The sequence below is a fragment of the Myxine glutinosa genome, chromosome 3 (assembly GCF_964187855.1).
Source record: "Myxine glutinosa chromosome 3, kmMyxGlut1.1, whole genome shotgun sequence".
Classification (NCBI taxonomy): domain Eukaryota; kingdom Metazoa; phylum Chordata; class Myxini; order Myxiniformes; family Myxinidae; genus Myxine; species Myxine glutinosa.
Genome location: NC_136263.1, coordinates 103,916,438 through 103,988,526, shown reverse-complemented (window position 1 = coordinate 103,988,526; position 72,089 = coordinate 103,916,438). Strand labels below are relative to the sequence as shown.

The 72,089-nt window shown below is 48.4% G+C and overlaps 1 protein-coding gene across 1 annotated transcript; it reads right to left on the bottom strand.

Moving 5' to 3' along the window:
* Window positions 1–12,278: 12,278 nt before the first annotated feature.
* On the bottom strand, window positions 12,279–63,466 carry LOC144891347 (uncharacterized). The gene is made up of 6 exons (XM_078774360.1): window positions 63,435–63,466; window positions 23,007–23,098; window positions 21,451–21,500; window positions 18,979–19,016; window positions 13,652–13,746; window positions 12,279–12,348 (listed from the first exon to the last, which is right to left on the bottom strand). Exons 2-6 carry the CDS (start codon window positions 23,087–23,089, stop codon window positions 12,291–12,293), a joined length of 324 nt encoding a protein of 107 aa, XP_078630486.1. The 5' UTR covers window positions 23,090–23,098; window positions 63,435–63,466; the 3' UTR covers window positions 12,279–12,290.
* Between the last annotated feature and the right edge of the window lie 8,623 nt (window positions 63,467–72,089).

The window sequence follows — 72,089 nt, the reverse complement described above, 5'->3', positions numbered from 1 at the left end:
AAAATCCACGTTGCACACACACACACCAGGTTAATGTCTGGATGCGGTGTAATGGTTGAAGCGAGGTGAAAAACCTGGAGCGATGTGAAATCAGGCGCGAGGTCAAATGGCCAACAGTCCATTCTCGAGATGTCACGGCACTCTAATGATTCTCTTCGGAATCAACCGCAAAACCTGTCACGCAGGTTTATCTGTCACAGCGATAACAACCCTGTCGCAGGAATCCCTTTCCCAGGAAACCTCAAAGTTCGCTTGTGACCTCCGTTCGCCAGCGTTTGCTCCAGACCTCCAAACAGCTCGGCTCCTTCTCCGACCTCACTCGCTCCGCATCTTTTATCTCTTCTTCTTCCTCGTCCGGTTCCCGATCCGGTTTCCGGTTTCTTTTAAAACATTAATTTTTTTTACCTTTTGAAAATACATCTCCATTTCACTTGAACGATAACAATAATAGTACATGCAACCAAAAATGTTTACAGTGGATGAGAACCACAACAACGGAAGTGACGAATCCGTAACAGTATGCTTATATTAAAGTGCACTTCTGAGCAAGCACCTAAGACCCCAGCCATGGTCACCTGCAGTGGTAAGAAATACGAGAATTTTATGATTCCATCCCAATAACTCCATAGACCAGTCAGGGGCGGATCCAGAGGGGTGGGGTTGCAGGGGGTGCAGGGGGTGCGCCCCCCACCCTTCGATCAGGGAGGAGGATGTAGGGGTTGCGCCCCCCCCCCACCCCCCTCTTCATCGAAATGGTATGGATGTGCTGGTGGCATGCTCTATGATTGACGACAAGAAGGACGCGTTCACTCAACCACAGTCAAATGTTGAAAATGAATTCTCTCTTTGGTTCGATCACGCTAAGGCCACGATAGATTCTGTTGGAGGTGATGTCACAATGCCGAGAGTTGTAAAACGACAAATCCACCGTCCAAACACTGCCGCCAATTCTCCCTTGCTCTTCTACCTCAGAAACATGTGCATTCCATTTCTCGACCACCTCAGCCAGGAAATGGACACCCGATTTTGTGCTGAAAATCGGAAAGATAGTGATCTGTTTCTGCTGATGCCATCCGCGATAATCGCCGATACCTGCGACATTCCAGGCCTACATCAGAAGCTATTGCGTTGGAAAAACGACATGGAACTTCTGCAGGACTGATAAATGAGCTTAGAGACTGGCAGATGTTGTGGAGAAGGAAGCCCAACAATAAGCTTCCAAGCACATTCATGGATTGTTTCTGCGCAGTAGATGAAGACGAATTTCCATCCATCAAAGTCCTACTCCATATTTGATGCACCCTCCCTGTAGGCTCCTGTGAGGCCGAACGCTCATTTTCTTGCCTGCATCGTCTGAAGACCTACTGTTACGTGCTCCTCCCCAAACCCCGGTCACGGTGTACCTCCGAGCCCCGAAAGGAGTCACGGCATAATGATGTGCTATTATGTGTGCCAATGACCAATGGTGAAACCACACCAATCAGTTGTTGCAAAAAACCAAGTGTTGTATTAATATCGCACAATAATAACAACTTGCACAAGTACAATATAACAACAAAATACGATATATAATTCCTATAATAGTACCACCAGTTTCTTAACTCAATAACTCACGGTGCTCCACATGAGTGAAATGTAACACCCCCAAAGTCACTGTCCCGGCACCAGGCCAAAGTCGATCCACGCTCAGGTGATCACAAGAAGAAGGTCGTATTGAGACCAGAACCCAGGACGGCTGACAGTCGACCGCCGCCGAAGAGCCGCTGGGTGGGTGTCGGGCCAACGTCGGTCAGGCAAAAGTGCACCCAAAAGGCGACTGGGAATTCACACCTTCGGTTCACCAGACAATGACGCTGATATGAACAAGCAGCGGCTCCCCAAGCGGAAAACCGCCAATTCCCAATCAAAATCCATGACACACACGCGAACCAGGCTAACGGCTGGCGCGCGGTGAAATGGCTGGAGTGAGGTGAAATGGCGGGCGGGCCCGTAATGGAGGCGTACCTGCTCTCCAACAATGATTCACTTTTGGAATCAACCGCAAAACCCATCACGCAGGTTTATCTGCCACAGCGATATCGACTCTGTCACAGGAATCCCTTTCCAGGGGAAACCAATATTAGCTCGTGACCAACATTCGCCAGCGTCCGCTCGATACCTCAAAGCAGCTCGGCCTTTTTCTCCCGACCTCACTTGCACCGCTTCAGCCTCCTCCTCTTCTTCATCCGGTTTCTCCCGATCCATTTCATTTTTCTTTTAAAACACTAATTTTTCCTTTTGAAGACAGTCATCTCCATTTCACTCAAACTATAACAATAATAGTACAACAACAACAACAACATGCATTTTAAGGCCATTTTCCCTGCTAGAGTGGAGGTTAGCCTTGCGGTCCCCATGACAATCTTCTCCATTTTGCCCTATTTTCTGCATCTCTCCTTGTTAACCCCCTTGCCCGCATTTCTTCTTCCACCATCTTTAGCCAAGTCTTTCTCGGTCTTCCCCATCCTCTACTTCCTTCTACATTCATTTCCATCACTCTTCTCAACCAGTCACTTTCATCCTTCCTCAACACATGACCAAACCATCTCAACCTGTTCCTCTTCACAGCATCAATCACAGGCTCTATTCCCATCATCTTTCGCAATTCATCATTTGTCTTCCTCTCTCTCTCAACGATACTCTGCACATCCATCAAACCATTTAGTCCAGTCAATCTACGCCATTTTGGGGTCGAACCCACCACAAATTGCAATAGTAATGAAACATGCATTTTTCAATGTCAAATTTAGTGGAGAATGACATACTAAAAGTCAAGGAGAATCGGAGCATTGGAACATTTCCAATTTTTGCAATCTTTAAGAGAAGGTTTTAAGCGAAAATCTGCATAAATTTTTCAGACCAAAAACTGTTTCCGTGCTAAATCCTTATGAGATCCTGCAATTTTATGTCCCTGAGGCCTGCAATGTAATGGCTTTATGTGAACAAGTTCATATCGTACTATATATACAAAAAAAATCGTTAAATAATATTGAAAAAAATATATATATATTGAAAAAAAAGAAAAGTGTTTTATTTAATAATTGAATGAACTGCGATTCAAGCACCAACCTAAGAGCTTATTCTTCTTCTGGATCACTTTCTGGTTCTGACAAGGTCACATTAGAACAGTGAAGTCCTTTGCATTCACTGCATGCGTAAGAGCATTCCAGGCTGTACTTGCGACAGCTGCATCGTAGGGTGCTGCAGTCTGTTTTGCAGCCACAGTGGATGGCATCTAGAAGGTAATCTGGAGCAGGCTTCATCTCGGTCATCACGGGAACCATTCTCTCGTCACGGATAGCCCCAACCATTGGCATCCATGGCAACTCCTTGCCACTGCTGAACCTGAACATACACCCGTAGGCAATGTTGCTTTGCAGATGCTGATGTAGGGGGCAGGGTACGAGGCTCAACTCTGACAGTGCTTGTTGAAACCTTCTGGTGGAAGCGTTGAAGCCTCAGCATGTCCAGTGTTTCCCCGGGCTGGGCATTATACAAGCAAACCAGGGCATTCTCTCCAGCTGTCATGACATCCTCTTTTGACGCTCCAGGAGTGTTGAAGTTTGCCAAAAGCTCGGAGAAATACGCACAGGAGTTCAGCTTCTTCAAGGCTGTTGATTTGCCAATCGAGTAAATTCTTGACGTGGTATCACAACCCAGGAGTCCATGTGCAACAAGAAGCTTGTCACAAACATTGCGTCCAAGTGTCTTTTGCACTTGCTCGATATTCCAACATCTTGCTTGCCTCCTTGACGTCAGCTTAGGCTCAGGTCGGAAGAACAGGTTGTGAGATGTGGGCCCTGCACGACTGCAAAGGAGAACAAGAAGATCGGTGTCGTCGCCAACTATCACGGTGTCCTTGGTGTTTGCACATGCAATGGCTGTCTCCACTATGAGAACATCTGCATCTGCCCTGGCATGATGAACAGCGTTGTGCCGCCGTTGAAGGTCATCACTCAGTAGATTGATGAAACGTTGTTTATTTGTTTGGTTGGCAAGGAAGTCATCTTTCTTCATAGTACATACCATGTCCGTTGTGAAGTTGACAAGGGGACTGCTGTGAGATCGAACGCGCCTGCTGTGCGCTACATCTTTGGTGGAGGGTGCGCTCACATATCCATCGAACACTATGACAGCGTTACCATACCTGTCTCCAACATATCGCACGTAGTGACTGGCGATTCCTCCATATGTCTCGCCAGAATTCCAAGGAATTCTGTGTAGCAATGCCCCACCATCCAGAACATATTGCACATTCTGTGGCAGCACTGTGTTGCGAACGTCAAGGGGGAGTTGTTTCCAAATGGCTTCGGCTAGCGCTGGCTTGTCGGCCTCAAGCAGGATATCAGTGGTCTTAAACAGTGCTGGTGGGAAACTGCTTAGTTCGTACTTGAAGACATCTTTGAGGTCATCACAGCGTGATCCTGCCGTACTCAGACGTTGGAACAACAGTTGTGGATCTATCAGAACGGATTGTCTGCCAGTTTTCAATGATGAACGTGTGTCAAGAGTCACAACCTGATCTTTCTTCTTGAACGTGTGATCAAGAACCTTTTTGTCAAGCATTCCATCTAAGATCTTCCTGCCGACTGACGCTGCTTGGTCAGCATTGACCGAATCTCCAGCTGTGATGCCAGTGTCAATGCTTTGCAGAGTTGGATCGTTTCCAAAGGGATCCTTTGATGACAGGTAGCGAATAAGTTTGTGCGTGTCATCTGTGTCCCGTCCTTGTCGAGCTGCGCTTTGTTCTTTGTGCTGGTCACTGGTCCCATACTGCACTGATGTGTACTCTTGCAAAGCCATGTTGACCTCTGCACATATGGGGGTGGACAGCAGCCACGTGATCCTTTGCGGCTCGCTCATTCCACGACCCCTTGTTAGTCCCCCTGTGGTTTTCACACTTCTCATGAGCACTTGCTCGATCACAAGATCTGTGGACAAGCCGGCCCAGTACCGATCTGAACGCCGCACTACGTGAAATCCATTCTGGAACTGATGGTGGACCTCCGGATGCTGAATAGACAGTTGTGCCAGTCGCTGCAGGTAGATGTACACAGATTTTGTGTACAGATTGTGGCCTGCAGCTGCTAGGTAGGGCAACATGTCGTGCAAAGCGTGCACGTGCAGACGCCAGTCACCAGTGCGTTCCGACCTCAGGAATGTCCTCAGAATGTCTATCATGTCCATGTATTGCAGCCATAGCTGTGCTGTACGCAGATCCTTCTTCGATTGTCGAGCAACATTCATGATGTCACGAACAGAGTCCAGAACCGGGGCTGAAAGGATATCTTCAGTGCAACCCTCACCCTTCAACAATGAATCATACAGGTTTCGTAGCTCACACAGGTCAACTGGGCCAGCTCCCACACTTTGCGACCCTGACTCGGTATCACGCGGATCCATGGCTGCCTGTCCTGCCTCGGTATCATGCGGATCCATGGCTGCCTGTGCCTCATCTATGCTTTGCATTATCGCGTCTTCACTTGGTTCGTCATCTCCTGTAGTGCCCTGAGGGCCATCATCCTGAGCCTGCGAACAAGCAGGCACTAGCGTACCAAGTACCCTTTCTGCGAGGAGAGTGTTCAGTGCTGCATCAACCAAGAGATGACCACGGATAGCTCGGTCATATGCCTTGCCAGAGAGCATGTGCGTTACAGTGTTCTCAGCATACACCAGTTCCAGAACAGAGCGCAGTCCAGATCCTGACATGATATTTCCAATACTCCCCAAGAAGCTCATCAACGTGTGGAAGCCTCCCAAGCGCAGTACAACCTTACGCAAGTCACTGCCCTCCGGTTGGCTTTCGATGATGGTAAGCGCCTTCCACCAAAGTGGTTGGTCAAATGTGATGATGACCTTTGCGTTGTACTGTTTGGCGTGCTCACATAGAAATGTCAATGTTGAATAGATGCAAGTTGGATCACTGCTGTTCATGTCGATCATGGGATTGCACTATAGGCTATTCCGAATCTTTTGATACCACACTTTTTGAGATTGGTTATATAAAAGCGACCGTATCCAAGGTCCAAAGTCGTTGCTATGAAGATCATTGTTCGTGTAATTAAATTTTATTCACCTAATTAGGCTTTGTTCACCTAATTAGACTAGAGTAAAATCTAATTTGATATAAGAATATGATAGACCATTATATTAGCTTTCAAAATTCATTGATATGTATATTTTCAAAAAAATTCAATTTTATTGGGATAAAGCTACCTTAAATGTCAATTATCTCAATATATATACCTTTACATGTCAAATGTATTGTAAAACCAGGGCATAAGGCCTGTCTTACACTCTTAAACACTTACATTTCTGACATCTTTTGAGAATGTGAACGAAATAACAAATTAAGTGCATTATTTTGTGCCATTTTTATTAGCTTATTTTCGTGCATAACTGTCAAAAAGTGGTTGCTCGAAATGAATGTGTTCCAATGCCTCGTTATTCCTTGACTTTTACTATGTTATTACATGGGTCAAAAGAAGCAAAAATGCCAAGTTTCATTACTATTGCAATTTGTGGTGGGTATATTCGTAAAATGACCGGCCTAATTCGCAATTCCACCTTTTCCAGCCTTCGTTGCTGCTCTACATTCATTAGCCATGTCTCGCTCCCATAAATCATAACACTTCTCACACATGCAGCATACACCATTACACCTTTCCCTTCAGCTTCAACGACACTCCCCTCCTCATCAGCACGCCACTCAGTTCCCGAAACTTCTTCCATGCACATCTCACTCGAGCAACCGTTGCCGAGTCTGATCCACCTTCTCCATTCAGCATGTCTCCGAGGTAGCAAAATGTTTTCACACCTTCCAGCTTCAGGCCGTCTCCAAGATATAACTCAACATTTCCTCCGTCTGCAGCTCCCTCTGTGTACACCTTACATTTGAATGTAGCTGCCACACTGGTTAATGACCCACTCAGACCACTACATTTTTGATGAACCCACTCAGCGCACATTGTGCATTGAATGGAGTTCACTCCGACACCCTTCCTGCACACAGCACAGGGCCACTTCCCAGTTATTTCCACCTCACCACATGCTTTACCACTTGCCATCACCTTCGTCTTTCCGATATTCACCTTCAGACCTTTTGTCTCCATACATTCCTTCCACTTGTTCATCTTTTCCTTCAGTCCATCCATACTTTCCGCAATCAACACCAGATCATCTGCATACAACAACTCCCACAGTAAACCCTCCTTTACGTTCTGAGCCAGCACCTACACCACAGCTACAAATAGTAGTGGACTTAGTACCGACCCCTGATGCACTCCCACCTTCACCTCAAACTCACCACTGTTCCCGTCCTTCGTCCTTACAGCTGTGCGTGCTCTTTTGTACATTGCCATCACTACTCTGATCAACCATTCCTCCACTCGTAACTTCCTCAATGCCCATGTCAATACTTTGCGTGGAACCCTATTGAATGCTTTCTCCAGATCAACAAACCCAAGAAACAACTTCTTCCTCTTCTCCGTGTACTTCTCCTGCAACTGCCTCACAATGATACATGATACAATGATTCAAATATCACAATAATAGTACATGAAACTAAAAATGCTTCCAGGGGGTGAAAACCACAAAGACGGAAGTGACGAATCCGTAACACTCCCCACCCTCAAGAGTGAAAGTTTGAACATAGGGAAAACTTTCTTTTCATGCAACAACCCTCTTTAACAAACAAAAGTAAAACTCACACCCAAATGATCAACTCACGTGAGCAACAATAATTAATATTCCCCAGAAGAAAGCAACAACACTTTCAAACAACCTACAGGAATTTCCAAAGTTAGCTCGCTCTGGATAAAGCATCAGCAACGACATTGTCCCTACCCTTTACATGCTCAATTTCCAAGTTGAACTCCTGCAAAGACAAACTCCATCTCATCAACCTCTGATGTTTATTTTTCATTTTTTGAATGAAGGTTAAGGGGTTGTGATCAGTGAAGACTTTTATCGGAAAGGTAGTAGTTCACAGATACACCTTGTAATGCTGAAGCGCTAGCAGGAGAGCACGGGTCTCTTTTTCCACAGTGGCATAATTTGCCAGATGTTTGTTAAACTTTTTGGAATAGTAGCACACCGGGTGATCCACGCCATCCTCATCTTCCTGCAATAGAACTGCCCCAGCCCCCACATCACTTGCATCAATGGCAAACTTGAAAGGTTCTTGAAAATCCGGGGCTGCTAGGACAGGAGAGCTCATTAATATCGCTTTGACGTGGGCAAAGGCAGCCTGGCATTTGTCATCCCAAACAAACTTGGTGTCTTTCCTCAGCAAATTCGTTAAAGGGGCTACCACATCAGAAAAATTCCTGCAGAACCGCCGGAACCAACCAGCCATACCCAAGAATCTCATAAGCTCCTTCTTCCCTTTTGGAACTTGGAAGCGATCAATGGCTTCTTTCTTGGCTGTCACCGGTTGCACCTGACCCTGACCTACTACATGGCCTTGGAACACCACCTGTGCCTTTACAAACTCACTCTTAGATAAGTTGATTGTCAACCCTGCCTCGGTCAGCTTCTTGAAAAATGCACGGATTTGTTTGATATGATCTTCCATGGTCATGGTGTGGATGATGACATCATCCAGATAAGCCTCCTCCCCCTCAAGGTCTGCAATAAGCTTATTAATCAGCCGTTGAAATGTAGCAGGCCGGTTTTTCAATCCAAAGGGAAGAACCTTGTACTGATACAACCCATTTGGTGTGACTAAAGCCGAGATTTCCTTGGCTCTATCAGTAAGAGGAATCTGCCAATACCCTTTCAGCAAGTCAAATTTAGTTACAAATTTAGCTGGGCCTATTCTATCAATACAGTCATCAATCCTCGGGATGGGATATGAGTCGGTCTTGGTCACTGCATTAACCCGTTTTAAATCCGTACAACAGCGAAAACTGCCATCGAGTTTTGGAACCAACACACATGGTGAGCTCCATTCACTGCTGCTTGGCTCGATGATGTCATTATCCAACAAATACTGAACCTCCTTCCGAAGATAATCCATCTTCACAGGGTTCATCCGATCAGGGTGTTGTTTCACAGGAGTGGCTTCCCCCACCTCGATATCATGATATACCAAGTCAGTACGACCAGGTACACCTGTGAACAAATGTGCAAACTCAAAAATTACGCTGGATAGTTGTCCTTGTTGTTCCCTCGTCAAATGACCTAATTTCTCATCTAAATTGCTCAACACTTCCGTGTTCGTCAATCTGGGACAAGCCTGGTCATCAACGTTATCAAACTTCACACCGGCCTCAACCTCTGGATTCTCTGGCACCCCAATATACAGGCAAGACAGGTGAGACAGGAACCCTTTCTTCCACAGGCTTCCACTCATAATATTTCTTCAGTCGGTTGACATGACACAGCTGCCACTTTTTCCGTCGGTCGGGAGTTGTCACCATGTAATCCATTTCATTAACCCTCCTTTCGATTGTATAGAGACCAAAATACCTAGCCTGTAGTGGCTGACCTGGAACAGGAAGCAACACTAACACTCGGTCCTCAGGACTGAAATTTCTTATCTGAGATTTATTGTCATGCCTCACTTTCATTTTATCCTGTGTCGCTTTCAAGTTTCCCCTCGCAACTTCACAAGCTTTTGCCAATCTGTGCCTAATCGTTGACACATACTCTACCACTGTTGACTGCGACTCCTCCTGTAGCCACTGTTCTTTCACCAATTTCAATGGTCCTCGAACTGCGTGTCCAAACACAAGTTCAAAAGGACTGAATCTCAATGACTCCTGAACAGATTCTCTCGTAGCAAACAACAATAAGGGTATTCCCTCATCCCAATCCTTGTCACATTCAAAACAGTACGTTCTGATCATATTCCTCAATGTCTGCTGAAACCTTTCCAAGGCCCCTTAGCTCTCGGGATGGTAAGTACTTAATCTTACTGCTCCACTCCCAACAGGTGTACCATTTGCTGAAAAAGCGTTGACATAAAATTGGAACCCTGATCAAACTGGATCACCTTAGGTAGGCCAACCAAAGTGAAAAATTTACTCAAGGCCTTCGCAATAACTGCCGCAGTAATTTTTCTAAGAGGCACTGCTTCTGGGAACCTCGTGGAAGCGTACATGATGGTCAGTAAATACTGATGTCCAGCCTTAGTTTTAGGTAAAGGGCCTACACAGTCAATAATGACACGACTGAATGGCTCTTCAAAAGCTGGAATTGGTTTTAAAGGTGCAGAGGGGACTTTCTGATTAGGTTTTCCCGCAAGCTGGCAAGAATGGCAAGATTTATAGAACTCCGCCACATCATGTCACAATCCAGGCCAGAAAAAATGTACCAAAATTCTGTCACATGTCTTGTTCACTCCAAGGTGCCCGGCCAAAGGTGTCTCATGTGCCAAACTCAATATCTCCCTCCGGTATGGCTGTGGCACCACAATTTGGTAATGAACTTTCCACTCATCATTTGCTGGCACCTCCGGTGGTCTCCATTTTCTCATGAGTATTTCCCCTTTCATGAAGTAACCAACAGGTATCTTCTTAGCCTCTTCCTCTGTGACGGCTTTACCAATCAAACTCCGGAGCTCCGAATCTCTGTGTTGTTCTTCAACAAGTCTCTTTCGGACACGCCCCGTTTGTTCAGCCTCATTCCGTGATGTCTCCGACGGACACTCCATTTTCTCTAGTGGTCCAGATGCCACCATTTCCTTAGGTTCCTTGACGTCACTCCCTTTCCTATTATCTCTTCCAGACTTTTCCTCAAATATCTCTACGGAACACAAATCCACATCACCTTCCTTCTCCTTCTCTTCAGAGCACTTCCTACCCATAGCACGAGTCACTGCACAGGATGGAAAGATACCCGGAATCTCCTGCTCTAACTGTGCTGTATTATTTTCCATACTGGGCTTTTCAACCAACATCGGATTACCAGAAACTTGACCCCCGGCCAAATCATTCCCGATAATAAAAGAGATTCCCTCTACAGGAAGAGTGGCTTGTAAACCTACGGTGACCGGAACTGACACCAAATCAGAATTCAAATGTATGACATGAAGAGGAGCTTTAACATAGCCACCAACCCCCTGTAAGAGAACACTACCGTCTTCTCTGGCAATGGCAAAATGCCCTCAAGCATCAAAGATTGATGTGCTCCTGTGTCCCTCAATACCTTAACAGGTCTCTGGTGAGTTAAGTCCCCATCCAGTGACACAAACCCCTCGGAAATAAAAGGTTTGTAACGCTCTTGGACAAGGTCGTTCTGTGATGCCGTAACTTTGGCACGGGAACCTTCACAAGGCACTGTCCACCAAGGACGATTTCTCGCACTGGCCAACGCATTCGGAGTTGCACGAGTCTGACTCCGCTCCTGATTTTTCCTTTTCAGGGCGTAACATTGGGACATCAAATGCCCAGGATTCTTGCTAAAAGCGCAAGTCGGCCCAGAGGAAAAAACTCGTGGTCTGCCTCGGGCCCCCCGGAAGATAGCTCTGCCTTGGAACTGTAGTCTTCTGATCCCTACAAGTCACGGTATCAGATTTGTCCCCATAGTCCTCTCTAGGCCACCTCCATGAAAATTTGTTCTCCGAACCTGATTTGCCATAACTCCCCTGGCTAACTCAAGGCGGGATATTAGGTTTGTGGAACCCCATCCGGTGTGTCAAGGCATAGTCATCTGCCACTGTTGCTGCCTCATACAACTCCTGTACCTTTTTTTCATCCAGATGCATTTTAATGTCCACGTGGACACACTGTTTGAATTCCTCCACCAAGATCAATTGTCGTAAAAGGTTGAAGTCTTTCCCAATCTCCTTCGAGTCACACCACCTATCAAACATGGTTTCCTTCATTCTGGCAAACTCCACATGGGTCTCACTCTCCGTCTTCTTGGCATTCCTGGATTTTTGTCGGTAAGCTTCAGGGACCAATTCATAGGCTTTGAGAATGGCTTTCTTCACTATCTCATAATCTGCACATTGGTCAATCGGTAAAGCCGAATAGATATCTTGAGCTTTACCCACCAGAACACTTTGGACTAACATAGTCCATGACCCCACAAGCCATTTTAGCATTTGAGCCACCTTCTCAAAATGTAAAAATAACTTGGCTACCTCCTTTTCATTGAAGGGTGGAACCAGCCTCGCATGCCTACCAACATCCCAAGAGTTCTGACTGGTTGTCGAACTAGCCGGCATGGATACTACTTCTCTCCGTTCCCCCAGTAATTCAGGCTCCTTGAGTTTAAGTTCCCTCTGATACTCCATGTCCCGTTCATTTAACTCCCTTTCGGCTCTCCTTTCCTCTGCTCTTCTCTCCTCGAGTTCCTTTTCTGCTTTCCTTTCCTCTGCTCTTCTCTCCTCGAGTTCCTTTTCTGCTTTCCTTTCCTCTGCTTTTTCCTCTGCTCTTTCCTTTTCTGCTTTCCATTCCAACTCTTTTAACCTTTCCTGGCTCTCCAGTTGCATCTCCATTTTCCCGCGCTCCAGATTTCCTTTTCCCTCTGGTAACCAATCCAAGGCTACCTCTTCCCATGTTCCTTGTCCCACTAAAGATTCTACCACCAATGTCTGAATCTCTGCTTTCTTCATACTAACTCGGACCTCCAAGTTACAATATTTGGCCAATATTATGAGTTTCGATCTTTTTAACGCCTGGAACTGTGCCTCATTAGGGGACGTAGCAAACTTGTCTCCGTCAAACACCATGGTGACTATTAGTTAGCACCTGTTAACCTTCACACAAAAATTTCTAAATTTTCAGAAAGATTTTGGAATATTAGAAAATTCCAAATTTGGGAATTTTGGGAATGTTAGGGAATTCTATCCCGGACGAGCCTCCAATTTCTGTTACGTGCTCCTCCCCAAACCCCGGTCACGGTGTACCTCCGAGCCCCAAAAGAAGTCACGGCAGAAAGATGTGCTATTATGTGTGCCAATGACCAATGGTGAAACCACACCAATCAGTTGTTGCAAAAAACCAAGTATTGTATTAATATCGCACAATAATATCAACTTTCACAAGTACAATATAACAACAAAATACCATATAATTCCTATGATGGTACCATCAGTTTCTTAACACAATAACTCACGGTGCTCCACGTGAGTGAAATGTAACACCCCCAAAGTCACTGTCCCGGCACCAGGCCAAAGCCGATCCACGGTCCGGTGATCACAAGAAGAAGGTCGTATTGAGACCAGAACCCAGGACGGCTGACAGTCGACTGCCACCGAAGAGCCGCTGGGTGGGTGTCGGGCCGACGTCGGTCAGGCAAAAGTGCACCCGAAATGCGACTGTGAATTCACACCTTCGGTTCGCCAGACAATGACGCTGATATGAACAAGCAGCGGCTCCCCAAGCGGAAAACCGCCAATTCCCAATCGAAATCCATGACACACATGCGAACCAGACTAACGGCTGGCGCGCGTTGAAATGGCTGGAGCGAGGTGAAATGTCAGACGGGCCCATAATGGAGGCGTACCTGCTCTCCAACAATGATTCACTTTTGGAATCAACCGCAAAACCCGTCACGCAGGTTTATCTGCCACAGCGATATCGACTCTGTCACAGGAATCCCTTTCCCGGGGAAACCAATATTCGCTCATGACCAACGTTCGCCAGCGTCCGCTCGATACCTCAAAGCAGCTCGGCCTTTTTCTCCCGACCTCACTTGCTCCGTTTCAGCCTCCTCCTCTTCTTCTTCCGGTTTCTCCCGATCCATTTCGTTTTTCTTTTAAAACACAAATTTTTCCTTTTGAAGACAGTTCTCTCCATTTCACTCAAACTAGAACAATAATAGTACATGAAACTAAAAATGCTTCCAGTGGGTGAAAACCACAAAGACGGAAGTGACGAATCCATAACACTCCCTCAGAAATTCCATGGGAGAAAGTCAGCTGGTATTTCTGGCCCTCATGAACATACACCATGACTTATGAATTACTCATGAACATACACCATGACTTCACCATATCCGCACATGATGTGTGTGACATTTTTATTCAGAAACACAAGCGCCGTCTATTCAAAAATAGCATAATTTACGATTAATAAAACAATTTACATTCCGCTGTCCGATCTGATCTCTTTTGTGGGGAGAACTCCCTGCCTTGAGCTTCACAACCTCGGCGCATGGCGGTGCCAGGCTTTGACCAGCACCTATTAAACTACTCCATAAACCTTAACATAGCGTGCGTTTTAGAAACATGGGAATTCTTCTGGATTCTTTGTAGTTAATTAGCCTATTTAACTCAGGAGATCATAACAATCATTTCGCGAGAACTACACAAATCAGAAATTCCATATCAGAAAGCTCCAGTAGAACTACACACACACACACACACACACACAAACACACACACACACACACACACACACAAACGCACAGACAAACACAAACACCCACACATGCACACACACAAACACACACACACACACACAAACACACACACAAACACACACACACAAACACACACACACACACACACAAACACACACACACACACACACATACACACACACACACAAACACACACACACAAACACACACACACACACACAAACACACCCACCCCCCCACCCCCCCCCACACACACACACACACACACACACACAATTCATCAATTTATAGCAGAACGAACAGCTGAACAAGTCGTTTCACCAGTTCCTCTTTCTGACCATCAGTCATCACGAATCTGTTGAACTGTTGGACCAGAGAAGAACACAAGGAACTGCAGAAACTTCCAAGAACACACAAAATGCCGTTTCTGACGATCTTAAAAAAAAAGCTTCCTGGGGGAGGAGCCCCAGACCCCCCCTCACCCCAGCGCTTTTGTCTCATGCACCCCCCCCCCCCCCCTTGAAATTCCTGGATCCGCCCCTGCCAGTGGTGGAGATTTTGCCAAAGTAGTGAGACTCCCTGAGTTCTTTCTGTCTAGTTTCATTCAATGGACAAAATATGACATACTTATGACAAAATTATTTGAAGGAATGGGCCAAATAATTACAAACTTTTGTCAGAACCTCAGGAAAATTATTTCTTGAAAAAAAATCGAAACCATCAGAAATTACGACATCATTTAGTAATATTACAACGTGCATTTTACGGTGGAAGGGTGACATGGAGGTATGCGCATTCACCTCTGAGCTACTGTATCTTACCTGGGTTTGAATCTCATGTGCAGCTATAAATTGGAATACTGGTATTTCTCATGCAGGGCGAGGCATAAATGTGTGTACCGTACCTCGGATGGACGTCAAACTGGATGTCCAGGCCTTTTTAAACGTCAGGCCTTTTTAAGAATTGTTTTCAAAGGTCATCCCATTTACAGGATGAGGACATACTTTTTGTCAATTATTTTCCTGTGATGCACTCTGATGATAATCAATAGTCAAATTAAGAATCAGATGGGACAGGTTGTCAATAGCAAGCTATTTGTAAAATCATGTAATTGTGCTTAGATATTTGTATAAAGACCTATTAATCACAAAGAGGTTTACATTCCAAACTTGACAGGATGACTCAGGGTTACATTCTGAAGGTTGTAGCACGTTAATTTACCCCCTCCCCAATGGGATTTTCTCCCCCGAGCGGGTTTTCCCCACCATTGCCGTCAATGGGGTTGCATGGTGAGGTGTATATCCATCTGAAGTTAGCTTTATTGTGCAGTTTTTCCAAGGCCGCTTCGAATAACAACACGAACGATGAATAGCATTGTAGCGGTTACCGGAAGAATGACACAATTACCGTGCACCGGCCGATGACGCAACCGGCGAGCGGTCACGTGTCCGGACTCGCCCGGGCATGTCCAGACTTGCCCTTCTCGGGTGCACACTTGCCTTCCATACCACGCCCCGTCGAGAGGCGTGACTTACCTATTTTGCATACAACGCCCCGCCTGAGAGGCGTGGCTTTTGTGTGTTCAGTTTGCGATATAAATTGCTGCCCGTTCGAGGGGCGGATTCAGTGTGCTTTTGAGTTCTTTGGTTTTGAGCGAAATAAATAGCTCGGTGACCACAAACCCCTGGTCTTCGCTATGGCCAAGGTTACGGAGCCGTGGTCGGCCCGCCAGCAGCGCCACCTCTCCGCTGTGTCCGAATTTACGACGGACATCCGGCACGTCGCAGGCAAGGACAACGCTGTGGTCGATTGCCTCTCCCGGTCCGGCGCGAATGCCGTCCACCTGGGTGTGGACTTCGCCCGCATGGCGGCCGACCAGACCGCCGACCCCGCGGTGCAAGCCCTCCGGACAGCGGACACAGGCCTGCGGTTGGCCGACGTCCCCTTCGAGGACACAGGCACAGTTCTCCTGTGCAACGTTTCCCTGGGCCAACCTCGCCCCATCGTGCCCACCGGATGGCAGCGGCACATTTTTGATGCCCTCCACGGCCTTTCCCACCCGGGCCGGAAAGCATCACAGAAGCTCGTGGCAGCAAAGTTCGTCTGGCACGGGCTCCGTAAGGATGTCCGCGACTGGGCCAATGCCTGTGTCGTCTGCCAGCGCGCGAAGGTCCACCGGCACACCCAGGCCCCGTTGGCACCATTCGACGTGCCTGCGCGGCGCTTCGACCACGTCAATGTGGACCTGGTGGGACCCATTCCCTTCTCGCGGGGCTTCACCCACCTACTCCCGATGGTGGACAGGACCACCAGGTGGCCGGAGGCCGTCCCGCTGGCATCAACAACATCCGCCGACGTGGCGCAGGCCTTCATTGGCACTTGGATTGCCCATTTCGGCACGCCCTCGGACATCTCCTCTGACAGAGCCCCCCAATTCGCCTCCGAGGTTTGGGGCGTGGTCGCCCAGGCCTTGGGGGTCAAGGTTCACCACGCCACGGCCTACCACCCCCAAGCCAACGGCTTGTGCGAGCGGTTCCACCGTTCGATGAAGGCCGCTCTCAGGGCCAGCCTCCAGGATGACGGTTGGGCCGACAGGCTCCCGTGGGTCCTATTGGGCCTCCGAACGGCCCCTAAAGAGGACCTCCAGGCTTCCACCGCCGAGCAGGTCTACGGCCAGCCACTGCGCGTGACGGGCGAATTCATCCCTGATGCCGCCGGCCCCTGGTCCGCGGCTCGCCAACGCTCGGACCTCCAGGAGGCCGCCAGGAGATTTGCCCCCGTGCCCACGTCCTACCACGGCTGCCCCCATCCCCACGTCCCCCCAGCACTTCGCACTGCGGAGTACGTTTTTATCCGGCATGACGCACACCGGGGACCGCTCCGGCCGCCGTACGATGGACCTTTCCGGGTCCTGCAGAGGGACGACAAGTCATTCATCGTCGACATCGGCGGCAAGCCGGACCGTATCTCCGTAGACCGGCTCAAGCCGGCCCATTTGGACCTCGACCAACCTCCACGGTTGGCCCTTCCTCCACGACGGGGCCGTCCCCCATCAACCAGCCCCCCGCACGACCATCCACCGCCACGCCACCTACCACCCACACACGAATCACCAGGGGTCGTTTTGGTCGGGTGATCAGGACCCCCCTCAAACTAACTCTCCCGGTGCAGGTTAATTCTGGGGGGGGGGGGGGGGGGCACACGTAGCGGTTACCGGAAGCATGACACAATTACCGTGCACCGGCCGATGACGCAACCGGCGAGCGGTCACGTGTCCGGACTCGCCCGGGCGTGTCCAGACTTGCTCTTCTCTGGCGAACATTTGCCTTGCATACCACGCCCCGTCGAGAGGCGTGACTTACCTATTTTGCATACCACGCCCCGCCTGAGAGGCGTGGCTTTTGTGTGTTCAGTTTGCGATATAAATTGCCGCCCGTTCGGGGGGCGGATTCAGTGTGCTTTTGAGTTCTTTGGTTTTGAGCTAAATAAATAGCTCGGTGAAACCTCGTTCCTGTGTCGTCCATTTTGTCTGGCTTTATCGTGCGAGCGCAGCTCCCACAGCATCATATTAATGTTATAACATCATCATGCGATTTGCTTACCGTAGTAAAAATATTATGAACCACAAACACGTTTGATTCGATTTTTAAACAGTCGCTAATGCTATTTATAACACTAAATAGGGAAATTTGGAGAAATCCCGACATCAGTGAGGTAAGTTTTACTTACAGACCTTAGCGAAGATCTACTGTACTCAACATAACCCACACGTGTTGGGTTAATAACATGGCCCTTTCTGCTGATGCCGTGGCGTTTTTCATAGCAAAATTTTGGAACTCGCTCCTGCTATTCAACGCGAAACTGAAAGGGAGGAAGCCGGGTTGTGCACATTTTCCAAGCAGCTAGCTCGTGCTTGCCAAGCTAGCCGTTCCTTGACGGTTTTGATTAGAGTGCTTGCTCGAATGCTGAAACCACTTGGCGATCTCTCCACAAGAAACTTGGTAAATGAACACACACCCAATGTTCTTGAGACCCGACCGTAGATCGACTGTAATCTATATACCCTAAAGAGGATTGACACTTCCTGCCCCTCCCATAGTGAGGGGGTGTACTAGTGTTTGTAAATAAATCAAATCGTTAAATGTTTACTTTCTCTCTGTCCGTGAATGTCTTTTCTTCCATTGGTCCGCCATTGCTCGCACCCAGAGTAGCGATCGGCCACAACAAAATTAGCATTCGCACGGCGGGTGTGTTTGTGTGTGTATGTGTGTGTGTGTGTGTGTGTGTGTGTGTGTGTGTGTTTGTGTGTGTGTGTGTGTGTGTGTGTGTGTGTGTGTGTGTGTGTATGTCTGTGTGTGTGTGTGTGTGTTTGTGTGTGTGTTTGTGTGTGTTTGTGTGTGTGTTTGTGTGTGTTTGTGTGTGTGTGTGTGCGTGTATGTCTCTGTGTGTGTGTGTGTGTTTGTGTGTGTGTGTGTGTGTGTTTGTGTGTGTGTTTGTGTGTGTGTGTGTGTGTGTGCGTGTGTGTGTGTGTGTGTGTGTGTGTGTGTGTGTGTGTGTGTGTGTGTGTGTGTGTGTGTGTGTGTGTGTGTTAGTGTGTATATATACAGTATGTGAAAGTCTTACCTCAATGTGATTTGCTGCTTCAGCTGCTTTAAATTTAACTGCGGCACAAATAAGAACTGTGGTTAGTAATTATCTCGTTTACATCAGGAATTTTCCTCAAAAAATGAAAAGTTCACCAATTTCACATTCACCTTCAACACTTTTCTGATGTTTTGATTTCAGAAAAGCATTATTATCTCACAAGAAGTTGAGACTTCCCTCTTTACTCGAGACTTGAGGCTCAAGGTAGACTCGCCTCGTTCAAGCTAATGGCCTCTCATGCCCATCTTTACACTTGCAGAATCCCTATTCCATGCCATACCTTCAGACTGCAAACCTTCTGAAAATTTACTGGACAGCACAAAACATAACCACGGCTACTGCAACTTTGTGGTTCACAAAAGTCACATAACTCTGTCATTATAGACAGTAAACAGGTGCTATTCATGAATTAACAAGTGTCTGCATAACAAAATTGTGTTTGCCTCTCCGGCTCGTGGGGAAATATAATCTCTTCAAATGCCGTATGCACCTGTTTGGCCATGTTGAAGTTGTGAACAGTTGTAGCAGCTACCACTCTCCTCTCCAAGAAAATGTATACAACTCTAACCAGATGGATGTTATTGTATTTCTCTGGTGATTTATGCACCAGGAATTAGTGACTACACCAATGTAATCCTTTACCATTTAAGAGCTGTTTTTAAAAACCCCGCAGTATATGTGAGTATGGTATGACCATGTTTTTGAAGTGCAAGTGGAGACATACTCAAGGCTTGCTCCTGGCATGGCCCAGTCACAATATAAAGAAGTTCTGAACTTGCTCGTGGGGATGAAGTAACAGTCATCTCCTGGATTTCACTTCGTCTGGTGAATCCCTGTCCTTTTGTCCTTTCATTTTCCATTCTGTTGTATCACACACTTCACTGATCAACTCACTCATTGTCCATCTCCTTAAATTAAACCTCTCTGCTTTCTCAAGGGCTTGCCAACCATATGAAAGTTAATCTCCAGTCTGCACAGCAACAAAAGAGGGCCTTGTTTGAAAACTACTCGTGTTTAAGTATAGTGTGATGTGGTCCTCCCCGACCTCTTAGTCTCGGTATACCTCCGAACCCCAGGAGGAGCCACGGCAGAAAAATATACTATTCCGTGTCACAATCAAGAAGGAAACCACACCAATGGGGATGAACAAACCAATCATATATTCTATGAACAGAACAAACGCTATGAACGCTATGACGCTATGACGCTATGAAAAAAAAAATCGCTATGACGCTATGAAACGCTATGGACGCTATGAACGCTATGACGCTATGAACGATATGACGCTATGAAAAAAAAAAATCGCTATGACGCGATGAAACGCTATGAACGCTATGACGCTATGATGCTATGAAAAAAAAAATGGCTCGCTTTGCCAAAGGCCTCGCTCCCCCCCCCCCCCCCCCCGTTCCCCTCACCTCCCCTTCCCCCTCCCCCTCCCCTACCCTGCCCGGCAATGCCGGGTACTTCTGCTAGTATATTATAAATCACACAGGAATCACGACACAAATAATTATAGCAATTCACCATACAATCCCTATCTTAAGATGGTACCACCTTATCTAGTCCGTTAACCCAAACTCACGGCACTCCCTCAATGTCTCTGTAACCCTCCAAAGCGAAGTCGATTTGCTCCAGCGATCGATAGATCAATGTCCGATCCAAAATCAATTGAGGCGGGGACGATCGAAGCGACCCAGAGGTCACGTGGTCAAACACCCAGCAAACTAGCGGTGTAATGGAAAACCTCCAAAGACGCGCTCTGACGTACACGTTTGCTGTTCAATCAGCGAAGCTCCGTATAATCCTCAAAAGCCACTTACTTGCACAGCCGTCCCAGGCAGAACCACCGGGGAATAATTCTAGCCGACGCGACAAAAACCTTTTCCACTGAAGGCAGCACGCGTGGCGAAATGGCGGACGGCTCTCACTCGAGCCGGGGCTTCGAGGCAAGGATACTCCGGAACCTCAATGCCGACCCGACGACGCAGGCTCCACGATACTCCGGCGATATCACCTATCGCACGAACTTCCTTTCAGGGACTCAAAGTTCCCTCGCACTGTACGCTCGACCGCTCGGTACGGAGCTTCAACCAAGATCGTCTTTTCTTCTCCTCACGCCTCTTCTTCTTCTTTCTGCCTTACGCGCTCTTCCTCCTCCCTCGACCTCTTCCGGCGCACGATGCCATTTCCGGTATTATTTTATCATGAGCGCTTTTAAACATTTTAACTACAATAACCCTTTCCCTTAAACCACCATCACCATAACACTTAGAACCAACAACAATAATCATCATAACCACAATAATTAGTGCCGAATCCGAAACAATAGTCACTGTTCTCCAACTCTCAAACTTGTGAACATTTTTTAATACATGCAAAATACTTGCTAAGAAGATGTAGATAAGTCATGAAGTGTATTTAACTGTCACCATGTTTCTTAAAACTCACCCTTTTGTGGCTTGTCCTTTTTCATTGTGTTCGTCTTAGGATTAGAATTTCTGCGTAAAAGAAGAGACAAGTGTTATTTTCTAAAGATGGAGTAACAAAACCATGTAAATCACAAATATATTAGAGAATCTTTATCTCAGAAGAACAGCAACTATTCGAAAACGGAAATGTTATAATGCATCTAAACTCGGACCCTTCTCACACAACTTTCGTGAATTTTTCACCTTAAGGAATGAGGCTTAGTGAAATTGACCGGACTTTTTGCCCACGTGATCATAATTCAAACGTTTTGCACAAGTGATCATAATTAACATTTTTCGGGCCATTCCAGGATAGTGGCTGGGGAAGAGCAAAAAGCTCTCATCTATGAATTCCTGATGTCACAGCAACTTGATTATACTTAATAGGATTGAATTACAGACCAATATTTTGAACACAGTTGGGGAAAGTGTAGGTTTAAATTCCCTTGTGATTTTTTTTCTCGAATTTCTTGCAGAGCTTCATTAATTTGAACAAAATAGTATAATAATTTGCAGGGTATAGGTTGAGTCCTGACAGGTTGAGTGTGAGTTACAACTTTATGAGTCTGACTTCCATATTCTAAGTTCAGGTTCTGAAAAATAGGGATTTCAGTTCTGTCGCGGCAGTAATTCACCAAATGACTTTTTCCACACTGATTTCCCCCTAAAACTAGGCCGAGGTCCTTGCAGACTTTAATTTGAAGTGTACATTATCTTAAATTTAAGATTGAAATTTTAACACAGAAACTTTAAAGTGTATCTTGCATTGTATCTGGCTTTTAATCTTAACATCGAGTTCGAACTTCAAAGTTAAAATGTCATCGAACGTTACTTATACCTGGTTGAGACAAAAAGTCCAACATTTTAATGTAAGATTTATTCGTTTGGACTGAGTGTGCTGTTTTTTTTGTGTGACTTCTTTCCTCCGTGTGCTTACTCTTAAATGTATCAACGAGCTGTGGGAATTTCAGAAGATCAAATTGCCAAGCAGATACCAGCCTTATATTATGCAACCTTGACCACAAGGGTTTTGGTTATAGCATGTGGGTAACTAAACATGACATGAATTGCATGGTAACATGATCATATCATAAAATGAGCACCAACTGTTAATCACAGTTTGGGTATTTTCTACAGAGCTAAGGCAATAATGAACCGCACCAGGTTCATCACACTATACTTGGCTTTTGCAGTGAGCTCCATGAGGTATGGCTCCCCATTCTGGGCTGCTGCTCCGGCTTCCCACCTTGCTCCTCTTTCAGTGGTCAAAAACAAGGTCTTCTACACCATTGGAATATCAAGACAAGACGTGAATTCCAAAGAACTGTCACTTTCCTCCATGTTGCAAGTTGATGGGCTCTCTGTTGAAAACAAGCTTCATCTGGCTTTGCCTCTTCTGCCCTCTCCTACTTCTCATTGGCTCTTGTGCTTCATTTTGTTTACCATATCCATGAATTCCTTGATGTAAGCAGATGACACACAAGATCCAATGACAAGATTTAACACTTTCCTACAAGCCAGCCAACTATTATTTACCTGCAAATTTTTTTCCAGATTGACTTTCCACCTTCCTTCTTTGATTGTTTTTGGCCTTCATTGGTAGCGGACGCCGAACTCATGAAGTTGCCCTAAAGAAAAAACAAGCAAATTTGAAAATATTAAATGGAATAAAAATGCATTGAAATGTATTTAACGTTATATATATATATATATTCATCTGCTTCAGCATGCATTTTAAGCCTTCAAAAATTCCAACATTCCCAACATCTGAAGTACCCTTGGAGTATAATACGTGACAAGGAATTAGTCATTTTAACTTTTCACTCATCCCAGTATTGTAATTGAACTAAATACACATTATCCCATTTATAACGAGACTCGGTGTGGTAATGGACAGAGCATCACCCCTAAGTCTGAGAGGTCAGCTGTTTGAACCCTGGTCGAGCCATACCAAACACTTAAAAAGTCTTTACATCTGAAGAGGCTTAACAAGTCATGTACGAGGTACATCCTTGCAGCATTTGAGAGGAAAGAGCATGGACAATCACAAGTTGACAATAATAATGTCGGCTTTGATAGGCCTAATGGCTTCCTGTGTTGAAGTTCCTTGGAAAGGATCTCCGTTTATTATACCAACGAGCAGAGTACCCACCCCACGGGCGATCTTGTTCCAAACGTGCAACACATTCTTCTGACACATCCCTTTAGTTGGGTGGTGTATAGGCAACAGACCGCTGTCACAATCACTCCCGAAAAAAAAAAATAACCCAGGTTATGTAAGTCTCAGGCCGACAAGTACTATTGCCTTCATAAGGTCCATAACACATATCAGCTCCAACCTTTTGTTACATATTTATGTGAATGTATGTGGATTACCATTCAGGTCTTTGCTTATCCGTGTGTAGTATATTAAGGGTTGTGGTGATTGGAGGGTCAGGAGCCCTTCTGAACCAGTGGCCGGAAACGGAAGTGACCGGAAACGGAAGAAGACAAAGACACGAGGAAAAAAAAGGACGGTTATTATTCTTCCTCGCCCCGCTCCGAAAAAAGGTGGAAGCGACCTTGCGCGGCGTGGACAAAGCGGCGTTCCGAAACCCGTCTGGCGAGAGGAGTTACCTGGACGCGTAACTACCTTTTGACACGTCAAGTCCCCGTGAGTTCGTGCACGGAACCAAGCGGCCGGCACAGTTTGCCCCGTCTACAAGGACACGTACGGGTCGCACGTTGGGCCGCGCGCGCGTTGCAAACCGCGCTTGGTTTTGCCCCGTCTACAAGGACGCGTACGGGTCGCACGTTGAGCCTCGCGCGCGTTGCAAACCGCGCTTGGTTTTGCCCCGTCTACAAGGACGCGTACGGGTCGCACTTTGGGGCCTCGCGCGCGTTGGAAGCCGCGCTGGGTTTTACCCCGTGGCTTGGCAAGGAGGTGTGCGCTGCAGCAGCTGTCCCCGGTACGAGACGGCACGTTTGGAGCACGTCCGCCCGGGGTTCGTTCAACCGCCCGTGTGCGGAGAAGAGAGACCTTGTGAGAGACATTGACCACGGAGGGAGTCAGGAGTGGGGCTCACGTGAGGAATGTATAAGATGGCCATCTTAGAGTTATTGTAGATGAGTTACATCTTTGGGATATTGATTGTTGATTGTTGATGGTTGATTGCTCGGGGAATATATCATTGATTATTCCGGATCCTTGGTGTGGGGTTTCCTTTTGATTGGAATTCCTATTGATTGCGTTACGAAAGCTCATATATATAATACTACTTGCTGGCGAAGGTCCTCTCACGGTCCGGGGGTCACCGAGACCAGGTAGTCACCGAGGGGACCACGTAACAGAATTGGGGGCTCGTCCGGGATTTAAAATTGTATAAAGTAATAAAATAATAATTTTTATTAATTAAAATTAATTAATTAATTATTAATTGGTAAAAAAAATTTTTGGGAAATTGGGGTAAAATCTTGGGTGAAGGTTAACAGGTGTTAACGATAGGCACCATGGCGTTTGTGGCACAGAACTTTGGGGTAACACCGAGTGAGGCACAGTTCCGAGCGTTGCTAAAGTCGGACCTCTTGAAATTGGCCAAACATTTTAACTTGGAGGTCCGAACTAATTTGAGGAAGGCAGAGTTGCAGGCCACGGTGATACAATCTATGGTGGGATTAGGAACATGGGACGAGTTAGCCTGGGAGTGGCTACCCGAAGAACCAGAAGACGTTGAGCTCCGGAAACTGGAGTTGCAGTTACGGAGCCAGGAACGGATTAAAGAAGAAGAAAGGAAAGCAGAAAAGGAAAGAGCAGAAGAAGAAAGGAAAGCAGAAAAGGAAAGAGCAGAAGAAGAAAGCAAAGCACAAGCAGAGGAAAGGAGAGTGGAACGAGAACTCCAGGAAAGGTTAGAAGACAAAAAAGCAGAGGAAAGGAGAGCTGCAAGGGACCTCGAAGCAGAGGAGAGAAAAGCGGAAAGGGAATTAAAGGAACGTGACATGGAGCTTCAGCAAGAAATCAAATTCAAGGAGCTGGAGTTAATGAGAGAACGGGGAGAGGCACCACCCTTGCTGACGGGGTCGACACCTAACCAGAAAACCTGGGATGTGGGCAGACATGTGAGGCTGGTTCCACCGTTCAGTGAAAAAGAAGTCGCGAAATTTTTTCCACACTTTGAGAAAGTGGCTCGACAATTAAACTGGCCGGAGGAGGCATGGACCATACTCGTGCAAAGTGTGCTGGTGGGGAAAGCTCAGGAAATTTATTCGGCGCTACCAATGGACCAATGTGCAGATTATGAGGTACTGAAGAAGCACATCCTCAAAGCCTATGAGTTGGTTCCGGAAGCTTACAGGCAAAAATTCAGGAATGCCAGGAAGAGGGAGAGTGAGACCCATGTGGAGTTTGCCAGAGTGAAAGAAAACATGTTTGATCGGTGGTGTGAGTCAAAAGGAGTCGGGAAAGACTTCGAAACATTGCGGGACTTGATCCTGGTGGAGGAATTCCAGCAGTGTGTCCACGAGGACATCAAAGTGTACCTGCAGGAAAAGAAAGTACCGAAGTTGTGGGACGCAGCCACCATGGCAGATGATTATGCCTTAACCCACCGAATAGGGGTCCACAAACCTAACTCCTCGCCTAGACTTCAGCAGGGGAGTTATGGAACACCCGGTGCGGAGAACGACCTTACATGGCGGCGGCCTCGAGATGATTATGGGGACAACTATGATACCCCAACGGTTAGAAATCCGAGGGCTACGGGCCCAAGACAAACTTATTTTTCGGGGGGCTCAAGGCCGACCCCGAGGTTCTCCCCCGGGCCTACTTGTGCTTTTTGCCATAAAACTGGACACTTGATGTCCCAATGTTACCTCCGAAAAAGGGAGAACCCGGAACGGAATCAGTCTAGTGCGACTCCGAATGCACTGGCAAGTGTGAGAAATCATTCTTGGAGAGCAGAGCTGGGGGAAGATTCCCCTGTCAAAGGTACGGCGTCCCGGGAGAACCTTGTTCAGGAGGGCTACAAACATTTCATTTCAGAGGGGTTCGTGTCGCTGGATGGCGACCCGAGTAACCAGAAGCCAGTTAGGGTATTGAGGGACACAGGAGCACACCAATCGTTGATGCTGGAGGGCATTTTGCCATTGTCGGAGAAGACGGCAACTGGGGTTAGTGTGCTTTTACAGGGGGTCGGGGGCTATGTTAAAGCTCCGCTTCATGTCATCCAGTTGAGTTCTGAGTTGGTATCCGGGCCGGTCACCGTAGGCTTACAAGCCACCCTTCCTGTGGAGGGAATCTCTTTTATTATCGGGAATGATTTGGCCGGGGGGCGAGTTTCGGGTAATCCAATAATGGTGGACAAGCCCAGTAAGGAAAATAACACCACTCGGTTAGAGATGGAGATTCCGGGTATCTTTCCATCCTGTGCAGTGACTCGGGCTATGGGTAGAAAGCACGCGGAAGAGAAGGAGGAAGAAAGAGAGGGGGAGTTGGAACCCTTAGAGGTACGGGAAGACAACTCGAAAAAGGGAAATAACCAGGGGAGGGATTCCCAGGAATTTCGAGAAAGGGTAGCGTCTGGAACGCAAGGGGACGTGGAGTGTCCGTCGGAGACCGCGGAGAACGAAGTGGAGCAAACCGCGCTGGTCCGAAGGAGACTAGTGGAAGAACAACACGAAGACTCGGAGATCCAGAGGTTAATTGAGAAAGCCGTTACGGAAGAAGAGGCTACGAAGATACCTGTGGGGTATTTCATGAAGGGGGAAACCCTAATGAGGAAATGGAGGCCCCCGGAGGTACCCGCAGACGATGAGTGGAAAGTTCACTATCAGATTGTGGTGCCACCGCTGTACCGGAAGGAGATCTTGAGTTTGGCACATGAGACCCCTTGGGCCGGGCACCTGGGAGTGAACAAGACCTGTGACAGGATATTAGTACATTTTTTCTGGCCGGGACTGCGACGGGATGTGGCGGAGTTCTGCAAGTCCTGCCATTCTTGTCAGCTGGTGGGAAAGCCGAATCAAAAAATCCCCCCCGCCCCGTTAAAGCCAATTCCAGCTTTTGAAGAGCCATTCAGCCGAGTCATTGTGGACTGTGTGGGCCCTTTACCCAAAACCAAAGCTGGACATCAATACTTACTGACCATCATGTGTGCGTCCACCAGGTTCCCCGAGGCAGTGCCTCTGAGGAAAATAACGGCGGCAGTTATTGCAAAGGCCTTGATTAAATTTTTCACTTGGGTTGGCCTACCTAGGATCATTCAATCGGATCAGGGGACCAATTTCATGTCCACACTGTTCCAGCAAGTGGTACACCTGTTGGGGGTGGAACAAGTAAGATCCAGCGCCTACCATCCCGAGAGCCAAGGGGCCCTGGAAAGGTTTCACCAGACTTTAAAGAATATGATCCGAACGTATTGTTTTGAATGTGCCAAGGATTGGGATGAAGGGATACCCCTATTGTTGTTTGCGGCGAGGGAGTCCGTGCAGGATTCCTTGGGATTCAGCCCGTTTGAACTGGTGTTTGGACACGCAGTGCGGGGACCGTTGAAATTGGTGAAAGAACAGTGGTTACTACAGGAGTCCCGGACACCGATGAGGGAGTATGTGGCCACAGTAAAAAACCGATTGGCAAAGGCGTGTGAGGTGGCACGACGGAACTTGAGAAGGGCCCAGGGGAAAATGAAGGAGAGACATGACAAGACCTCGCAGATAAGGAATTTCAGTCCTCAGGACCGGGTGTTAGTATTGCTGCCCGTTCCAGGTCAGCCCCTCCAGGCTAGATATTTCGGTCCTTATGCAGTGGAGGAGAGGGTGAATGAGACAGACTACGTGGTGACCACTCCCGACCGACGAAAAAAGCGACAGTTGTGTCATGTCAACCGACTGAAGAAATATCATGAGAGGGAACCGGTGGAAGACGTAGTTCCTGTCTCACCGGTCGTACCGGTGACGATGGACGGAAACGCCGGTGTGAAGTTTGATAACTTGGATGACCAGGCCTGCCCCAAATTGACGAACACCGAAGTGTTGAATCATTTGGATGAGAAGTTAGGTCATTTAACAAGGGAACAGCAAGGACAACTGTCCAGCCTAATGTTCGAATTTAAACATTTGTTCACAGATGTACCTGGTCGTACGGACTTAGTATATCATGATATCGAGGTGGGGGAGGCCACTCCAGTGAAACAACACCCCTATCGGATGAACCCGGTGAAGATGGAGTACCTTCGGAAGGAGATGCAATATATGTTGGACAATGACATCATCGAACCAAGCAACAGTGAATGGAGCTCCCCATGTGTGTTGGTTCCGAAACCCGATGGCAGCTTCCGGTGTTGTACGGATTTAAAACGGGTGAATGCAGTGACCAAGACCGACTCCTATCCGCTCCCGAGGATTGACGACTGTATTGATCGAATAGGCCCAGCTAAATTTGTTACCAAATTTGACTTGCTGAAAGGGTATTGGCAGATCCCTCTTACCGATAGAGCCAAAGAAATCTCAGCTTTGGTCACTCCGAATGGGTTATATCAGTACAAGGTCCTCCCTTTTGGGTTGAAGAACGGGCCGGCGACATTTCAACGACTGATTAATAGGCTCATTGCAGACCTGGAGGGGGTGGAGGCATATCTGGATGATGTAATCATCCACACCATGACCATGGAAGACCATATTAAGCAAATCCATGCATTTTTTCAGACGATGTCCGAGGCAGGTCTGACCATCAACTTAGCCAAGAGTGAATTTGTAAGAGCACAGGTAGTGTTCCTCGGCCATGTAGTAGGGCAGGGTCAAGTACAACCAGTGACCGCCAAGGTAGAAGCTATCGATCGCTTCCAAGTCCCAAAGGGGAAGAAAGAGCTGATGAGATTCTTAGGTATGGCGGGGTGGTACCGGCGGTTCTGTAAGAATTTTTCGGATGTGGTAGCCCCTTTAACGAGTTTGTTGAGAAAGGAGACCCCATTCGTTTGGGATGGCAAATGTCAGGCGGCCTTTGCCCATGTCAAAGCGATACTAATGAGCTCTCCGGTCCTAACCGCTCCGGACTTTCAGGCACCTTTCAAGTTGGCCGTAGATGCAAGCGATGTGGGGGCTGGAGCGGTCTTGTTACAGGAAGATGAGGATGGGGTGGACCACCCCGTGTGCTACTACTCCAAAAAGTTCAATAAACATCAGGCAAATTATGCCACCGTGGAGAAAGAGACCCTGGCTCTCCTGCTAGGGCTTCAACATTATGAGGTGTATTTAGGAATCACGTCCTTTCCCATAAAGGTCTTTACGGATCACAACCCCTTAACCTTCATTCAAAGAATGAAAAATAAAAATCAGAGGTTGATGAGATGGAGTTTGGCTTTGCAGGGGTTCAACTTGGAAATTGAACATGTACGGGGCCGGGACAATGTCGTGGCGGACGCTTTGTCCAGATTGAGTTAATCTGGGGGGGGGGGGGGGGGGGGTTGAGTGATCTGGTTTGTTTCTCCAAATTGGCCGGCAAAGAAAGTTTTCGCTGGGTTCAAACTTTCTTTCTTGAAGGGGGGGAGTGTTACATATTTATGTGAATGTATGTGGATTACCATTCAGGTCTTTGCTTATCCGTGTGTAGTATATTAAGGGTTGTGGTGATTGGAGGGTCAGGAGCCCTTCTGAACCAGTGGCCGGAAACGGAAGTGACCGGAAACGGAAGAAGACAAAGACACGAGGAAAAAAAAGGACGGTTATTATTCTTCCTCGCCCCGCTCCGAAAAAAGGTGGAAGCGACCTTGCGCGGCGTGGACAAAGCGGCGTTCCGAAACCCGTCTGGCGAGAGGAGTTACCTGGACGCGTAACTACCTTTTGACACGTCAAGTCCCCGTGAGTTCGTGCACGGAACCAAGCGGCTGGCACAGTTTGCCCCGTCTACAAGGACGCGTACGGGTCGCACGTTGGGCTGCGCGCGCGTTGCAAACCGCGCTTGGTTTTGCCCCGTCTACAAGGACGCGTACGGGTCGCACGTTGAGCCTCGCGCGCGTTGCAAACCACGCTTGGTTTTGCCCCGTCTACAAGGACGCGTACGGGTCGCACTTTGGGGCCTCGCGCGCGTTGGAAGCCGCGCTGGGTTTTGCCCCGTGGCTTGGCAAGGAGGTGTGCGCTGCAGCAGCTGTCCCCGGTACGAGACGGCACGTTTGGAGCACGTCCGCCCGGGGTTCGTTCAACCGCCCGTGTGCGGAGAAGAGAGACCTTGTGAGAGACATTGACCACGGAGGGAGTCAGGAGTGGGGCTCACGTGAGGAATGTATAAGATGGCCATCTTAGAGTTATTGTAGATGAGTTACATCTTTGGGATATTGATTGTTGATTGTTGATGGTTGATTGCTCGGGGAATATATCATTGATTATTCCGGATCCTTGGTGTGGGGTTTCCTTTTGATTGGTATTCCTATTGATTGCGTTACAAAAGCTCATCTATCTATAATTCCAGTAATCTCTGTGTGTTTGTTTGTACGTTTGTACGTTTGTACGTTTGTACGTTTGTTTGTCTGTGACCGCTGTTTCTCGACAACCACGGGTCCGATATACTTTAAACTTGCCAGGTATATTGCTGGGGACCCGAGGATGTGCCTTTTCAAGGTTTCATATTAATCGGACAATTACTTACCGAGCTATGTCCAAAAAACGATTCAACCAATCAGAGAGCAGCGAGCTATCGCGTGTGCCGAACGTGGCGGACACACTCTGCCTCGGATGGCACATTTGAGAGCGTATTCATTTATTTCACGTTTGCAAACTATGTTGGCGCTATGTTGGCGTTAAACTATGTTTTAAAACTAATAAAAACCATTTCATGTAAATAGAGGGGGGGGGGGGGGGGATTGTCACTGTACTCGCACGAGCAGATGGCGGAAGTGCCTGACCGCCAAGTGAAGTCCGAGCAACTCGCGGTCGAAGGTACTGTAACGGCGTTCGGGCGGGCGAAGCTGCCGGCTAAAGAACGCCAGCGGTTGCCAAGCTCCGTTTTAAAACTAATAAAAACCCCGGGGGGATTGTCACTGTACTCGCAAGCCGTTCGCCGTTCGCTTTGGCGTTGCGAATGGACCAAAACATTTCATGCACCAAACCATTTCATGTAAAGCGTTCGCCGTTCGCTTTGGCGTTGCGAATGGACCAAAACATTTCATAGACCAAACCATTTCATGTAAATAGAGGGGGGGATATAATTTTAGATATAGATATAGTACGGGCATGCCCTAGTATATATAATACTACTTGCTGGCGAAGGTCCTCTCACGGTCCGGGGGTCACCGAGACCAGGTAGTCACCGAGGGGACCACGTAACACTTTCAATATTTAATGATCATTTTACACCAAACGGAGAACTTTGCGGAACTTTGTCACCAAATGGAGAACTTTGTAGGGAGGGCATCGCAATTCTTCATAAGACACTTCCAGACATCTTCGGCTGACCAAAATGGTGGACGTGATTTTTTTTCAGGATACAAATGTGAGTGGCGTCAGGCCAGCTGTCAAATCAATGGGTAAATGCAGACATGCAGACATACATACACACACACACACATACAGTATATATATATATATATATATATATATATATATATATATATATATATATATATATATATATATATATATATATATATATATATATATATATATACATACATACATATATATATATATATATATATATATATATATATATAGTATATATATATATATATATATATATATATGTATACATACATACAAATACATTTGCTCCATTATATATGCATGAGCATGAAAAATGCAATTATTAGGGAAATCATTGATTGCATTTCACACAGAAAATTTTCTGTATGCCCTGTTATTGTCTCAATCCCTCTATTCAAGTCTTGTTAACACCACCACCAAGGGTGGGCGGAGGTTAACTTTTCACCTGTTTGTGTTGTCTGGGGTGTCTGTCTGTCTGTGAGCAGAATACATTGAAAAGTTTTGAACGAATTCAGCCAAAATTTTGTGAACAGGTTGGGTGTGTGACACAGATTAATTGATGAGGTTTTGTGGAAATCCGGATCAGAATCCTAGAATATTTTAAAAGTGATTATTCATCATTGAGTGATCGAGCCAAAAACAATATAGCCGACAGCACGATATCTCAAAAACTTATGGACAGGCTATGACAAAACTTGGTGGATGTGTTTTGGTCGGTGAAAGAACAAGCCAATTAGTTTTTGGTTAAGGAGAAATCTGGCCTATCAGTGGGATACAAAATGTAAACTGTTCAGCCTGGTTGAGGTATGTGCTCTATCGAGGAACGTTCTCCCTCTGCCACTGAAGGTGGACAGAGGTTATGTTCATCCCTGTCTGTGTGCTTGTCTGCCTTTGAGTAGGCTATCTCAAAATGTTGTGGATGGATTTGGATGAAATCTGTCTGATGGCCAGGTTGGGTGTGCGACAAGGACTAATTGAATATATTTTGATGAAAATTCAGATCTGGATCAGGATATCACAATTTTAAAAGTGATTCTTCACCATTGAGAGATAGGGCCAAAATCTATATGTAGCACGATATGTCAAAAAGTTATGGACGGATTCGGACTAAACCTGCTGGACATGTTTGGTGTGTGTCAAGGACGAATTGTTCAATATTAGCAAAGATCTGGACCTGGATCCAAAGATTTTTGAAAGTGATTTTTCGCCATTGAGTGATAGAGTGTGTGACAAGGACGAATTCATTCGATTTTGGTGATGATCCGAATACAGATCCGGATAAGAGATTTTTAAATTTCTTCAGTGATTTTTCGCCATTGAGATGTGGCCAAAAATGATGTGTTACATGATATTTTAATACCTAGTGCTGGAGTGATGACAAACTAGAGCAATGCGACTGTTGCCAATTTGCCTCCGCATAGTCCCACAATGGGTAGATGCCCTCGTTCACTGTGATAAAAATAAACAAGTTTGATTTAAATCCCTTCAGCTGTTTTCAATTATCACATTTTCACCAGCCATGACAGGTTTCACATCGATCGGTGAAGTGGTTTCAGAGAAGGGATTTTTAAAAATATTGGCTTTCAAGCTAATATGACTGCCACACCACGTGACATATGACCTTTAAAAATGTACACTCTGCATATTTATGTGTCTGGCATGACATTTCTGAAGTTTCGTGTTGATCAGATCGGTTCGTTTTTCCATTCAAGATGGCTGCCAAACCACGCGACCTGTGACATCATCATTTTTAAACGATATGCAACAACGGTGTAAGATGATATTTGCAAAATTTAGCATTAATAGGGTAAGCAGTTCAAGACGTATAATTATTTAATATTTTCCTTCAATCCAATATGGCTGCCACACCATGTGACCAATGATATTTTCGTGGTCATCTTTTAATCACCATGCCTTGTCAATGACACACGTAAAGTTTTGAGTCAATCGATTTGGTGGTTTGAGAGAAGATGTTTTTTTGAGGTTTTTGGTAAAATCCAATATGGCTGCCAAACCAGGTGACCAATGATGTCATAAATTTTATATTTCAATACAAATGGGTCATAGATCATGTGCAAGCAATTTCAGATTTTTAGGACAAGCAACGGTACCCGCCCTATGGGCGGGGCTTCAATTGGGAAGCCCAAATGAAACGGCAAAATATCAGAAATTGAAGGTTTTTTTTATTTTAAACGATTCATATAAACATCCGTTGAATCATATCACACGGAAATCATCAAAATCTAAACAGTATCTTTAGAATTTCAATAAAAGCCACATCACTGTTCATATCGGTAAATATTATTCCATCGCGTTTCAAATCGTGATCGATACACTATGATCATGATGATCGTGATCGTGAATCGTGATCGATAATCGTGTTCACAATCGCGATGTCGAATGTACTCCTGATATGTGTACCAAATTAGCGATACGTGTAACTGTACCAAATCAACAGTTAAAAGGATTTTGAGCCGATAGGTGTTACGGCCTTGGCAAGATCGATGGAGACAGCGTTTGTTATCTATCTATAATTCCAGTAATCTCTGTGTGTGTGTCTGTGTGTGTGTGTGTCTGTGTGTATGTCTGTGTGTCTGTGTGTTTGTCTGTGACCGCTGTTTCTCGACAACCACGGGTCCGATATACTTGAAACTTGCCAGGTATATTGCTGGGGACCCGAGGATGTGCCTTTTCAAGGTTTCATATTAATCGGAGAAGTAGTTACCGAGCTATGTCCAAAAAACGATTCAACCAATCAGAGAGCAGCGAGCTATCACGTGTGCCGAACGTGGCGAACAGACTCTGCCTCGGACGGCACATTTGAGAGCGTATTCATTTATTTCACGTTGGCAAACTATGTTGGCGCTATGTTGGCGTTAAACTATGTTTTAAAACGAATTAAAACTAATTTGCGATTCATCGTAACTGCGATATGCGACCTTCCGGACAGTCAAATGAGGACGTCACTTCCGGACTTACGGATAGTCATAGTGACGACGTACTGATGCTGAACGTGGCGAGCAGACGCCTCGGACGGCACATTTGAGAGCGTATTCATTTATTTGACGTTGCAATCTGTGTTGATTGTTGTAAGGTACGATCGATTGTAGTACACGTTTATAATAACTCTGCCGATACAGGCCCGATTAACTGCAGCGCCATCCGAGCTGCGGCGTCGGGACGATACATTCATTGTACGGTCACATCACGCACTTACGGGCACGCCCATGGGCCCATGGGCACGCCCATGCATGCATGGGCGAAGACATTTTTTTTTTTTTTTTTGGCAAGGAACGGGCACCCACGTACGGGCACGTCCTAGTACTTTTAATGAAGGACACTGTCTCAAGCCCCAGTCCCCATCACGGATGGGGCTCAGCGGTTTACCCGAGCCTGAAGGCGAAGGGCAAGGTACACGCTGGCCCGTCCAGTGTCGCGCGCTTGCGGCCCCGGACATCGTAGGGCATTAAACGTTCATTAAACATTGAACGTTCATTAAAGGATTACGAAACGAAAAACATTACGAAATTACGCTCACACCGTCACGTCAAACACTACCGTGAACACATACATCGTCACAATGAGAACATCGTCACAATGGACATTATGCGAACGTGAATGTTATGCGGGAGTCCAAACCTGAGAATACTGGAGACCAAAACTGAAATTGGAAAAAATAAATAGCCTATTTTACTCCTGGAGATTCCAGGATTACCCACACAAAATATCGTTTCGATCGGTTGAGCCGTTTTTGCGGTACCTTCGAACAGACGGACGGACATTTGGTGAATGATAGTAAGATAAGGAATTCGATTAAAACATTTTTGGCTGGTAAACCACGTCACCTATGATGTCATCATTATCATGCTTTTCTTCCCCCATTGGGATTACTTGACAATGTGCCACGTTTCAAATTTTTACATTCAGCGGTTTCCGAGAAATAATTTTTTCATGATTTGCATTTAATCCAAGATGGCTGCCATACCACGTGCCTATGACGTCACAATTATCATAAAAACATTACGCATCAGTGTCAGTCCAACCCTGAAAGTTTCGTCTCAATTTGCCATGTGGTTGCTGAGAAAAACGAGGTTCAGCCCGGACGGATGGACGGACAGACAGACTCGAAAACATAATGGCTCCGCCACCTTCGGGTGCGGAGGCATAAAAAACGATATATAGCAGGATATATTAAAAAGTTATGGACGAATTTGGAGGAAACGTGGTGGACATGTTGGGTGTGTGACAAGGACGAATTGATTCAATATTGGTGAAAATCAGTTTCTGGATCCGAGGGTTTTAAAGTGATTCTTCAACATTGAGAAACGATCCATGGTATGATTTTGTGGATGGATTATAATCAAACTTGGTGGATGAGTTGGGGAGGTGGAAACCAAGAACAAGTCGATTACATTTTGTTTATTAAGGTTGGTACACGCAGGATGGCCGAGAGGTGTGCACACTCGCCAATAAAAGATGTCTCGCCTGGGTTTGAATCTCGACCCAGTTATAAACTGTCATCCCAGTGTTTCACAGCCTGGTATTGGCTTAGCGGTTAGGGTGCTGGCTTGGGATCCCAGGATCCTGGGATCGAATCCCGGTCATTGCTGAATTAACACCAGGGGGTTGACTCAGCCTGTCATCCTTCCGAGGTCGGCAAATTGAGTACCAGTTCACTGGTAATTCCCTGTGTGTCGCAAGAGGCGACGAATAGGGTTGGCAGCAAGAAGGGCATCTGGACCATAAAACATTGCTTCAAAAAGGGGCCCAAGGTGCCCGAAAAAGGCCAACCCCTGCTCTGTGGGGAAAAATGGCCTCGAAAGATGGTTCCAGTGTTTCTTAGGCAGAGCGAGGGAGTCATCAATGTGTGTGTGTGTCATCCCTCGTATTTCCCCTTTCATGAAGTAACCAACAGGTATCTTCATAGCCTCTTCGTCTGCAACAGCTTTATCAATCAAACTCCGGATCTCCGAATCTCCGTGATGTTCTTCAACAAGTCTCTTTCGGACCAGCACCGTTTGTTCAACCTCGTTCCCAGATGTCTCCGACGGACACTCCATTTCCTCTTTTGAATTTTCTTCCAATACCTCGAAGGAACCCAAATCCACATCGCCTTCCTTCTCTTTCTCTTCAGAGTGCTTCCTACCCATAGCACGAGTCACTGCACAGGATGGAAAGATACCCGGAATTTCCTGCTCTAACTGTGCGGTGTTATTTTCCATACTGGGCTTTTCAACCAACATTGGATTACCAGAAACTCGACCACCGGCCAAATCATTCCCGATAATAAAAGATATTCCCTCTACAGGAAGAGTGGCTTGTAAACCTACGGTGACCGGTCCTGACACCAAATCAGACTTCAAATGGATGACATGAAGAGGAGCTTTAACATAGCCACCAACCCCCTGCAAAAGAACACTAACACCAGTTGACGTCTTCTCTGACAATGGCAAAATGCCTCAAGCATCAAAGATTGATGTGCTCCTGTGTCCCTCAATACCCTAACAGATCTCTGGTTCGTTAAGTCCCCATCCAGTGACACAAACCCCTCTGAAATGAAAGGTTTGTAACCCTCTTGAACAAGGTCGTTCTGTGATGCCGTAACTTTGGCATGGGAACCTTCACAAGGCACTGTCCTCCAAGGACGATTTCTCGCATTTGCCAATGCATTCGGAGTTTCACTCGTTTGACTCCGCTCCTGATTTTCCCTTTTCAGGGCGTAACATTGGGACATCAAATGTCCAGGTTTCTTGCAAAAGGCGCAAGTAGGCCCGGAGGAAAAACTCGTGGTCTGCCTCTGGCCCCCCGGAAGATAGGCATGTCTTGGAACTGCAGTCTTCTGATCCCTAAAAGTCGCGGTATCAGATTTGTCCCCATAGTCCTCTCGAGGCCGCCTCCATGAATATTTGTTCTCCGATCCTGATTTACTATAACTCCCCTGGCTAACTCTAGACGGGAAGTTAGGTTTGTGGAACCCCATCCTGTGTGTCAAGGCATAGTCATCTACTACGGTTGCTGCCTCATACAACTCTGGTACTTTCTTTTCATCCAGATGGACTTTAATGTCCACGTGGACACACTGTTTGAATTCCTCCACCAAAATCAATTGTCGTAACAGGTTGAAATCTTTCCCAATCTCCTTCGAGTCACACCACCTATCAAACATGGTTTCCTTCATTCTGGCAAACTCCACATGGGTCTCACTCTCCCTCTTCCTGGCATTCCTGAATTTTTGCCGGTAAGCTTCTGGGACCAATTCATAGGCTTTGAGAATGGCTTTCTTCACTATCTCATCATCTACACATTGGTCAATCGGTAAAGCCGAAAATATATCTTGAGCTTTACCCACCAGAACACTTTGCACTAACATAGTCCAGGACCCCACAGGCCATTTTAGCATTTGAGCCACCTTCTCAAAACGTAAAAAAAACTTGGCCACATCCTTTTCATTGAAGGGTGGAACCAGCCTCACAAGCCCACCAACATCCCAAGAGTTCTCACTAGTTGTCGAACTAGCCGGCATGGATTCTACTTCTCTCCGTTCTCCCAGTAATTCCAGCTCATTGAGTTTAAGTTCCTTCTGATACTCCATATCCCGTTCTTTTAACTCCCTTTCGTCTGTCCTTTCCTCTGCTCTTTCCTTTGCTCTTCTTTCCTCGGCTTTCCATTCCAACTCTTTTAACCTTTCCTGGCTCTGCAGATGCATCTCCATTTTCCGGAGCTCCACATTTCCTTTTTCCTCGGGGAACCAATCCAAGGCTACCTCTTCCCATGTTCCTTGTCCCACTAGAGACTCCACCACCAATGTCTGAATCTCTGCTTTCTTCATACTAACTCGGACCTCCAAGATAAAATATTTGGCCAATATCATGAATTCCGATCTTTTTAACGCCTGGAACTGTGCCTCATTAGGGGATGCCACAAACTTTTCTGCGTCAAACACCATGGTGCCTATCAGTTAGCACCTGTTAACCTTCACAAAAGAAAAATCCAATTTTTTGAAAAAATTGGGAATGTTAGAAAATTCCAAATTTAGGAATTTTGGGAATGTTAGGGAATTCTATCCCGGACGAGGCCCCCAATTTCTGTTACGTACTCCTCCCCAAACGCCGGTCACGGTGTACCTCCGAGCCCCGAGAGGAGTCACGGCAGAAAGATGTGTTATTCTGTGTGTCAAAGATCAATGGTGAAACCACACCAATTGTTCCCAACAAACAAGTATTGTATTAAGGTCACACAAGAATAACAGCAATAACAATATTAATCAATTGTACAACCAATACAGTCACGTGAAAAAGTAAGTACACCCCATGTAAAGTTTTGACATTTTCAACATATTTCAACATACAGCTATTTGATCTTCATTTCAACAATATCGACAGATAAATGTGATATAATATGACAAATATCATGAAACATTTACTTTTTGTAGTCCATTGTATAATTTAAATAAACATAAATGCAAATTTCGCATGTGGAAAAAGTAAGTACACCCCTGTGGCGGACACAAAAGCCCACTGGCGTGGTGACATCATTCCGCGCACCAAGTGGGCGGTGGCCACGCCCGAGGGGTAGGCGTGGCCTCATGATATACACCGGGCGCCCAGCCCGGAGCAGTACAGTGTTACAGTGAGCTCTTACAATAAAGACGTTTATATGTTACCGTTTGTCCGCTTCCTCCTTGCTCACAAGCAGCGCGCGTAACGCCGCGCTTTACTGGTGACCCTCGACGTTGGATCTGCCGGAGCGATCCTTCCACACGCGACGCCATCGCCATGGCCGACTTCGTCAAACTTCCGGAATTTTGGGAGGCTCAGGCCGAAGTCTGGTTCGTCCAGGCCGAAGCCCAATTTAAGCTTCGGCGCCTCACCGGCGATGACACGCGCTATTGCCACGTCGTCGCCTCCCTCGGGCCCGGCACGGCCGCTCGAGTCGTGTCCGTCCTTCGCCACCCACCGGACGGCCACAAGTACGAGGCACTCAAGCGGCTACTCCTAGCCACGTTCGGCCTCACGGACGACGCACGGGCCGACCGCCTCCTGGATCTCCCCGAGCTCGGTGATACGCGCCCGTCGGTCCGAATGGACCATATGCTGTCACTGTTGGGCGACGAAGCCCCCGGTTCGCTATTCCGGGCGCTTTTCCGGCGCCAACTTCCAGCGCAGGTTCGCCTCGCGTTGGCCGGGACCGAGCTAACGGAACCCCGAGCATTGGCAGCCGAGGCGGACAGGTACTTCGCCGCTTCGGACACGCGGGCGAGCGTCGGCGTGGCCGTCACGGTCCTCGAGGCTGATGTTCAGCAGCATGTTCCACAGCATCAGCTTCTACAGCATATGCAGGATGCTGATACGCACCTCGTGAACGCCGCCACGCCCCGCCCACCGCCGTGGCGAAAACCGCCACCGCGGGGAAACCCGCCAACTACACCGGCCTGGCGGAGCCAGCCGCGCTCCTCCAGCTCCACCACCTGGTGCTGGTTCCACGCCAAGTTCGGCCACGAAGCTCGGCGGTGTCATCCGCCGTGCTCCTTCAACGGGTCGGGAAACGCCCGGGCCGGCACTCAATAGTGGCGATGAGCGCCGGCCGTTCGAGCAGCCTGCTGTTCATAACGGACACCTTCACCGGGCGCCGTTACCTGTGCGACACGGGAGCGCAGGTGAGTGTCATTCCCGCCGGCACGTCAGACAAGCACGCCGCGGGTGGGGGCCCCGCGCTGCTTGCCGCAAACGGGACGCCCATCCGTACGTACGGAAAATGCTGCCTCTCTCTGCGGTTTGGAGGGCAGGTTTTCCGATGGACGTTCGTCACCGCCGACGTGCCCATGGCACTGCTTGGCGCGGACTTCCTGTGCGCTAATGGGCTCCTGGTCGACGTCAAGCGCAGACGTCTTGTCCAGGCCGAGACGTTCAGCTCGCTCGCTTGTGCGTTGCCCAGCTCAACGAGCGGCTTGCCAAGCGGCTTGCCGAACGGCTCGGTTCCGGCCACGTTGGTCTGTACGCTTCCGGCAGCGGACGCATTCACCCGCCTCCTCGCCGGCTTCCCGGCCCTCACGCGGCCCACCTTCTCGGCGGGGGCCGTCAAGCACGGGGTGGCCCATCACATCCCCACCGTCGGGCCACCGGTCTACGCCCGGGCACGCCGCCTCGAGCCGACGAAGCTGGCGGTGGCAAAAGCGGCGTTCGCTACCCTGGAGCGACTCGGCATCGTTCGGCGCTCAGAGAGCGCTTGGGCGTCGCCACTGCACATCGTGCCGAAGCCCGGTGGGGGATGGCGACCGTGCGGGGACTATCGCCGTCTCAATGACGCCAAGACTCCCGACCGCTACCCCGTCCCCCACATTCAGGACTTTTCCACCCGTTTGGCGGGCAGGTCCTTCTTCTCGAAGGTGGACCTCATACGCGGCTACCATCAGGTCCCCGTCAGGCCGGAGGACGTCCCGAAGACGGCGGTCATCACGCCATTCGGACTCTTCGAGTTCCTGCGCATGCCCTTCGGTCTGAAGAATGCGGCTCAGGCGTTCCAGCGACTGATGGACAGCGTCCTGCGCGACTTGGATTTTGTCTACGTCTACCTGGACGATATCCTCGTCGCCAGCGCGTCCCGCGAAGAGCACCTACGCCACCTCCGCACGCTCTTCGAACGCCTGGGCCAGCATGGCCTGATTGTGAACCCCGCAAAGTGCCGGTTCGGCGCCGCCACAATCGATTTTCTGGGGCACCGTGTCACCAGGCACGGAGCCGTCCCCCTGCCGGCCAAGGTGGAGGCGGTGAAGGGGTTTCTGCGCCCCCGCACGATCAGAGGGCTGCAGGAGTTCCTGGGCATGGTGAACTTTTACCATCGGTTCCTGCCCCGTATCGCCCAGCTCCTGCGCCCCCTGCACGAAGCTCTCCGAGGTAAGCCAGGCAAAGGCGACGTTACCTGGACCGAGCAGATGGACACGGCGTTCACGGGCGCGAAGCTCGCCTTGGCTAACGCCACCATGCTCGCGCACCCGGCGCCCGATGCACCGATCGCCCTCACCACCGATGCCTCGGACTACGCGGTGGGCGCGGTGCACGAGCAATGGGTGCGTGGAGCTTGGCAACCGCTGGCGTTCTTTAGCCGGCAGCTTCGCCCGCCCGAACGCCGTTACAGTACCTTCGACCGCGAGTTGCTTGGACTTCACTTGGCGGTCAGGCACTTCCGCCATCTGCTCGAGGGCCGTGCGTTCACTGCCTTCGTCGACCACAAGCCGCTGATCTTCGCGATGGGCAAGGTCACCGAGCCGTGGTCGGCCCGGCAGCAGCGTCACCTCTCGGCCGTGTCCGAGTACATGACGGACATCCAGCACGTCGCGGGGAAGGACAACCCGGTGGCGGATTGCCTTTCCCGGGCCGTCGCCCACACAGTCCACCTCGGCATCGACTATGCCCGGATGGCAGCGGACCAGGCCGCTGACCCCGACGTCCAGGCCTTGCGGACCGCCGTCACGGGCCTCCGCGTCACCGAGGTGCCGTTCGACGGCGCGGGCGCGGCCCTCTTGTGCGACGTCTCCCTCGGGCGTCCTCGCCCCATCGTGCCCGCGGGCTGGCAGCGCCAGGTGTTTGACGCCATCCACGGCCTGTCCCACCCGGGCGCGAGGGCCTCCCAAAGGTTGATCGCCGACAAGTTCGTCTGGCATGGCCTCCGGAAGGCCGTCCGCGGCTGGGCCAGGACGTGCCTCGCATGCCAGCGCGCCAAGGTGCACCGGCACACCCAGGCCCCGTTGGCCCCGTTCACGGTGCCGGAACGCCGGTTTGACCACGTCCACGTGGACCTGGTGGGACCTCTGCCCCCCTCGCGGGGTTTCACCTACGTCCTCACCATGGTGGACCGCACCACCCGGTGGCCGGAGGCCGTGCCCTTGGCATCGACAACGGCGGCCGATGTCGCGCAGGCTTTCATCGCCACCTGGATCGCCCGGTTCGGCGCCCCCTCAGACATCTCATCCGACCGCGGCCCCCAGTTCACCTCGGAGCTCTGGGGGGCGGTTGCGCAGGGGCTCGGGGTCCGGCTGCACCGAACCACGGCCTACCACCCCCAGGCTAACGGCCTGTGTGAGCGATTTCACCGCTCATTGAAGGCCGCGCTCCGGGCCACCCTCCGCGACGGCGGCTGGGTCGACAGGCTCCCCTGGGTCCTGCTGGGCCTCCGGACGGCGCCCAAGGAGGACCTGCGCGCATCCGCGGCGGAGTTGGTCTTCGGGCAACCGCTGCGGGTGCCGGGCGAGTTCCTCCCCGACTCCACGGCACCATGGTCCGCGGCACAGCAGCGCTCCGCTCTGCAAGAGACCGCCCAGAGGTTCGCCCCGGTGCCAACGGCATGCCACAGGCACCCACCGACGCACGTCGCCCCGGAGCTTCGCACGGCGGAGTACGTCTTCGTCCGCCACGATGCCCATCGGACACCACTGCGGCCCACGTACGACGGGCCTTTCCGCGTGCTGGAGACGGGGGCAAAGCACTTCACCCTGGACATCGGCGGTACTCCTGACCGCGTTTCGGTAGACCGCCTCAAGCCGGCCCACCTCGATGTGGACCATCCACCGCCAGTGGCCCGACCCCCACGTCGGGGCCGCCCTCTGGCGGGCGGACCCCCGGCACCGCCCAGCCCCGCCGCCACGCCGCCCCCCGGTCCTGCACCCATCCCAGGGGCAGCCAGGGGCATCCCACCTGGCATCCCTGCACCCCGGGCGCCGCCGATCGCCAGGGGGCGCTTCGGCCGGGTCATTCGTCTGCCCCGCAAACTGGCCCTCCAGGTGCGCGGGAATTCTGGGGGGGCGTGTGTGGCGGACACAAAAGCCCACTGGCGTGGTGACATCATTCCGCGCACCAAGTGGGCGGTGGCCATGCCCGAGGGGTAGGCGTGGCCTCATGATATACACCGGGCGCCCAGCCCGGAGCGGTACAGTGTTACAGTGAGCTCTTACAATAAAGACGTTTATATGTTACCGCTTGTCCGCTTCCTCCTTGCTCACAAGCAGCGCGCGTAACGCCGCGCTTTACCCCCTACATTTATCACGACTTCAAATACCTAAAATTAGAATCAGATGCACCAGCACAGGTGCAAATGATTAGAAATTAGAAAAGCACAGGTGCAATTAGAAAAGATCTTGGAGGAACCTGTCTTATTTAAACCTCATACATTTAGTTTGGTTTGCTCTTTGTTGTGGAAGTGTGCGGCATCACCATGCCTGGATCAAAAGGGCTCCCTGAGGCCTTCAGCAAGAAGGTTATGGATGTCTACGAGTCTGGGAAGGGATTTAAAAAGATCTCCAAACAATTTGAAGTCAATCATTCGACTGTCTGGAAGATCATCTACAAGTGGAGAAGATTACAAACAACTGCCAACTTGTTCAGGCCAGGCCGCCCCAGCAAGTTCAGCCCGAGAGCAGACCGCAAGATGCAGAAAGAAGGCTCTAAGAACCCTAGAATGTCATCACGGGACCTACAGGTAGCTCTTGCCACTGTTGATGTCAAAGTGCACGAGTCTACCATTAGAAAGAGGCTGCACAAATTTGATCTACATGGGAGGTGTGCCAGGAGGAAAACTTTGCTGTCCAGAAAGAACATCAGGGCAAGACTAAAGTTTGCCAATGAACACCGAGGCAAAGACCAGCACTTCTGGAACAATGTGCTCTGGACAGATGAGTCAAAGGGAGAGCTATTTGGCCACAGTACCACAAGACATTTTTGGCGAAAACCAAAGACAGCATTTGACCACAAGAACCTGATACCAACTGTAAAGCATGGTGGTGGAAATATTATGGTTTGGGGCAGCTTTGCTACATCAGGGCCTGGGCAGCTCACCATCATAGAATCCACTTTGACTTCTTCATTGTACCTGAGGGTGCTTGAGGATAATATGAGGCCATCTGTCGGAAAGTTGAAGCTCAACCGCAGGTGGACCTTGCAACATGACAATGACCCTAAACATACCAGTAGATCCACCAAGGAATAGCTCAAAATAAATAAATGGCGGATTCTGGAATGGCCAAGTCAAAGCCCGGATCTAAATCACATCGAGATGTTGTGGGGGGATTTGAAACGAGCTGTGCATCCAAGAAACCCCTCAAACATCGCACAGCTGAAAGAATTCTGCATGGAGGAGTGGGCAAAAATTTCTCCCAGTCGATGTCAGAGACTGGTAGACAGTCATAAGAAACACCTCCTTGAGGTTGTTTCTGCCAAAGGGGGCAAAACCACCTATTAGAGCCAAGGGTGTACTTACTTTTTCCACATGCGAAATTTGCATTTATGTTTATTTAAATTATACAATGGACTACAAAATGTAAATGTTTCATGATATTTGTTACATTATATCACCTTTATCTATCAATATTGTTGAAATGAAGATCAAATAGCTGTATGTTGAAATATGTTGAAAAAGTCAAAACTTTACATGGGGTGTACTTACTTTATCACGTGACTGTATATCATTCCTATGATGGTACCATCAGTTTCGGACAATGTAACACTGTGTTCCAAGTGAGCGAAAAGAACATTCCCAATGTTTCTATCCCGGCATCAAGCCAAAGTCGATGTTGAAGCGATCGTCAGAACGATGCTGTATCGAGACCAGAATCCCGCTCGTTGACAGTCACACTGCCAAAGATAGGCAAAAATGTCCTCAAGAGGCGGCTGGGAAATCACACCTTCGGGTATGGACGTTCAACGGCTCCCAATCGGCGAACCGCAAATTCACACTCAAAATCCACGTTGCACAAACACACATCAGGTTAATGTCTGGATGCGGTGTAATGGTTGAAGCGAGGTGAAAAACCTGGAGCGATGCGAAATCAGGCGCGAGGTCAAATGGCCAACAGTCCATTCTCGAGACGTAACAGCACTCTAATGATTCTCTTCGGAATCAACCGCAAAACCTGTCACGCAGGTTTATCTGTCACAGCGATAACAACCCTGTCGCAGGAATCCCTTTCCCAGGAAACCTCAAAGTTCGCTTGTGACCTCCGTTCGCCAGCGTTTGCTCCAGACCTCCAAACAGCTCGGCTCCTTCTCCGACCTCACTCGCTCCGCCTCTTTTATCTCTTCTTCTTCCTCGTCCGGTTCCCGATCCGGTTTCCGGTTTCTTTTAAAACATTAATTTTTTTTACCTTTTGAAAATACATCTCCATTTCACTTAAACGATAACAATAATAGTACATGCAACCAAAAATGTTTACAGTGGATGAGAACCACAACAACGGAAGTGACGAATCCGTAACAGTATGCTTATATTAAAGTGCACTTCTGAGCAAGCACCTAAGACCCCAGCCATGGTCACCTGCAGTGGTAAGAGATACGAGAATTTTATGATTCCATCCCAATAACTCCATAGACCAGTCAGGGGCGGATCCAGAGGGGTGGGGTTGCAGGGGGTGCAGGGGGTGCAGGGGGTTTGCACCCCCCCCCCCCCACCCTTCGATCAGGGAGGAGGATGCAGGGGTTGCGCCCCCACCCCCCTCTTCATCGAAATGGTATGGATGTGCTGGTGGCATGCTCTATGATTGACGACAAGAAGGACGCGCTCACTCAACTACAGTCAAATGTTGAAAATGAATTCTCTCTTTGGTTCGATCACGCTAAGGCCACGATAGATTCTGTTGGAGGTGATGTCACAATGCCGAGCGTTGTAAAACGACAAATCCACCGTCCAAACACTGCCGCCAATTCTCCCTTGCTCTTCTACCTCAGAAACATGTGTATTCCATTTCTCGACCACCTCAGCCAGGAAATGGACACCCGATTTTGTGCTGAAAATCGGAAAGATAGTGATCTGTTTCTGCTGATGCCATCTGCGATAATCGCCGATGCCTGCGACATTCCAGCCCGACATCAGAAGCTATTGCGTTGGAAAAACGACATGGAACATCTGCAGGACTGATAAATGAGTTTAGAGACTGGCAGATGTTGTGGAGAAGGAAGCCCAACAATAAGCTTCCAAGCACATTCATGGATTGTTTCTGTGCAGTAGATGAAGACGAATTTCCATCCATCAAAGTCCTACTCCATATTTGATGCACCCTCCCTGTAGGCTCCTGTGAGGCCGAACGCTCATTTTCTTGCCTGCATCGTCTGAAGACCTACTGTTACGTGCTCCTCCCCAAACCCCGGTCACGGTGTACCTCCGAGCCCCGAAAGGAGTCACGGCATAATGATGTGCTATTATGTGTGCCAATGACCAATGGTGAAACCACACCAATCAGTTGTTGCAAAAAACCAAGTATTGTATTAATATCGCACAATAATAACAACTTGCACAAGTACAATATAACAACAAAATACGATATATAATTCCTATGATAGTACCACCAGTTTCTTAACTCAATAACTCACGGTGCACCACGTGAGTGAAATGTAACACCCCCAAAGTCACTGTCCCGGCACCAGGCCAAAGTCGATCCATGCTCCGGTGATCACAAGAAGAAGGTCGTATTGAGACCAGAACCCAGGATGGCTGACAGTCGACCGCCGCCGAAGAGCCGCTGGGTGGGTGTCGGGCCAACGTCGGTCAGGCAAAAGTGCACCCAAAAGGCGACTGGGAATTCACACCTTCGGTTCACCAGACAATGACGCTGATATGAACAAGCAGCGGCTCCCCAAGCGGAAAACCGCCAATTCCCAATCAAAATCCATGACACACACGCGAACCAGGCTAACGGCTGGCGCGCGGTGAAATGGCTGGAGCGAGGTGAAATGGCGGACGGGCCCGTAATGGAGGCGTACCTGCTCTCCAACAATGATTCACTTTTGGAATCAACCGCAAAACCCATCACGCAGGTTTATCCGCCACAGCGATATCGACTCTGTCACAGGAATCCCTTTCATGGGGAAACCAATATTAGCTCGTGACCAACATTCGCCAGCGTCCGCTCGATACCTCAAAGCAGCTCGGCCTTTTTCTCCCGACCTCACTTGCGCCGCTTCAGCCTCCTCCTCTTCTTCTCCCGGTTTCCCCCGATCCATTTCATTTTTCTTTTAAAACACTAATTTTTCCTTTTGAAGACAGTTATCTCCATTTCACTCAAACTTTAACAATAATAGTACAACAACAACAACAACAACATGCATTTTAAGGCCATTTTCCCTGCGAGAGTGGGGGTTAGCCTTGCGGTCCCCATGACAATCTTCTCCATTTTGCCCTATTTTCTGCATCTCTCCTTGTTAACTCCCTTGCCCGCATTTCTTCTTCCACCATCTTTAGCCAAGTCTTTCTCGGTCTTTCCCGTCCTCTACTTCCTTCTACATTCATTTCCATCACTCTTCTCAACCAGTCACTTCCATCCTTCCTCAACACATGACCAAACCATCTCAACCTGTTCCTCTTCACAGCATCAATCACAGGCTGGGATTCCCATCATCCCATCATCTTTCGCAATTCATCATTTGTCTTCCTCTCTCTCTCAACGATACTCCGCACATCCATTGAACCATTCGCATTTCCACCTTTTCCAGCCTTCGTTGCTGCTCTACGTTCATTAGCCATGTCTCGCTCCCATAAATCATAACACTTCTCACACATGCAGCATGCACCTTTCCCTTCAGCTTCAACGACCCTCCCCTCCTCATCAGCACGCCACTCAGTTCCCAAAACTTCTTCCATGCACATCTCACTCGAGCAACCATTGCCGAGTCTGATCCACCTTCTCCATTCAGCATGTCTCCGAGGTAGCAAAATGTTTTCACACCTTCCAGCTTCAGGCCGTCTCCAAGATATAAGTCAGCATTTCCTCCATCTGCAGCTCCCTCTGTGCACACCTTACATTTGAATGTTGCTGCCACACTGGTTAATGACCCTCTCAGACCACTACATTTTTGATGAACCCACTCAGCGCACATTGTGCATTGAATGGAGTTCACTCCGACACCCTTCCTGCACACAGCACAGGGCCACTTCCCAGTTCTTTCCACCTCACCACATGCTTTACCACTTGCCATCACCTTCGTCTTTCCGATATTCACCTTCAGACCTTTTGTCTCCATACATTCCTTCCACTTGTTCATCTTTTCCTTCAGTCCATCCATACTTTCCGCAATCAACACCAGATAATCTGCATACAACAACTCCCACGGTAAACCCTCCTTTACGTTCTGAGCCAGCACCTACACCACAGCTACAAATAGTAGTGGACTTAGTACCGACCCCTGATGCACTCCCACCTTCACCTCAAACTCACCACTGTTCCCGTCCTTCGTCCTTACAGCTGTGCGTGCTCTTTTGTACATTGCCATCACTACTCTGATCAACCATTCCTCCACTCGTAACTTCCTCAATGCCCATGTCAATAATTTGCGTGGAACCCTATTGAATGCTTTCTCCAGATCAACAAACCCAAAAACAACTTCTTCCTCTTCTCCATGTACTTTTCCTGCAACTGCCTCACAATGATACATGATACAATGATACAAATATAACAATAATAGTACATGAAACTAAAAATGCTTCCAGGGGGTGAAAACCACAAAGACGGAAGTGACGAATCCGTAACACTCCCCACCCTCAAGAAAGAAAGTTTGAACATAGGGAAAACTTTCTTTTCATGCAACAACCCTCTTTAACAAACAAAAGTAAAACTCACACCCAAATGATCAACTCACGTGAGCAACAATAATTAATATTCCCCAGAAGAAAGCAACAACACTTTCAAACAACCTACAGGAATTTCCAAAGTTAGCTCACTCTGGATAAAGCATCGGCAACGACATTGTCCCTGCCCTTTACATGCTCACTTTCCAAGTTGAACTCCTGCAAAGACAAACTCCATCTCATCAACCTCTGATGTTTATTTTTCAATTTTTGAATGAAGGTTAAGGGGTTGTGATCAGTGAAGACTTTTATAGGAAAGGTAGTAGTTCCCAGATACACCTTGTAATGCTGAAGCGCTAGCAGGAGAGCACGGGTCTCTTTTTCCACAGTGGCATAATTTGCTTGATGTTTGTTAAACTTTTTGGAATAGTAGCACACCGGGTGATCCACGCCATCGTCATCTTCCTGCAATAGAACTGCCCCAGCCCCCACATCACTTGCATCAATGGCAAACTTGAAAGGTTCTTGAAAATCCGGCGCTGCTAGGACAGGAGAGCTCATTAATATCGCTTTGACGTGGGCAAAGGCAGCCTGGCATTTGTCATCCCAAACAAACTTGGTGTCTTTCCTCAGCAAATTCGTTAAAGGGGCTACCACATCAGAAAAATTCCTGCAGAACCGCCGGAACCAACCAGCCATACCCAAGAATCTCAAAAGCTCCTTCTTCCCTTTTGGAACTTGGAAGCGATCAATGGCTTCTATCTTGGCTGTCACCGGTTGCACCTGACCCTGACCTACTACATGGCCTTGGAACACCACCTGTGCCTTTACAAACTCACTCTTAGATAAGTTGATTGTCAACCCTGCCTCGGTCAGCTTCTTGAAAAATGCACGGATTTGTTTAATATGATCTTCCATGGTCATGGTGTGGATGATGACATCATCCAGATAAGCCTCCACCCCATCAAGGTCTGCAATAAGCTTATTAATCAGCCGTTGAAATGTAGCAGGCCGGTTTTTCAATCCAAAGGGAAGAAACTTGTACTGATACAACCCATTTGGTTTAACTAAAGCCGAGATTTCCTTGGCTCTATCAGTGAGAGGAATCTGCCAATACCCTTTCAGCAAGTCAAATTTAGTTACAAATTTAGCTGGGCCTATTCTATCAATACAGTCATCAATCCTCAGGATGGGATATGAGTCGGTCTTGGTCACTGCATTAACCCGTTTTAAATCCGTACAACAGCAAAAACTGCCATCGGGTTTTGGAACCAACACACATGGTGAGCTCCATTCACTGCTGCTTGGCTCGATGATGTCATTCTCCAACATATACTGAACCTCCTTCCGGAGATAATCCATCTTCACAGGGTTCATCCGATCGGGGTGTTGTTTCACAGGAGTGGCTTCCCCCACCTCAATATCATGATATACCAAGTCAGTATGACCAGGTACACCTGTGAACAAATGTGCAAACTCAAAAATTACGCTGGATAGTTGTCCTTGTTGTTCCTTCGTCAAATTACCTAATTTCTCATCGAAATTGCTCAACACTTCCGTGTTCGTCAATCTGGGACAAGTCTGGTCATCAACATTATCAAACTTCACACCGGCCTCAACCTCTGGATTCTCTGGCACCCCGATATACAGGCACGACAGGTGAGACAGGAACCCTTTCTTCCACAGGCTTCCACTCATAATTTTTCTTAAGTCGGTTGACCTGACACAGCTGCCGCTTTTTCCGTTGGTCGGGAGTTGTCACTATGTAATCCGTTTCATTAACCCTCCTTTCGATTGCATAGAGACCAAAATACCTCGCCTGTAGTAGCTGACCTGGAACAGGAAGCAACACTAACACTCGGTCCTCAGGGCTGAAATTTCTTATCTGAGATTTATTGTCACGTCTCACTTTCATTTTATCCTGTGCCACTTTCAAGTTTCCCCTCGCAACTTCACAAGCTTTTGCCAATCTGTGCCTAATCGTTGACACATACTCTACCACTGTTGACTGTGACTCCTCCTGTAGCCACTGTTCTTTCACCAATTTCAATGGTCCTCGAACTGCGTGTCCAAACACAAGTTCAAAAGGACTGAATCTCAATGACTCCTGAACAGATTCTCTCGTAGCAAACAACAATAAGGGTATTCCCTCATCCCAATCCTTGTCACATTCAAAACAGTACGTTCTGATCATATTCTTCAATGTCTGGTGAAACCTTTCCAAGGCCCCTTGGCTCTCGGGATGGTAAGTACTTGATCTAACTTGCTCCACTCCCAACAGGTGTACCATTTGCTGAAAAAGCGTTGACATGAAATTGGAACCCTGATCAGACTGGATCACCTTAGGTAGGCCAACCAAAGTGAAAAATGTAATCAAGGCCTTCGCAATAACTGCCGCAGTAATTTTTCTAAGAGGCACTGCTTCTGGGAACCTCGTGGAAGCATACATGATGGTCAGTAAATACTGATGTCCAGCCTTAGTTTTAGGTAAAGGGCCTACACAGTCAATAATGACACGACTGAATGGCTCTTCAAAAGCTGGAATTGGTTTTAAAGGTGCAGAGGGGACTTTCTGATTAGGTTTTCCCGCAAGCTGGCAAGAATGGCAAGATTTATAGAACTCCGCCACATCATGTCGCAATCCTGGCCAGAAAAAATGTACCAAAATTCTGTCACATGTCTTGTTCACTCCAAGGTGCCCGGCCAAAGGTGTCTCATGTGCCAAACTCAATATCTCCTTCCGGGACGGCTGTGGCACCATAATTTGGTAATGAACTTTCCACTCATCATTTGCTGGCACCTCCGGTGGTCTCCATTTTCTCATGAGTATTTCCCCTTTCATGAAGTAACCAACAGGTATCTTCTTAGCCTCTTCCTTTGTAACGGCTTTACCAATCAAACTCCGGAGCTCCGAATCTCTGTGTTGTTCTTCAACAAGTCTCTTTCGGACACGCCCCGTTTGTTCAGCCTCGTTCCGAGATGTCTCCGACGGACACTCCATTTTCTCTTTTGGTCCAGATGCCACCTTTTCCTGAGGTTCCTTGACGTCCCTCCCTTGCCTATTATCTCTTCCAGACTTTTCCTCCAATATCTCTATGGAACACAAATCCACATCACCTTCCTTCTCCTTCTCTTCAGAGCACTTCCTACCCATAGCACGAGTCACTGCACAGGATGGAAAGATACCCGGAATCTCCTGCTCTAACTGTGCTGTATTATTTTCCATACTGGGCTTTTCAACCAACATCGGATAACCAGAAACTTGACCCCCGGCCAAATCATTCCCGATAATAAAAGAGATTCCCTCTACAGGAAGAGTGGCTTGGAAACCTATGGTGACCGGTCCCGACACCAAATCAGACTTCAAATGTATGACATGAAGAGGAGCTTTAACATAGCCACCAACCCCCTGTAAGAGAACACTACCGTCTTCTCTGGCAATGGCAAAATGCCCTCAAGCATCAAAGATTGATGTGCTCCTGTGTCCCTCAATACCTTAACAGGTCTCTGGTGAGTTAAGTCCCCATCCAGTGACACAAACCCCTCTGAAATAAAAGGTTTGTAACCCTCTTGGACAAGGTCGTTCTGTGATGCCGTAACTTTGGCACGGGAACCTTCACAAGTCACTGTCCACCAAGGACGATTTCTCGCATTGGCCAACGCACTCGAAGTTGCACGAGTCTGACTCCGCTCCTGATTTTTCCTTTTCAGGGCGTAACATTGGGACATCAAATGCCCAGGTTTCTTGCTAAAAGCGCAATTCGGCCCAGAGGAAAAAACTCGTGGTCTGCCTCGGGCCCCCCGGAAGATAGCTCTGCCTTGGAACTGTAGTCTTCTGATCCCTACAAGTCACGGTATCAGATTTGTCCCCATAGTCCTCTCTAGGCCACCTCCATGAAAATTTGTTCTCCGAACCTGATTTGCCATAACTCCCCTGGCTAACTCAAGGCGGGATGTTAGGTTTGTGGAACCCCATCCGGTGTGTCAAGGCATAGTCATCTGCCACTGTTGCTGCCTCATACAACTCCTGTACCTTTTTTTCATCCAGATGCATTTTAATGTCCACGTGGACACACTGTTTGAATTCCTCCACCAAGATCAATTGTCGTAAAAGGTTGAAATCTTTCCCAATCTCCTTCGAGTCACACCACCTATCAAACATGTTTTCCTTCATTCTGGCAAACTCCACATGGGTCTCACTCTCCATCTTCTTGGCATTCCTGGATTTTTGTCGGTAAGCTTCAGGGACCAATTCATAGGCTTTGAGAATGGCTTTCTTCACTATCTCATAATCTGCACATTGGTCAATCGGTAAAGCCGAATAGATATCTTGAGCTTTACCCACCAGAACAGTTTGGACTAACATAGTCCATGACCCCACAAGCCATTTTAGCATTTGAGCCACCTTCTCAAAATGTAAAAATAACTTGGCTACCTCCTTTTCATTGAAGGGTGGAACCAGCCTCGCATGCCTACCAACATCCCAAGAGTTCTGACTGGTTGTCGAACGAGCCGGCATGGATACTACTTCTCTCCGTTCCCCCAGTAATTCAGGCTCCTTGAGTTTAAGTTCCCTCTGATACTCCATGTCCCGTTCCTTTAACTCCCTTTCGGCTCTCCTTTCCTCTGCTCTTTCCTCTACTCTTCTCTCCTCGAGTTCCTTTTCTGCTTTCCTTTCCTCTGCTCTTCTCTCCTCGAGTTCCTTTTCTGCTTTCCTTTCCTCTGCTTTTTCCTCTGCTCTTTCCTTTTCTGCTTTCCATTCCAACTCTTTTAACCTTTCCTGGCTCTCCAGTTGCATCTCCATTTTCCGGCGCTCCAGATTTCCTTTTCCCTCTGGTAACCAATCCAAGGCTACCTCTTCCCATGTTCCTTGTCCCACTAAAGATTCTACCACCAATGTCTGAATCTCTGCTTTCTTCATACAAACTCGGACCTCCAAGTTACAATATTTGGCCAATATTATGAGTTTCGATCTTTTTAATGCCTGGAACTGTGCCTCGTTAGGGGACGTAGCAAACTTGTCTACGTCAAACACCATGGTGACTATTAGTTAGCACCTGTTAACCTTCACACAAAAATTTCTAAATTTTCAGAAAAATTTGGCAATATTAGAAAATTCCAAATTTGGGAATTTTGGGAATGTTAGGGAATTCTATCCCGGACGAGCCTCCAATTTCTGTTACGTGCTCCTCCCCAAACCCCGGTCACGGTGTACCTCCGAGCCCCAAAAGAAGTCACGGCAGAAAGATGTGCTATTATGTGTGCCAATGACCAATGGTGAAACCACACCAATCAGTTGTTGCAAAAAACCAAGTATTGTATTAATATCGCACAATAATAACAACTTTCACAAGTACAATATAACAACAAAATACCATATAATTCCTATGATGGTACCATCAGTTTCTTAACACAATAACTCACGGTGCTCCACGTGAGTGAAATGTAACACTCCCAAAGTCACTGTCCCGGCACCAGGCCAAAGTCGATCCACGGTCCGGTGATCACAAGAAGAAGGTCGTATTGAGACCAGAACCCAGGACGGCTGACAGTCGACTGCCACCGAAGAGCCGCTGGGTGGGTGTCGGGCCGACGTTGGTCAGGCAAAAGTGCACCCGAAATGCGACTGTGAATTCACACCTTCGGTTCACCAGACAATGACGCTGATATGAACAAGCAGCGGCTCCCCAAGCGGAAAACCGCCAATTCCCAATCGAAATCCATGACACACATGCGAACCAGGCTAACGGCTGGCGCGCGGTGAAATGGCTGGAGCGAGGTGAAATGGCGGACGGGCCCGTAATGGAGGCGTACCTGCTCTCCAACAATGATTCACTTTTGGAATCAACCGCAAAACCCGTCACGCAGGTTTATCTGCCACAGCGATATCGACTCTGTCACAGGAATCCCTTTCCCGGGGAAACCAATATTCGCTCATGACCAATGTTCGCCAGCGTCCGCTCGATACCTCAAAGCAGCTCGGCCTTTTTCTCCCGACCTCACTTGCTCCGTTTCAGCCTCCTCCTCTTCTTCTTCCGGTTTCTCCCGATCCATTTCGTTTTTCTTTTAAAACACAAATTTTTCCTTTTGAAGACAGTTCTCTCCATTTCACTCAAACTAGAACAATAATAGTACATGAAACTAAAAATGCTTCCAGTGGGTGAAAACCACAAAGACGGAAGTGACGAATCCGTAACACTCCCTCAGAAATTCCATGGGAGAAAGTCAGCTGGTATCTCTGGCCCTCATGAACATACACCATGACTTATGAATTACTCATGAACATACACCATGACTTCACCATATCCGCACATGATGTGTGTGACATTTTTATTCAGAAACACAAGCGCCGTCTATTCCAAAATAGCATAATTTACGATTAATAAAACAATTTACATTCCACTGTCCGATCTGATCTCTTTTGTGGGGAGAACTCCCTGCCTTGAGCTTCACAACCTCGGCGCATGGCGGTTCCAGGCTTTGACCAGCACCTATTAAACTACTCCATAAACCTTAACATAGCGTGCGTTTTAGAAACATGGGAATTCTTCTGGATTCTTTGTAGTTAATTAGCCTAATTAACTCAGGAGATCATAACAATCATTTCGCGAGAACTACACAAATCAGAAATTCCATATCTGAAAGCTCCAGTAGAACTACACAAAAAACATGCCACACACATACACACACACACACACACACACACACACACACACACACACACAAACACACACACATATACACACACACACACACACACACACACACACACACACACACACACACACAAACGCACAGACAAACACAAACACCCACACACACACATGCACACACACAAACACACACACAAACACACACACACACAAACACACACACACCCACACACACACACACACACACACACACACACACACACACACACACACACACACACAATTCATCAATTTATAGCAGAACGAACAGCTGAACAAGTCGTTTCACCAGTTCCTCTATCTGACCATCAGTCATCGCGAATCTGTTGAACTGTTGGACCAGAGAAGAACACAAGGAACTGCAGAAACTTCCAAGAACACACAAAATGCCGTTTCTGACGATCTTTTTTTTTTTCCTGGGGGAGGAGCCCCAGACCCCCCCCCTCCCCCCAGCGCCTTTGTCTCATGCACCCCCCCCCCCCCCCCCCCTTGAAATTCCTGGATCCGCCCCTGCCAGTGGTGGAGATTTTGCCAAAGTAGTGAGACTCCCTGAGTTCTTTCTGTCTAGTTTCATTCAATGGACAAAATATGACATACTTATGACAAAATTATTTGAAGGAATGGGCCAAATAATTACAAACTTTTGTCAGAAACTCAGGAAAATTATTTCTTCAAAAAAAATCGAAACCATCAGAAATTACGACATCATTTAGTAATATTATAACGTGCATTTTACGGTGGCAGGATGACATGGAGGTATGCGCATTCACCTCTGAGCTACTGTATCTTGCCTGGGTTTGAATCTCATGTGCAGCTATAAATTGGAATACTGGTATTTCTCAAGCAGGGCGAGGCATAAATGTGTGTACCGTACCTCGGATGGACGTCAAACTGGATGTCCAGGCCTTTTTAAACGTCAGGCCTTTTTAAGAATTGTTTTCAAAGGTCATCCCATTTACAGGGTGAGGACATACTTTTTGTCAATTATTTTCCTGTGATGCACTCTGATGATAATAATCAATAGTCAAATTAAGAATCAGATGGGACAGGTTGTCAATAGCAAGCCATTTGTAAAATCATGTGATTGTGCTTAGATATTTGTATAAAGACCTATGAATCACAAAGAGGTTTACATTCCAAACTTGACAGGATGACTCAGGGTTACATTCTGAAGGTTGTAGCACGTTAATGTGCCCCCTCCCCAAGGGGACTTTCTCCCCCGAGTGGGTTTTCCCCACCATTGTCGTCAATGGGGTTGCATGTTGAGGTGTATATCCATCTGAAGTTAGCTTTATTGTGCAGTTTTTCCAAGGCCGCTTCGAATAACAACACGAACGATGAATAGCATTGTAGCGGTTACCGGAAGCATGACACAATTACGGTGCACCGGCCGATGACGCAACCGGCGAGCGGTCACGTGTCCGGACTCGCCCGGCCGTGTCCAGACTTGCCCTTCTCGGGCGAACACGTGCCTTGCATACCACGCCCCGTCGAGAGGCGTGACTTACCTATTTTGCATACAACGCCCCGCCTGAGAGGTGTGGCTTTTGTGTGTTCAGTTTGCGATATAAATTGCTGCCCGTTCGAGGGGCGGATTCAGTGTGCTTATGAGTTCTTTGGTTTTGAGCTAAATAAATAGCTCGGTGAAACTTCGTTCCTGTGTCGTCCATTTTGTCTGGCTTTATCGTGCAAGCACAGCTCCCACAATTGGTGACCCCTTTCTAAGAACACGGCGATGTAGTCAGCTGCAGCTTTGAAGCTCCCGGGCTTCTGGGAGTCGCACGCAGCCGTTTGGTTTGCCCAAGCGGCTTCTCAATTCGCCCTGCGAAAGATTACGAAGGACACGACGCGCTACCACCATGTGGTCTCTGCGCTCACCGCCTCCTCTGCTGCCCGGGTCCTCAGCTTCCTCCAGCACCCGCCGAACGCCGACAAATACGGCGCGCTCAAAGGCCTACTCCTCGGTGCGTTTGGACTCACGGAGACCGAATGCGCACGACAACTACTACACCTCCCGGAGCTGGGCGAGGCCCGTCCATCCGAAAGCATGGACCACATGCTTGCTCTTCTCGGTGACCACAGCCCGGACTTCCTCTTCGGCGAGCTGTTCCTCCAGCGGCTACCCGGGCAGGTACGGTTAGCTTTGGATAATTCGCCCATCACGGACCCTCGCGCCCTGGCCAAGGAGGCCGATAAATTTTTCTCGGCCAGGCGACATGTCGGAGCGGCTGCCTGGGACCCTGGGCCGACCGAGGCAACACCCACGCCATGAACGGCGCCTCCATCGGCTGAGTCCGCGCCACTGACGGCAGCTGGAGCCGCGACGCCCTGTCGACCGAACCCGACGCGACCGCCGGAGCCTCCACCAGAGCGAACCATGTGCTATTACCAAGCCAGGTTCGGGCAGAAGGCCAGAACGTGCTGCCCACCGTGCACTTTCGGCAGGTCGGGAAACGACCAGGCCGGCGGTCGCTGCCTGCCATGAGCGCCGGCCTTTCAGGCAGCCTTCTGTTTATCATGGACACGGAGTCCGGGCGGCGTTTTTTGTGTGACACCGGCGCTCAGCTGAGCGTGATACCCACCTCGGTGCAGGACAAACAGGCCGCGCTTTGCGGCCCCACCTTGGTCGCCGCAAACGGTTCCTCCATCCGCACCTTCGGTTCATGCAGCGTCACATTCTGCTTCGGGGGCCAGCGCTTCAGGTGGGACTTCATCACGGCGAACGTGCCCATGGCCTTGCTGGGTGCAGATTTTCTTTGTGCGCATGGGCTTTTGGTCGACGTCAAATGGCGTCGGCTCATCAACGCGGAGACCTTCAGCTTGCTCGCTTGCTCATTGAGCGGCTCCGCTCCGACCAAGCTAGCCTGCGCGTTCCCGGCCGTGGACGATTTCACCCGCCTACTCGCCGAATTTCCCGCCCTCACGCAGCCGACGTTTTCGGCCGTCGCCGTCAAGAACAGCGTCGAACACCACATCCCGAACACAGGCCCACCGGTCTACGCCAGAGCTCGCCGCCTCGACCCGGCCAAACTCGCCGTGGCGAAGGCGGAATTCGACGCGCTGGAGCGATTGGGCATTGTACGACGCTCGAATAGCGCGTGGGCCTCGCCCCTGCACATCATGCCCAAACCGGGTGGCGGATGGCGACCATGCAGCGATTACCGCCGCCTCAACGACGCCACCACCCCCAACCGGTACCCGATACCACACATACAGGACTTTTCCGCCCGTTTGGCGGGGCGGGTGATCTTCTCCAAGGTGGACCTTATTCGGGGCTACCACCAGTTACCTGTCCGGCCGGCCGACGTTCCGAAGATGGCTGTAATTACACCTTTTGGCCTCTTCGAGTTCCTCCGAATGCCGTTCGGCCTTAAGAACGCGGCCCAGGCCTTCCAGCGGCTGATGGACAATGTGCTGCGCGATCTCACCTTTCTGTTCGTCTACCTGGATGACATTCCCATCGCCAGCACTTCCCGGGCGGAGCACCTCGTCCACCTGCGCACGCTTTTCGAGCACCTCGGCCAGCACGGCCTCATCATCAACCCGGCGAAATGCCAGTTTGGCGTAACGGCCGTCGACTTCCTGGGGCACCGCATCACGAAGCGCGGGGCCGTCCCACTGCCTACCAAGGTGGAGGCAGTCACAAGTTTCCCGCGCCCCCGCTCCCTCAAGGCCCTACAGGAATTTTTGGGGATGGTAAATTTCTATCATCGGTTCGTGCCTCACGCCGCCCAACTCATGCGCCCCCTGTACGACGCCCTCCGGGGCAAGCCGGCCAAGCACGACATCGCCTGGACCACAGAGATGGACGCGGCGTTCACGGGCGCTAAGCTGGCCCTCGCCAACGCGATCATGCTGGCGCACCCGGCACTTGACGCACCCATCGCCCTCACCACGGACGCTTCCGACCAGTCCTCAACACGGACGCACCACAGACGCTTCCGTGGGCGCCATGCATGAACAGTGGGTGAACGGGGCTTGGCAACCGCTGGCCTTCTTCAGCGGGCAGCTTCGCCCTAACGAGCGCAAGTATAGCGGTTTCGCCCGTGAGCTCGTCGGCCTTTACCTGGCTGTTCGCCATTTCCGCCATCTTTTGGAGGGCCGCCCGTTCACGGCGTTTGTGGACCACAAACCCCTGGTCTTCGCTATGGCCAAGGTTACGGAACCGTGGTCGGCCCGCCAGCAGCGCCACCTCTCCGCCGTGTCCGAATTTACGACGGACATCCGGCACGTCGCGGGCAAGGACAACGCTGTGGCCGATTGCCTCTCCCGGTCCGGCGCGAACGCCGTCCACCTGGGTGTGGACTTTGCCCGCATGGCGGCTGAACAGACCACCGACCCCGCGGTGCAAGCCCTCCGGACAGCGGACACAGGCCTGCGGTTGGCCGACGTCCCCTTCGAGGACACAGGCACAGTTCTCCTGTGCAACGTTTCCCTGGGCCAACCTCGCCCCATCGTGCCCGCCGGATGGCAGCGGCACATTTTTGACGCCCTCCACGGCCTTTCCCACCCGGGCCGGAAAGCATCACAGAAGCTCGTGGCAGCAAAGTTCGTCTGGCACGGGCTCCGTAAGGACGTCCACGACTGGGCCAATGCCTGTGTCGCCTGCCAGCGTGCGAAGGTCCACCGGCACACCCAGGCCTCGTTGGCACCATTCAACGTGCCTGCGCGGCGCTTCGACCACGTCAATGTGGACCTGGTGGGACCCCTTCCCTCCTCGCGGGGCTTCACCCACCTCCTCACGATGGTGGACAGGACCACCAGGTGGCCGGAGGCCGTCCCGCTGGCATCAACAACATCCGCCGACGTAGCGCAGGCCTTCATTGGCACTTGGATTGCCCGTTTCGGCACGCCCTCGGACATCTCCTCCGACAGAGTCCCCCAATTCGCCTCCGAGCTTTGGGGCGCGGTCGCCCAGGCCTTGGGGGTCAAGCTTCACCGCACCATGGCCTACCACCCCCAAGCCAACGGCTTGTGCGAGCGGTTCCACCGCTCGATGAAGGCCGCTCTCAGGGCCAGCCTCCAGGACAACGGTTGGGCCGACAGGCTCCCGTGGGTCCTATTGAGCCTCCGAACGGCCCCTAAAGAGGACCTCCAGGCTTCCACCGCCGAGCTGGTCTACGGCCAGCCACTGCGCGTGCCGGACGAATTCATCCCTGACGCCACCGGCCCCTGGTCTGCGGCTCGCCGACGCTTGGACCTTCAGGAGGCCGCCAGGAGATTTGCCCCCATGCCCACGTCCCACCACGGCTGCCCCCAACCCCACATCCCCCCAGCACTTCGCACTGCGGAGTACGGTTTTTATCCGGCACGACGCACACCGGGGACCGCTCCGGCCGCCGTACGATGGACCTTTCCGGGTCCTGTAGAGGGATGACAAGTCATTCATCGTCGATGGTGGCAAGCTGGACCGCATCTCCGTGGACCACCTCAAGCCGGCCCATTTGGACCTCGACCAACCTCCACGGTTGGCCCTTCCTCCACGATGGGGCCATCCCCCATCAACCAAGCCCCCCGCCCGACCATCCACCGCCACGCCGCCTACCACCCCCACACGAATCACCAGGGGTCGTTTTGGCCAGGTCATCAGGACCCCCCTCAAACTAACTCTCCCGGTGCAGGTTAATTCTGGGGGGGGGCACATGTATCGGTTACCGGAAGCATGATACAATTACCGTGCACCGGCCGATGACGCAACCGGCGAGCGGTCACGTGTCCGGACTCGACCGGGCGTGTCCAGACTTGCTCTTCTCGGGCAAACACTTGCCTTGCATACCACGCCCCGTCGAGAGGCGTGACTTACCTATTTTGCATACCACGTCCCACCTGAGAGGCGTGGCTTTTGTGTGTTCAGTTTGCGATATAAATTGCCGCCCGTTCGGGGGGCGGATTCAGTGTGCTTTTGAGTTCTTTGGTTTTGAGCTAAATAAATAGCTCGGTGAAACTTCGTTCCTGTGTCGTCCATTTTGTCTGGCTTTATCGTGGGAGCGCAGTTCCCACAGCATCATATTAATGTTATAACATCATCATGCTATTTGCTTACCGAAGTAAAAATATTATGAACCACAAACACGTTTGATTAGATTTTTAAACAGTCGCTAATGCTATTTATAACACTAAATAAGGAAATTTGGAGAAACCCCGACATCAGTGAGGTAAGTTTTACTTACAGACCTTAGCGAAGATCTACGGTACTCCACATATAAACCCACAAGTGTTGGGTTAATAACATGGCCCTTTCTGCTGATGCCGTGGCGTTTTTCATAGCAAAATTTTGGAACTCGCTCCTGCTATTCAACGCGAAACTGAAAGGGAGGAAGCCCGGGTTGTGCACATTTTCCAAGCAGCTAGCTCGTGCTTGCCAAGCTAGCCGTTCCTTGACGGTTTTGATTAGAGTGCTTGCTCGAATGCTGAAACCACTTGGCGATCTCTCCACAAGAAACTTGGTAAATGAACACACCCAATGTTCTTGAGACCCGACCGTAGATCGACTGTAATCTATATACCCCAAAGAGGATTGACACTTCCTGCCCCTCCCATAGTGAGGGGGTGTACTAGTGTTTGTAAATAAATCAAATCGTTAAATGTTTACTTTCTCTCTGTCCGTGAATGTCTTTTCTTCCATTGGTCCGCCATTGCTCGCACCCAGAGTAGCGATCGGCCACAACAAAATTAGCATTCGCCCGGCGGGTGTGTGTGTGTGTGTGTGTTTGTGTGTGTATGTGTGTGTGTGTGTGTGTGTGTGTTTGTGTGTGTGTGTGTGTGTGTGTGTGTGTGTGTGTGTGTGTGTGTGTGTATGTCTCTGTGTGTGTATGTCTCTGTGTGTGTGTGTGTTTGTGTGTGTGTGTTTGTGTGTGTGTTTGTGTGTGTGTTTGTGTGTGTGTGTGTGTGTGTGTGTCTCTCTCTCTCTGTGTGTGTGTCTCTCTCTGTGTGTGTGTGTGTGTGTGTGTGTGTGTGTGTCTCTCTGTGTGTGTGTGTGTCTCTCTGTGTGTGTGTGTGTCTCTCTGTGTGTGTGTGTTTGTGTGTGTGTTTGTGTGTGTGTTTGTGTGTGTGTGTGTGTGTATGTGTGTTTGTGTGTGTGTATTTGTGTGTGTGTTTGTGTGTGTGTTTGTGTGTGTGTGTGTTTGTGTGTGTGTGTGTGTGTGTGTGTGTGTGTGTGTATGTGTGTTTGTGTGTGTGTATTTGTGTGTGTGTTTGTGTGTGTATTTGTGTGTGTGTGTGTGTGTGTGTGTGTGTGTGTGTGTGTGTTAGTGTGTATATATACAGTATGTGAAAGTCTTACCTCAATATGATTTGCTGCTTCAGCTGCTTGCGATTTAACTGCGGCACAAATAAGAACTGTGGTTAGTAATTATCTCGTTTACATCAGTAATTTCCCTCAAAAAATGAAAAGTTCACCAATTTCACATTCACCTTCAACACTTTTCTGATGTTTTGATTTCAGAAAAGCATTATTATCTCACAAGAATTTGAGACTTCCCTCTTTACTCGAGACTTGAGGCTCAAGGTAGACTCGCCTCGTTCAAGCTAATGGCCTCTCATGCCCATCTTTACACTTGCAGAATCCCTATTCCATGTCATACCTTCAGACTGCAAACCTTCTGAAAATTTACTGGACAGCACAAAACATAACCACGGCTCCTGCAACTTTGTGGTTCACAAAAGTCACATAACTCTGTCATTATAGACAGTAAACAGGTGCTATTCATGAATTAACAAGTGTCTGCATAACAAAATTGTGTTTGCCTCTCCGGCTCGTGGGGAAATATAATCTCTTCAAATGCCGTATGCACCTGTTTGGCCATGTTGAAGTTGTGAACAGTTGTAGCAGCTACCACTCTCCTCTCCAAGAAAATGTATACAACTCTAACCAGATGGATGTTATTGTATTTTTCTGGTGATTTATGCACCAGGAATTAGTGACTACACCAATGTAATCCTTGACCATTTAAGAGCTGTTTTAAAAAACCCCACAGTATATGTGAGTATGGTATGACCATGTTTTTGAAGTGCAAGTGGAGACATACTCAAGGCTTGCTCCTGGCATGGCCCAGTCACAATATAAAGAAGTTCTGAACTTGCTCGTGTTGATGAGGTAACAGTCATCTTAGTCAGGTTCACTATGTCAATAAATTATATTTCGTTCAAAATCATGGTAGATTTGCAAACCTATACATTTTTGGAAAGGTTATAGCATAAGGAAACTAAAAATCAATGTTTACATTTGGAGAGATACCTGTATGGCGGCCATTTTGGATTTTCAAAATGGCCACTGTAAAATACATATTTTGTTCTATTTCTGCCTCTAATTACCCTAAAAACTTTTTAAAATATACTAAACCTATATTTTCAGGGACAAGGAATCCAATGAAAGTATCAAATTAGTGCTATGGGGAATGGTAAGACACGAATCAAAGGTTTTGAATTGCAAAATACTGTCTTTATATTCGCGATAAGTTGCATAATCAAATACATGTTATCATTTTGTACAGGCAGTTAATAACATCAAAATGTGTCACAATAATTCATATCACCAAACATACACAGGCAGTCAGCAAAATCATATATACACATGCAGTCAGTATAACTTCACATCTACACAGGCAGTCAATGACAAAATATACACAGGCAGTCAATGGCATCAAACATACACGATTACAGAATATGCCATTCAGAGTTCGTCATCACTGTCCTGTGTGTCGTATCTGACAATATAGTCCGCATCGTTTTCACAGTCCGTTCCAGACAAGCAAAGGTCGGTCAAATTGATTGGCAAATCGAATTGGTCGAATGGTCGATCGAATCGAATTCGATGAATCGAATCGAATCGATCGAATTGGTCGAATGGTCGAATGGTCGATCGAAGCGATTGGTCGAATGGTCGAATTGGTCGAATGGAATTGGTCGATTGGTCGAATTGGTCGAATCCAATTGGTCGGAATTGGCAAATGTAAACATTGATTTTCAGATTTTCCATGTAATAACGTTTCCAAAAATGTATAGGTTTGCTAATCTACCATGATTTTGAACGAAAAAACATAGTGAACCTGACTATCTCCTGGATTTCACTTCGTCTGGTGAATCCCTGTCCTTTTGTCCTTTCATTTTCCATTCTGTTGTATCACACACTTCACTGATCAACTCACTCATTGTCCATCTCCTTAAGTTAAACCTCTCTGCTTTCTCAAGGGCTTGCCAACCATATGAAAGTTAATCTCCAGTCTGCACAGCAACAAAAGAGGGCCTTGTTTGAAAATTACTCGTGTTTAAGTATAGTGTTATGTGGTCCTCCCCGACCTCCTAGTCTCGGTATACCTCCGAACCCCGGGAGGAGCCACGGCAGAAAAATATACTATTCCATGTCGCAATCAATGAGGAAACCACACCAATGGGGATGAACAAGCCAATCATATATTATAAATCACACAGGAATCACGACACAAATAATTATAGCAATTCACCATACAATCCCTATCTGAAGATGGTACCACCTTATCTAGTCCCTTAACCCAAACTCACGGCACTCCCCCAATGTCTCTGTACCCCTCCAAGGCGAAGTCGATTCGCTCCAGCGATCGTTGGATCAATGTCCGATCCAAAATCAATTGAGGCGGGGACGATCGAAGCGACCCAGAGGTCACGTGGTCCAACACCCAGCAAACTAGCGGTGTAATGGACAAACTCCAAAGACGCGCTCTGACGTACACGTTTGCTGTTCAATCAGCGAAGCTCCGTATAATCCTCAAAAGCCACTTTCTTGCACAGCCGTCCCCGGCAAACCACCGGGGAATAATGCCAGCCGACGTGACAAAAACCTTTTCCACTGAAGGCAGCGTGCGTGGCGAAATGGCGGACGGCTCTCACTCGGGCCGGGGCTTCGAGGCAAGGATACTCCGGAACCTCAATGCCGACCCGACTACGCAGGCACCACGGTACTCCAGCGATATCACCTATCGCACGGACTTCCTTTCAAAGACTCAAAGTTCCCTCGCACTGTACGCTCAACCGCTCGGTTCGGAGCTTCAACCAAGATCGTCTTTTCTTCTCCTCACGCCTCTTCTTCTTCTTTCTGCTTGCACGCTCTTCTTCCTCCCTCGACCTCTTCCGGCGCACTATGTCATTTCCGGTATTATTTTATCATGAGCGCTTTTAAACCTTTCAACTACAATAACCCTTTCCCTTAAACCACCATCACCATAATACTTAGAACCAACAACAACAAGTGAATCCTCTTGGATTGCGCTGAGGTTCGGGCATGGAATTCCGAGCCTTGATCATGGTTCGAGCCTCGATCTTGTATACAAAAATAATAATAATAATAATGAACATTTTCCTTTGGTATCCGGCTACATCACCGAGTCCTGGTTGGGCGCAAGCGCTTCCTGGCTCCACCTCCTGATGACGAAGTGCGGGCCACGCCCGTAATGTAGCTCCTCCCCCTTCTTCTCCGAGGCTTGACCACGCCGTAATGGCGGCAAATGCAGTTGGCAATAAATGCAGTTGGCAATAGTTGGCAACTCCCCTACATATTGTCATTTTCCCCTGCATTTTGCTGCATATTGCCATTTTCCCCGTAGGTATCCCCTACCCCCTACATTAGGCTGAAAACCCCTACCATAGGGGATTTCCCCTACGAGTGGCAGCCTTGCCAGTGCGCGTGCGCGAATTTACGTCACGTCGGCAGCGAGAAGGGGTTCGCCAACACGAACCAATCAGGAACTGCCACGTCACACTTATGATCTCAGAATTCCTGTGACAGGAATTCGCGTTACACTGGCTGGAAGTCATTCGCTAGAGGCGCTTCCTCAGCGCCAATAATCATAACCACAATAATTAGTGCCGAATCCGTAACACTTCCCCCCCCTCAAGAAAAGTTCGAACCTAGTGAAAACTTTTTGGAGGCAACATCCTGTAAACAAACAAAAGTAGCTCACCCCCAACTCCTCAATTCCCGTGAGCAACAGTAATCAATATTTCCCCAAAATTAAAGCAACAAACTTTCACCCAACCCACAGAGCTTTCCACAGTTAATTCACTCTGGACAAAGGGCCAACACGACATTGTCCTGCCCTTTACTTGTTCAATTTCCCAGTTGGACCCCTGCAAAGCCAAACTCCATCTCAGCACCCTCTGATCTTACTTTTCGTTTCTTTTGAATGAAGGTTAAGGGGTGGTGATCAAAAATCCAAAGTCAAGCAACCCTACAGCACTTTTTCCGGGAGGCCGAGCTGAGAGCCAGGTTCCATAATGGTTGGGTGGCGAGGGCTGGAAGTATTCGCTACATGGACGCCTTTAGGAACGTGGAGTTCACGGTTAATCCATGTTGGAAAGTTCACTACATGGACGGCTTTAGGAACGTGGCGTTCACGGTTAATCCGTGTAGGAATCTTGGCTCGGCTGCTCCGCAGCATTCAGTGCTTCAAATCTTCCGAACTTTCATAATAATCACGGTTGGGCCGCTTGTCACTGCAGTCCCATGAATAGCGGTCTCCTTCTCGGCCACTGCTCTGATAATCCTTCCTTCGGGAGCTGCCGTAACTCTGGGAGCATCCATAATATTATCGATTGCGGTCACCACCAAAACTCCTACTCCGTGGTCCTCCTCTGTAGCCCCCTCGACACCTATGAAATGCCTTCCCTACTGTTATGGTCCGACCCTCCAACTCCTTGCTATTCAGATCCTTTTCTGCATCTCTGGCATCCTTTGCGTTCTCAAACATGACAAAGCCAAACCCTCTTGACTTTTGCGTCTCCTTGTCTTTTATCAGCAGCACTTCCAAAAGGGGTCCATATTTGCTGAAGGCAGACTCCAGAACATCTTCCTTTGTTTTGGAGTTCAGTCCCCCGACAGAGAGCTTGCCAATATTGCCTCCATCCCTGACTTGCGTGTGCTGACACCTAGTTTCAGGGTACTTCCTCTTCTCTTCAGGGCGCTTCCTACTCGGCTTTTCAACAAACATCGGGTTCCCAGAAACTTGACCACCGGCCAAATCATTCCCTACAACAAAAGATACTCCCTCTACAGGAAGAGTAGCTTGTAAACCTATGGTGACCGGTCCTGACACCAAATCAGTCTCCAAATGGATGACATGAAGTGGAGCACCAACACAGCCACCAATCCCCTGTAAACGAACACTATCACCAGTTGCCGTCTCCGCTGACAATGGCAAAATGCCTTCAAGCATTAAAGATTGATGTGCTCCTTTGTCCCTCAACACCCTAACAGGTCTTTGGTTAGTCGAGTCTCCATCCAGTGACACAAACCCCTCTGAAATAAATGGTTGGTAACCCTTTTGAGGGCGATTTCTCACATTGGCCATTGCATTCGGAGTTGTACTAGTCGAACTCCGCTCCTGATTTTCCTTTCCCAGAGCAAAACATTGGGACATCACGTGTCCAGGTTTATGGCAAAACGCGCAGGTAGGCCCGGCGGAGAACCTCATGGTCTGCCTCGAGCCTCCCGGAGGATACGTCTGCCTTGGAACTGTTGTCTTCTGATTTCTAGAAGTCGTGGTATCAGAGTGGTCCTCATTTTCATCTCGAGGCCGCCCCCATTAATTTTCGTTCTCCGCCTCTGATGTACCATAGCTCCCCTGTTTAAGTCTAGGCAAGAAGTTAGGTTTGTGGAACCCCATCCTGTGTGTTACGGCATAGTCAACTGCCATGGTTGCTGCCTCATACAACTTTGGTACTTTCCTTTCCTCCAGATGTACTTTAATGTCCTCGTGGACACACTGTTGGAATTCCTCCACCAGGATCAATTGCCGCAATAGTTCGAAGTCTTTCCCAAACCCCTTTTGAATCACACCACATATCAAACATGGTTTCTTTCAATCTGGCAAACTCCACATGGGTCTCACTCTCCCTCTTCCTGGCATCCCGGAATTTTTGTCGGTAAGCTTCCGGGACCAATTCATAGGCTTTGAGAATGTTTTTCTTCAATACCTCATAATCTGCATATTGGTCAATCGGTAAAGCCGAATAAATATCTTGAGCTTTACCCACCAGAACACTTTGCACTAATATGGTCCAGGACTCCTCAGGCCATTTTGGCAGTTGAGCCAGTTTCTCAATGTGTGAAAAAAATTTGGCTACATACTTTTCATTGAAGGGTGGAACCAGCCTCACATGTCTGCCAACATCCCAGGTGTTCTGGCTAGGTGTCGAACCAGTCAGCAGGGATGGTACCTCTCCCCATTCTCTCATTAATTTCAGCTCCTTGACTTTAATTTCCTGCTGATGCGCCAATTCACGGTCCTTTAACTCCCTGTCGGCTTTTCTCTCCTCTGCTTCGAGTTCCCTTGCAGCTCTCCTTTCCTCTGCTTGTTCCTTTTCTCTTCTTTCCTGGAGTTCTCTTTCCACTCTCCTTTCCTTGGTTCTTTCTTGTGCTTTTTTCTCTTCTAACCTTTCCTGAAGTTCTCATTCCACTCTCCTTTCCTCTGCTTTTTTCTCCTCTAACCTTTCCTGGCTCTTCAATTGCATCTCCGTTTTTTGGAGCTCCACACTTTCTTGTTCTTCTGGTAACCAATCCAAGGCTCCCTCTCTCCATGTTCTTCGTTCCACCATAGATTCTATCACCACTGTCTGCATCTGTTTTCTTCATTTTAGCTCGGACCTCCAAGCTAAAATGTTTGCCCAATATCAAGAGTTTTGATTTTAGTAACGCTCGGAACTGTGCTTCAGTAGGGGTCACCGTAAGCTTCTCTGTGTCAAACTCCATGGTGACTACTGTTAACACCTGTTAACCTTCACACAATAAATTTAAAAAAAAAAAATTGTTTTGCTTTTGAAAAATTTGGGAATGTTGGAAAAAGTTCCAAATATGGGAATTCTGGGAATGTTAGGGAATTCTTTCACGGACTAAATTTAGGAAATTTTATATCCCGGACGCAGACCCAATTTTGAGCCCACAAATCAATTGGACGAGCCCCCAATTTCTGTTACGTGGTCCTCCCCGACCTCCAAGTCTCGGTATACCTTCGAACCCCGGGAGGAGCCACGGCAGAAAAATATACTATTCCGTGTCACAATCAATAAGGAGACCACACCAATGAGGATGAACAAACCAATCATATATTATAAATCACACAGGCATCACGACACAAATAATTATAGCAATTCACCATACAATCCCTATCTTAAGATGGTACCACCTTATCTAGTCCGTTAACCCAAACTCACGGCACTCCCCCAATGTCTCTGTACCCCTCCAAGGCGAAGTCGATTCGCTCCAGCGATCGATGGATCAATGTCCGATCCAAAATCAATTGAGGCGGGGACGATCGAAGCGACCCAGAGGTCACGTGGTCCAACACCCAGCAAACTAGCGGTGTAATGGAAAACCTCCAAAGACGCGCTCTGACGTACACGTTTGCTGTTCAATCAGCGAGGCTCCGTATAATCCTCAAAAGCCACTTTCTTGCACAGCCGTCCCAGGCAAACCACCGGGGAATAATGCCAGCCGACGCGACAAAAACCTTTTCTACTGAAGGCAGCACGCGTGGCGAAATGGTGGACGGCTCTCACTCGAGCCGGAGCTTCGAGGCAAGGATACTCCGGAGCCTCAATGCCGACCCGACGACGCAGGCTCCACGGTACTCCGGTGATATCACGTATCGCACGAACTTCCTTTCAGGGACTCAAAGTTCCCTCGCACTGTACGCTCGACCGCTCGGTACGGAGCTTCAACCAAGATCGTCTTTTCTTCTCGTCACGCCTCTTCTTCTTCTTTCTGCCTTGCGCGCTCTTCCTCCTCCCTCGACCTCTTCCGGCACACTCTGCCATTTCCGGTATTATTTTATCATGAGCGCTTTTAAACATTTTAACTACAATAACCCTTTCCCTTAAACCACCATCACCATAATACTTAGAACCAACAACAATAATCATCATAACCACAATAATTAGTGCCGAATCCGCAACAATAGTCACTGTTCTCCAACTCTCAAACTCGTGAACATTTTTTAATACATGCAAAATACTTGCTAAGAAGATGTAGATAAGTCATGAAGTGTATTTAATAAAGGTGGGCGCGATTCGGAAAATTTTAAGTCCGCTTACCGCTTATCCGCTCCGCCAGCCCGTGTAGTCCGATTCGCTTATCCGCTTCAGCGGCCGAAAATCTTAGTCCGCTTACCGGTTATCCGCTTATCCGCTTCGATTTTTTAAAAGCGCTTCGACGTTTTTAAAGCGATTTTTGACGTTTCTAAAGGGAATTTAATGCTTTTTAAGCCTAAATAGCCATTTCTAACTACTACAAAGACAAACAAAGCTTTTAAGATCAAAAATATACATTTTTATTTAAATAAAATTTATTCAAAATTTATTGAAATAAAGTTTTCCACTCGACTCTACTCTACTCTACAGTTAATTTAAATATAATTTTAATATATACAAGTTACATTAAAGAAAAATCAATTTGCCCATCCTTTCTTTGACAAGAGAGTCTACTAGTCAACAGACTAGCAGTCTGTTGACTAGTCCTCGTCTTCCTCCTCCACCTCGTGGGCCTTCTTGAGCATTTGGAGGTTGCCCTTCATGAAGACGAGGGCCTCGAAGTTCGGTGCAGCCAGGGCCGACCTCTTAGGCCTGAGGATGTCCGACCCGTAGCTGAACACGCGCTCGACCGAGGCAGAGCTCGGGAGCGGCGTGTTATGCCTGAGAAATAGAGTTACCCAAGCATCACGGAACTCGAGCGGGAAGAGATTGGGCGAGTGACACTCAGTGAACTTGGCACTCAGTGAACTTCTCCTTGAAGGTCTCCTCGATGCTGGCCTGCCTCCTGGCGCCGGCCATGTCCTGGAAGGACTTGTGGCGGCCGCGTCTGCTGCCGCCGTCGAGGGCCGCCTTGAGGTCGTTGTGCTGGGCATCATGGTACCTCTGGTAGTGCACCTTCAAGTTTGAACTTGATCCGGGCTGGGCTTTGAGTGTCTTTGAG

Coding starts and splice junctions, on each gene's coding strand:
- LOC144891347 (XM_078774360.1), bottom strand. CDS start 23,089: ATGAGTTCGGCGTCCGCTACCAATGAAGGCCAAAAACAATCAAAGAAG. Junction 19,017..21,450: donor AAAGGACAAGCCACAAAAGG/GTGAGTTTTAAG, acceptor TTTGTGCCGCAG/TTAAATTTAAAGCAGCTGAA. Junction 12,349..13,651: donor AAAGGCCGAGCTGCTTTGAG/GTATCGAGCGGA, acceptor AAAGGAAAGCAG/AAAAGGAACTCGAGGAGAGA.